Source organism: Salmo salar, chromosome ssa09 (assembly GCF_905237065.1).
Source record: "Salmo salar chromosome ssa09, Ssal_v3.1, whole genome shotgun sequence".
NCBI lineage: Eukaryota > Metazoa > Chordata > Actinopteri > Salmoniformes > Salmonidae > Salmo > Salmo salar.
In genome coordinates, this window is record NC_059450.1 from 100455051 (window position 1) to 100527139 (window position 72089).

The following is a 72089-nucleotide window of genomic DNA, read 5'->3' on the forward strand; positions in this document are numbered from 1 at the left end:
TAGCGATGGGAGAACCTTCCAGAAGGACAACCATCTCTGCAACACTCCACCAATCAGGCCTTTATGGTAGAGTGGCCAGACGGAAGCTACTCCTCATTAAAAGGCACACAACACCATCCTCCTCAGTGAATTTCATTTTTTTTGTAGCGAAACATTTAACCTGTTAGGGCTAGGGGGCAGTATTGACACGGCCGGATAAAAAACGTACCCGATTTAATCTGGTTACTACTCCTACCCAGTAACTAGAATATGCATATAATTATTGGCTTTGGATAGGAAACACCCTAAAGTTTCTAAAACTGTTTGAATGGTGTCTGTGAGTATAAGAGAACTCATATGGCAGGCAAAAACCTGAGAAGATTCCTTACAGGAAGTGGCCTGTCTGACAAATTCTTGTTCTTCTTGACTCTCTTTATTGAAAACTGAGGATCTTTGCTGTAACGTGGCACTTCCTACGGCTCCCATAGGCTCTCAGAACCCGGGAAAAAGCTGAATGATGTAATTCCAGCCCCTGGCTGAAAAACATTAGTGCCTTTGGTAAGTGGTCTATCAGAGGACAATCTGACTGAGGCGCGTGCACGAGGTGACCCCATGTTTTTATTTTCTCTCTCTTTGAACGTAAACACGCTTTCCCGGTCGGAATATTATCGCTTTTTTACAAGAAAAATGGCATAAAAATTTATTTTAAACAGCGGTTGACATGCTTCGAAGTACGGTAATGGAATATTTAGACATTTTTTGTCACTAAACGCGTCGTGCGCGTCACCCTTCTTTACACTTCGGATAGTGTCTTGAACGTACGAACAAAACAGAGGATATTTGAACATAACTATGGATTATTTTGAACCAAACCAACATTTGTTATTGAAGTAGAAGTCCTGGGAGTGCATTCTGATGAAGAACAGCAAAGGTAATAACATTTTTCTTATAGTAAATCTGACTTTGGTGAGGGCTAAACTTGGTGGGTGTCTAAATAGCTAGTGATGCCGGGCTATCTACTTAGAATATTGCAAAATGTGCTTTCACCGAAAAGCTATTTAAAAATCGGACATAGCGAGTGCATAGAGGAGTTCTGTATCTACAATTCTTTAAATAATTGTTATGTTTTTTGTGAACGTTTATCGTGAGTAATTTAGTAAATTCACCGGAAGTTTGCGGGGGGTATGCTAGTTCTGAACGTCACATGCTAATGTAAAAAGCTGGTTTTTGATATAAACATGAACTTGATTGAACAAAACATGCATGTATTGTATAACATAATGTCCTAGGCTTGTCATCTGATGAAGATCATCAAAGGTTAGTGCTGCATTTAGCTGTGGTTTGGGTTTATGTGACATTATATGCTATCTTGAAAAATGGATGTCTGATTATTTCTGGCTGGGTACTCTGCTGACATAATCTAATGTTTTGTTTTCGTTGTAAAGCCTTTTTGAAATCGGACAGTGTGGTTAGATTAACAAGAGTCTTGTCTTTAAAATGGTGTAAAATAGTCATATGTTTGAGAAATTGAAGTAATAGCATTTCTAAGGTATTTGAATAACGCGCCACGGGATTCCACTGGCTGTCCCACTGGCCCTAGAGAAGTTAAAACAAAAATAAGTCTGTATTTGGCACCGCTGTGATTTACGGGTATAACTAGTATAAAGTACAGTTTCTTTATAGTTATCCTTTTTTTTAAATTCCAGTTGAGTATATTATTTAAATTGTTTATTGTGTTGGGTTATTATGTGTGTAAAACTGAGTCCAAAAAAATGATAATAATAACAAAAACGAGGTTATACAGAATGTGCAGGGGTAGAGGTTAGTCAAGGTCATGGAGGTCATATGCACATGTAGGTAGGGGTAAAGCGACTATGCACAGATAATTAACAGAGAGTAGCAGCAGCGTGTGTGAAGAGTGTGAAGGAATGTGTGTGTGTGTGTGTGTGTGTGTGTGTGTGTGTGTGTGTGTGTGTGTGTGTGTGTGTGTTGAGCTAGTGTCAGTGTAGTATGTGTGAGTTTATGCTCAGCCCTCCTTTTCCTGTAGTCCACAATCAGCTATTTTGTCTTAATCACGTTGAGGGAGAAGTTGTTGTCCTGGCACCACACTGCCATATCTCTGACCTCCCCCCTATAGGCTGTCTCCTCGGGCATTGGTGATCAGGCCTATCGCTGGCAAACTTAGTGATAGTGTTGGAGTTGCGCATGGCCACGCAGTAGTGGGTGAAGAGGGAGTACAGGAGGGGACTAACAATGCACTCCTGATGGGCCCCCGTGTTGAGGATCAGCGTGGTGGATGTGTTGTTACCTACTCTCACCACCTGGGGGCGGCCCATCAGGAAGTCCAGGATCCAGTTGCAGAGAGAGGTGTTTAGTCTCAGGGTCCTTAGCTTAGGGATGAGCTTGGAAGGCACTGTGGTGTTGAACTCTGAGCTGTAGTCAATGAACACCATTCTCACATAGGTGTTCCGTTTGTCCAGGTGGGAAAGGGCAGTGTGGAGAGACAATAGAGACTGCATCATCTGTTGATCTGTTGGGGCAGTATGCGAATTGGAGTGGGGTCTAAGGTTTCTGGGATAATGGTGTTGATGTGAGCCATAACCAGCCTTTCAAATCATTTCATGGCTACAGACGTGAGTGCTAGGGGTCAATAATAATTTAGGCAGGTTCCCTTGCTGTTCTTGGGCACAGGGACTGTGGTGGTATGCTTGAAACAAGAAGGTATTACAGACTCGGTCAGGGACAGGTTGAACATGTGAAGACACTTGCCAGTCGGTCAGCACATGACATTTTCAACCTGACACTGACAGAGTCTGCGGTACATGCAACAGGAGGCTTCCTTGTCATGCACCACTATTTTCAACAAGAAGCTTCCTTGTCATGTACCACTATATTCAACAGGAGGCTTCCTTGTCATGTACCACTATATTCAACTGGCGACTTCCTTGTAATTTATCACTATATTCAACAGGAGGCTTCCTTGTCATGCACCACTATTTTCAACAAGAAGCTTCCTTGGGTTGTGCCGTGGCGGAGATCTTTGTGGGCTATACTCGACCTTGTCTCAGGGTGGTAAGTTGGTGGTTGAAGTTATCCCTCTAGTGGTGTGGGGGCTGTGCTTTGGCAAAGTAGGTGGGGTTATATCCTGCCTTTTTGGCCCTGTCCGGTGGTATGATCGGATGGGGCCACAGTGTCTCCTGACCCCTCCTGTCTCAGCCTCCAGTATTTATGCTGCAGTAGTTTATGTGTCAGGGGGCTAGGGTCAGTCTGTTATATCTGGAGTATTTCTCCAGTGTCCTGTGTGAATTTAAGTATGCTCTCTCTAATTCTCTCTCTCTTTCTTTCTTTCTTTCTTTCTTTCTTTCTTTCTTTCTTTCTTTCTTTCTTTCTTTCTTTCTTTCTTTCTTTCTTTCTTTCTTTCTTTCTCTCTCTAGGGGGACCTGAGCCCTAGGACCATGCCTCAGGACTACCTGGCATGATGACTCCTTGCTGTCCCCAGTCCACCTGGCCGTGCTGCTGCTCCAGTTTCTACTGTTCTGCCTGCGGCTATGGAACCCTGACCTGTTCACCGGACGTGCTACCTGTCCCAGACCTGCTGTTTTCAACTCTCTAGAGACAGCAGGAGACGTAGAGATACTCTCAATGATCGGCTATGAAAAGCCAACTGACATTTACTCTTGAGGTGCTGACCAGTTGCACCCTCGACAACCACTGTGATTATTATTATTTGACCATGCTGGTCATTTATGAACATTTGAACATCTTGGCCATGTGCTGTTAAAATCTCCACCCGGCACAGCCAGAAGAGGACTGTCCACCCCCATAGCCTGGTTCCTCTCTAGGTTTCTTCCTAGGTTTTGGCCTTTCTAGGGACTTTTTCCTAGCCACCGGGCTTCTACACCTGCATTGCTTGCTGTTTGGGGTTTTAGGCTGGGTTTCTGTACAGCACTTTGAGATATCAGCTGATGTAAGAAGGGCTAAATAAATACATTTGATTTGATTTAATATCAACTCCATTTAACAGGCTTCCTTGTAATATACCACTATATTCAACAGGCTTCCTTGTAATATGCCACTATATTCAACAGGAGGCTTCCTTGTCATGTAATATCATACCCAGCCATGTGAGCGCTAATATCATATTAAGCATTTAGCATTTTCCAACCATAGCAAGCCATGTGAGCGCTAATATCATAGTTAGCATTTAGCATGCGCCATCCATCCCCAGCCATGTGTGCCCTTGTCGCGTCCTGACCATGGTAAGCTGTTATTTTTCTATGGTAGAGTAGGTCAGGGCGTGACGGGGGTGTTTTTCTATGTATTGTTTTTCTATGTTCATGTTCTAGTTTTGTATTTCTACGTTGGTTTTGTTTGGGATGATCTCCAATTAGAGGCAGCTGGTCCCCGTTGTCTCTAATTGGAGATCATACTTAAGTAGGTTTTTCTTTTTCCTTCTGGTGTTGTGGGATCTTGTTTTTGTATTGCTCAATGAAGCTTGCAGAACGTGACGTTCGTGTTTCCTTGTTTATTGTTTTTGTATAGTGTTCTGAGTTAATAATAAATATTTATCATGAGCACTCATCACGCTGCACCTTGGTCTACTCCTTACGACAATCGTAACAGCCCTAATATCGGCACATTTAGCATACTCCATCTGTACCCAGCCATTTGTGCGCTAATGTCATAGTTAGCATGCAACAAATCTATATTCCACATTAGGAAACCCAGGGCTGACATATTGGCTTCCTGTCTGTATTATTAAGTGACGGCAGACTGCTGCTCTGTGTGATTAACCACTAAACTGTCTGTGGACATTATGTTCAACCACATTATAGTTTAGATCAGGCCACAGGAGGCCAAGCAGGGCTTCTGATCAACTGATTGCTGGATCTTCATGTTGTGGCTGACCGATTCATCACCAGGGATGTGTCTAAAATGGCTGACCTAATCATCCCCAGGGTTGTGTCCAAAATGGCTGACTTAATCATCACCAGGGATGTGTCTAAAATGGCTGACCTAATCATCACCAGGGTTGTGTCCAAAATGGCTGACCAATTCCCTACATAGTGTTCTACGTATTCCCTAAGAAGTGCCCTGTGTATGGGACTAGAGTTCCGTTTTGGACACCTAGATTCTATTTTTGATGCTGTGGTTGACCTATTAAGAAAGATATTTCAGCCTGTGGGGTTTGGGACCACCAGAGATATTGTAGCATCAAGGGACATGTTGTTACACTTTACTTGAAGTTTATATCACTATCACAAAGTGATACAGTCTTCACCTTGACCTAGAGAGTTATTGTCTTTTATTACCTGGGTGGGTTGAGCCCTGAATACTGATTGGCTGACAGCTGCGGTATATCAGACTGTATACCACGGCTATGACAAAACATTTATATTTTTACTGCCCTAATTACGTTGGTAACCAGTTTATAATAGCAATAACACACAACAGGGGTTTTTGTGGTAAATATTTAAATCTTTATTTAACTAGGGAAGTCAGTTAAGAACAAATTCTTATTTACAATGACAGCCTAGGAACAGCGGGTTAACTGCCTTGTCCAGGGGCAGAACGACAGATTTTTACCTTGTCAGCTCGGGGATTTTATCTTGCAACCTTGGGTTACTAGTCCAACGCTCTAACCACTAGGCTACCTGTCTCCCCTATATATGGCCAATGTACCACGGCTAAGGGCTGTGTCTAGGCACTCGGCGTTGCGTCGTGTGTAAGAACAGCCTTCAGCCGTGATATATTGGCCATATACCACACCCCCTTGTGACTTATTGCTTAAGGGTCTTATTGTGTGTGGGGTTGCTAAGTGGACTATAAGTATGGAGTTACTGTCAGGCACACTGACCAACAAGAAAATAAAAGAAAATGAACAGAATAAAACACTTGCAGACACTAACACAAGCAACAGACACTACAGGATAATTCATTGTATGAGTCACAAATGGCACCCCAGTCCCTGTATTGTGCACTACTGTTGACCAGAGGCCGTTGGGCCCTAGCTAAAAGCAGTGAACTATTTAAAGGAGGGGGTACCATTTGATACACATCGCTATCAGGAAATCAACAACCAATGCTGTAACAACAGGAAGCAAGTTTTGTGTGTGAGTGTGTGTGTGTGTGTGTGTGTGTGTGTGTGTGTGTGTGTGTGTGTGTGTGTGTGTGTGTGTGTGTGTGTGTGTGTGTGTGTGTGTGTGTGTGTGTGTGTGTGTGTGTATATATATATATCTTAAAGGATGTTTAGGCCCCGAGCCCCTGGTCACACAGCTGATTTGAGGTGTGGTGTGCTGCATGACATTCAGTTACTGCTGTTTCCATGGCTATCACGCCTGATTGGTCGGAGAGGAGGACAACCCTTTTTGGATTCCTGGAGGAGGAAATGCAGGGCCTTGTTCCACATTTTGTTACGTTACAGCCTTGTTCTAAAAATGGATTAAATAACATTTAAATCCCTTCAATCTACACACAATACCCCATAATGACAAAGAGAAAACAAGTTTTTAGAAATGTTGCTAATTTATTTATTTTTATAAAGAGAAATGCCTTATTTACATAAGTATTCAGACCGTTTGCTATGAGACTATTCTTTTTTTTAAGTCCTCATCAATCTACACAAAATACCCCGTAATGACAAAGTGAAAACAGGTTTTTTGAATTTTTTGAAAAGTTATTAAAAATAAAAAACAGATACCTTATTTACATAACTATTCAGAACCTTTGCTATGAGACTCGAAATTGAGCTAAGGTGTATCATGTTTGCATTGATCATCCTTGAGATGTTTCTTTCAACTTGATTGGAGTCCACCTGTGGTAAATTCAATTGATTGGACATGATTTGGAAAGGCACACACCTGTCTACAGTACCAGTCAAAAGTTTGGACACAGCTACTCATCCAAGGGTTTTTCTTTATTCTACTATGTTCTACATTGTAGAATAATAGTGAAGACATCAACACTATGAAATAACACATATGGAATCACGTAGTAACCAAAAAATTGTTAAACAAATCCAAATATAGAAACATTTTTAGATTCTTCAAAGTAGCCACCCTTTGCCTTGATGACAGCTTTGCTCACTCTTGGCATTCTCTCAACCAGCTTCACCTGGAATGCTATTCCAACATTCTTGAAGGAGTTCCCACATATGCTGAGCACTTGTTAGCTGCTTTTCCTTCACTCTACGGTCCAAGTCAAACCCAAACCATCTCATTTGGGTTCAGGTCGGGTGATTTTGTAGGCCAGGTCATCTGATGCAGCACTCCATCACTCTCCTTCTTGGTCAAATAGCCCTTACACAGCCTGGAGGTGTGTTGGGTCATTGTCCTGTTGAAAAACAAAATTACAGTCCCACTAAGCGCAAACCAGATGGTGTATCGCTGCAGAATTCTGTGGTAGACATGCTGGTTAAGTGTGCCTTGAATTCTAAATAAATCACAGACAGTGTCACCAGTAAAGCACCCCCAGACCATCACATCTCCTCCTACATGCTTCATGGTGGGAACCACACATGCAGAGATAATTTGTTCACCTACTCTGCATCTCACAAAGTAATTGCAGTTGGAACCAAAAATCTCAAATTTGGACTCATCAGACCAAAGCACAGATTTCCAGTCTAATGTCAATTGCTCATGTTTCTGGACCATTTTTTTTTCCATTTTATTTCCATTTATAGACTCAACTGTATCTGTTACTTGAACTCTGTGAAGCATTTCTTTTGGCTGCAATCTGAGGCTGGTAACTCTAATGAACTTATCCTCAACAGCAGAGGTAACTCTGGGTCTTCCTTTCCTGTGGCGTTCCTCATGAGAGCCAGTTTCATCATAGCGACTGTACTTAAAGAAACTTCTTGACATTTTCCTGCATTGACTGACCTTCATGTCTTAAAGTAATGATGGGCTGTCATTTCTCTTTGCTTATTTGAGCTGTTCTTGTCATAATATGGACTTGGTCTTTTACCAAAAAGGGCTATTTTCTGTATACCACCCCTACCTTGTCACAACACAATTAATTGGTTCAAATGCATTAGGAAGGGGGAAAAAAGTACACATTTACTTTTAACAAGGCACACCTGTTAATTGAAATGCATTCCAGGTGACTACCTCATGAACCTGGATGAGAGAATGCCAAAAGTGTGCAAAGCAGTCAACAAGGCAAAGGGAGAATACTTTGAAGAATCTATTTGATTTGTTTAACTATTTTTTGGTTACTACGTGATTCCATATGTGTTATTTCATAGTTTTGATGTCTTCAATAATATTCTACAATGTAGAAAAAAGTGAAAATAAAGAAAAGCCCTTGAATGAGCAGGTGTGTTGAAACTTGTGACTAGTACTGATATATCCCGTGTGGCTCAGTTTGATAGGACCTATATTTGAATCTACCTTAATTTGTTTCCCCGGAGACAATAGTTGGTAGAGCTTGGTGTTTGCAACGCCAGGGTTGTGGGTTCGATTCCCACGGGGGACCTGTACGGAGAAAAAATTTATGAAATGTATGCATTCACTACTTACTGTAAGTTGCTCTGGATAAGAGCCTCTACTAAAATGTAAATGATATATATATATATATATATATATATATATATATATATATATATATATATATATATTATATAATGTTCTATATAGGAGAGGGTTATATACTGTATATTAATGGCCTAAAAAGGAGAGAGCCTTAAACACTGGGTTAGTTACAGTTGAAGTTGGAAGTTTACATACACCCGAGTCAAATACATTTAAACTTAGTTAAAAAACTAAGTTAAAGTTAATAAGTTTAAACTTATTTAAACTTAGTTTTTCACAATTCCCGACATTTAATCCTAGTAAAAATTCCCTGTCTTAGGTACATTATGGTTCACCACTTTATTTTAAGAATGTGAAATGTTAGAATAATAGTAAAGAGAATGATTTATTTCAGCTTTTATTTCTTTCATCACATTCCCAGTGGGTCAGAAGTTTACACTCAGTTAGTATTTGGTAGCATTGCCTTTAGATTGTTTTACTTGGGCCAAACGTTTTGGGTAGCCTTCCACAAGCTTCTCACAATAAGTTGGGTGATTTTTGGCCCATTCCTCCTGGCAGAGCTGGTGTAACTGAGTCAGGTTAGTAGGCCTCCTTGCTCGCACAGACCTTTTCAGTTCTGCCCACACATTTTCAATAGGATTGAGGTCAGGGCTTTCTGTTGGCCACTCCAATACCTTGACTTTGTTATTCTTAAGCCATTTTGCCAGAACTTTGGAAATGTGCTTGGGGTCATTGTCCATTTGGAAGACCCATTTTCGACCAAACTTTAACTTCCTGACGTCTTGAGATGTTGCTTCAAAAATGCCACATAATTTTTCTTCCTCATGATGCCATCTATTTTGTGAAGTACACCAGTCCCTCCTGCAGCAAAGCACCCCCACAACATGATGCTGCCACCACCATGCTTCACGGTTGGGATGGTGTTCTTCGGCTTGCAAGCATCCCTCTTTTTCCTCAAAACATAATGATGGTCATTATGGCCAAACAGTTCTATTTTTGTTTCATCAGACCAGAGGACATTTCTCCAAAAAGTACGATATTTGTTCCCATGTGTAGTTGCAAACTATTAGCTTTGTTTTTTTATGGCGGTTTTGGAGCAGTGGCTTCTTCCTTGCTGAGCGGCCTTTCAGGTTATGTCGATATAGGACTCATTTTCCTGTGGATATAGATACTTTCGTACCTGTTTCCTCCAGCAACTTCACAAGGTCCTTTGCTGTTGTTCTGAGATTGATTTGCACTTTCGCACCAAAGTACGTTCATCTCTAGGAGACAGAACGCGTCTCCTTCCTGAGCGGTATGATGGCTGCGTGGTCCCATGGTGTTTATACTTGTGTACTATTGTTTGTACAGATGAACGTGGTACCTTCAGGCATTTGGAAATTGCACCCAAGGATGAACCAGACTTGTTGAGGTCTACAATGTTTTTTCTGAGGTCTTGGCTGATTTATTTTGATAATCCCATCATGTCAAGCAAAGTGGCACTGAGTTTGAAGGTAGGCCTTGAAATACATCGACAGGTACACCTCCAATTGACTCAAATGTTGTAAATTTGCCTATCAGAAGCTTCTAAAGCCATGACATCATTTTCTGGAATTTTCCAAGCTGTTTAAAGGCACAGTCAACTTAGTGTATGTAAACTTCTGACCCACTGGAATTGTGATACAGTCAATTATAAGTGAAATAATCTGTCTGTAAACAATTGTTGGAAAAATTACTTGTGTCATGGACAAAGTAGATGTCCTAACCAACTTGCCAAAACTATAGTTTGTTAACCTGTTGGGGGTAGGGGGCAGTATTTACACGGCCGGATAAAAAACGTACCCGATTTAATCTGGTTATTACTACTTCCCAGAAACTAGAATATGCATATAATTATTGGCTTTGGATAGAAAACAGCCTAAAGTTTCTAAAACTGTTTGAATGGTGTCTGTGAGTATAACAGAACTCATATGGCAGGCAAAAACCTGAGAAGATTCTGTACAGGAAGTGCCCTCTCTGACCATTCCTTGAGCTTCTTGACTCTGTTTATTGAAGACTGAGGAGCTTTGCTGTAACGTGACACTTCCTATGGCTCCCATAGGCTCTCAGAAGGCGGGAAAAAGCTGAATGATGTAATTCCAGCCACTGGCTGAAAAACATTAGCGCTTTTGGCAAGTGCTCTATCAGAGGACAATGGGCTGAGGCGCGTGCACGAGTCGACCCCATGTTTTATTTTCTTTCGTCTTTGAACCTAAACACGCTTTCCCGGTCGGAATATTATCGCTTTTTTACGAGACAAATGGCATAAAAAATTTTACAGCATTTTTTACAGCATTTTAAAGACAAGACTCTCGTTAATCTAACCACACTGTCCGATTTCAAAAAGGCTTTACAGCGAAAGCAAAACATTAGATTATGTCAGCAGAGTACCCAGCCAGAAATAATCAGACACCCATTTTTCAAGCTAGCATATAATGTCACAAAAAACAAAACCACAGCTAAATGCAGCACTAACCTTTGATGATCTTCATCAGATGACAACCCTAGGACATTATGTTATACAATGCATGCATGTTTTGTTAAATCAAGTTCATATTTATATCAAAAACCAGCTTTTTTACATTAGCATGTGACATTCAGAACTAGCATACCCCCCGCAAACATCCAGTGAATTTACTAAATTACTCACGATAAACGTTCACAAAAAACATAACAATTATTTTAAGAATTATAGATACAGAACTCCTCTATGCACTCGATATGTCCGATTTAAAATAGCTTTTCGGTGAAAGCACATTTTGCAATATTCTCAGTAGATAGCCCAGCCATCACGGCTAGCCATTTAGACACCGACCAAGTTTAGCCATGATCAAACTCCGATTTACTATTACAAAAGTTTGATTACCTTTGTTGTCTTCGTCAGAATGCACTCCCAGGACTGCTACTTCAATAACAAATGTTGGTTTGGTCCAAAATAATCCATTGTTATATCCAAATAGCGGCGTTTTGTTCGTGCGTTCCAAGACACTATCCGAAATGGTAAATCAGGGTCGCGAGCATGGCGCAATTCGTGACAAAACATTTCTAAATATTCCATTACCGTACTTCGAAGCATGTCAACCGCTGTTTAACCTGTTATGGCTAGGGGGCAGTATTTTCACGGCTGGATAAAAAACGTACCCGATTTAATCTGGTTACTACTCCTGCCCAGTAACTAGAATATGCATATAATTATTGGCTTTGGATAGAAAACACTCCAAAGTTTCTAAAACTGTTTGAATGGTGTCTGTGGGTATAACAGAACTCAAATGACAGGTCAAAACCTGAGAGATTCCTTTACAGGAAGTGGCCTGTCTGACCATTTATTGTCTTTCTTTGACATCTCATTCAATTACAAAGGATCTCTGCGGTAACGTGAAACTTCCCACGGCTCAAATAGGCTCTCAGAGCCTGGGAAAAACCTGAATGTCGTCATTTCAGCCCCAGGCTGAAACACATTATCGCCTTTCTCAAGTGGCCGATCAAGGGACTGTGGGCTTAGGCGCGTGCACTGGCCGCCCCCGTCTTTGTGTTTTTTCCTCTGTTTGCCGAAAAGGAGATTCCCGGTCGGAAAATTATCGCTTTTTTTACGAGATAAATTGCATAAAAATTGATTTTAAACAGCGGTTGACATGCTTCGAAGTACGGTAATGGAATATTTAGAATTTTTTTGTCACGAAATGCGCCATGCGCGCGACCCTGATTTACCATTTCGGATAGTTTCTGGAACGCACGAACAAAACGCCGCTATTCGGATATAACGATGGATTATTTTGGACCAAACCAACATTTGTTATTCAAGTAGCAGTCCTGGGAGTGCATTCTGACGAAGACAACAAAAGGTAATCAAACTTTTGTAATAGTAAATCTGATTTTGGTGAAGGCTAAACTTGCCGGGTGTCTAAATAGCTAGCCCGTGATGGCTGGGCTATGTACTTAGAATATTGCAAAATGTGCTTTCACCAAAAAGCTATTTTAAAATCGGACATATCGAGTGCATAGAGGAGTTCTGTATCTATAATTCTTAAAATAATTGTTATGCTTTTTGTGAACGTTTATCGTGAGTAATTTAGTAAATTGTTAGTAAATTCCCCGGAAGTTTGCGGGGGGGTATGCTAGTTCTGAACGTCACATGCTAATGTAAAAAGCTGTTTTTTGATATAAATATGAACTTGATTGAACAAAACATGCATGTATTGTATAACATAATGTCCTAGGTGTGTCATCTGATGAAGATCATCAAAGGTTAGTGCTGCATTTAGCTGTCTTCTGGGTTTTTGTGACATTATATGCTAGCTTGAAAAATGGGTGTCTGATTATTTCTGGCTGGGTACTCTGCTGACATAATCTAATGTTTTGTTTTCGCTGTAAAGCCTTTTTGAAATCGGACAGTGTGGTTAGATAAAGGAGAGTCTTGTCTTTAAAATGCTGTGAAATAGTCATATGTTTGAAAAATTGAAGTTTTTGTATTTTTGAGGAATTTGTAATTCGCGCCACGCCTATCATTGGATATTGGAGCAGGTGTTCCATTTTTCTCGTAAAAAAGCGAAAATATTCCGACCGGGAATCTCCGTTTAGCTAAACAGAGGAAAGAAAACAAAGCTTTCGGTCGACGCGGGCACGAGCCTGAGTCTCACAGTACTGTAACCAGCCACTACCCAAACGCACTACTTTGTTTCAGCCAGAGCCTGCAAAGCCACGATTCAGCATTTTGCCGCCTTCTGAGAGCCCATGTGAGCCGTAGAAAGTGTCACGTAACAGCAGAGATCCCCTGTAATAGATAGAGATAATCAACAAGGCCAAGAAATGGTCAGACAGGGTACTTCCTGTACAGAATCTTCTCAGGTTTTGGCCTGCCAAATGAGTTCTGTGATACTCACAGACACCATTCAAACAGTTTTAGAAACTTTGGAGTGTTTTCTATCCAAAGCTAATAATTATATGCATATTCTAGTTTCTGGGCAGGAGTGCTAATCAGATTAAATCGGGTACGTTTTTTATCCGTCCATGAAAATACTGCCCCCAAGCCATAACAGGTTAATGTAGAGTGGCCAGACAGAAGCCACTCTTCAGTAAAAGACACATGACAGCCCGTTTGTAGTTTGCCAAAAGGCACCTAAAGGACTCTCAGATTCCCTGGTCTGATAAACCAAGTGTCAAGTCTGGAGGAAACCTGGCACCATCCCTACGGTGAAGCATGGTGTTGGCAGCATCATGCTGTGGGGATGTTTTTCAGCGGCAGGGACTGGGAGACTAGTCAGGATCGCGGGAAAGATGAATGGAGCAAAATACAGAGAGATCTATGATGAAAACCTGCTCCAGAGCACTCAGGACCTCAGACTGGGGTGAATGGTTCACCTTCCAACAGGACAAAAAGCCTAAGCACACAGCCAAGACAACACAGGAGTGGTTTCGGGAAAAGTCTCTGAATGTCATTGAGTGGCCCAGCCAGAGCCCGGACTTGGACCTGATCGAATATCTCTGGAAAGACCTGAAAATAGCTGTGCAGTGACACTCCTCATCCAATCCTGACAATGCTTGAGAGGATCTGCAGAGAAGAAGGTGAGAAACTCCCCAAATACAGGTGGTCCAAGCTTGTAGTATCATACCCAATAAGACTTGGGACTGTAATTGCAGCCAAAGGTGTTGCAAACAAAGTACTGAGTAAAGGGTCTGAATAGTTATGTAAATGTGCTATATTATTTTTTTTGTATAAAAAATTTGCAAACCTTTCTAAAACCTGTTTTTGCTTCTTCATTATGGGGTATTGTGATGTCATTATGGGGTATTGTGATGTCATTATGGGGTATTGCGATGTCATTATGGGGTATTGTGATGTCATTATGGGGTATTGTGTGCAGATAAATAAGGGGAAAAAACTATTTATTCCATTTTAGTATAAGGCTGTAACAAAATGGGAAAAAATGTCAAGGGGTCTGAATACTTTCCGAATGCAATGTAGTTTGTAAAATGGCCTTTTTTCTGTCTTTGTTTCCTCAGTGATTTTACCTACGCACCGTTATTGGTGGGCATATGCGTGTGTGTGTTCCTACCTGTGTTTGTCTGTGCCCAGCCCCAGCCCCAGGCCACGCTCCTCTCCACATCAGCATTCCCCTCAATCAATGCTCATTGACCAGAGTAGGTAGCTGCTTCATCATTTTCAATTAGGCTCAATCAGACACCTTGTCTATTTCTGCTATAGGGAGGCCAGAATCAGGTCTAGAAGGATCAAGGTCTCCTCGTACTAATAGCTTAATTCTAATTTCTATTAATTTGACAGTACTGAAAGGTCAGCTTCTCTCTCCTCTCCTTCGGAAGCCATCTTGGATCGAACAGAAACAGAAAGCACTAGAATGTGTTTGACCAGCCCCTTCTTATTGAGAAAAATACTATTAGGAAACAAGAAGAGAAGGGAGGAGGAGTCAGCTGGGGGAATGGAGGAGGAGTCAGATGGGGGAAGGGAGGAGGAGTCAGATGGGGGAAGGGAGGAGGAGTCAGCTGGGGGAATGGAGGAGGAGTCAGCTGGGGAAAGGGAGGAGGAGTCAGCTGGGGGAAGGGAGGAGGAGTCAACTGGGGAAGGAAGGAGGAGTCAGCTGGGGGAAGGGAGGAGGAGTCAGCTGGGGGAAGGGAGGAGGAGTCAGCTGGGGGAAGGGAGGAGGAGTCAGCTGGGGGGAAGGGAGGAGGAGTCAGCTGGGGGGAAGGGAGGAGGAGTCAGCTGGGGGAAGGGAGGAGGAGTCAGCTGGGGGAAGGGAGAAGGAGTCAGCTGGGGGGAAGGGAGGAGGAGTCAACACCCTCATATTGCTCATAACAGACAGGGTGTACCTTCAACACCCTCATATTGCTCATAACACACAGGGTGTACCTTCAACACCCTCAAATTGCTCATAACAGACAGTGTGTACCTTCAACACTCTCATATTGCTCATCACAGACAGGGTGTACCTTCAACACCCTCATATTGCTCATAACAGACAGGGTGTACCTTCAACACCCTCATATTGCTCATAGCAGACAGGGTGTACCTTCAACACCCTCATATTGCTCATAACAGACAGGGTGTACCTTCAACATCCTCATATTGCTCATTACAGACAGGGTGTACCTTCAACACCCTCATATTGCTCATAACAGACAGGGTGTACCTTCAACACCCTCATATTGCTCATAACAGACAGGGTGTACCTTAAACATCCTCATATTGCTCATAACAGACAGGGTGTACCTTCAACACCCTCATATTGCTCATTGCCTACAGGTTGCACCTTCCTACACACTTTTGAAAACATCCTTGGCAACGTATTTCTGTCCAGTCCAGATGAACTGGTAAAGTAAATGGTAATAAGAAAACTGCAACATTTATAAAGCTTTTTTAACTAGCTTTTTAGAGCAGAACATTCAGGGTACGATTGAAAGTTGGCAGAGCATGATATTTTTTTCTCTCTGAGAAATCTGGTATTTCTTTCCATTTCTTCCTCCCTTCCCCTCTGATTGTAGGGAATTGGACCAGGTAAGGTTTTTCACCGAAATGCTTTGGTGTACAGTATGACGCCATATCAAGAGGAAGGCAGTAGTTACAACCATTAGATCAATGCCAATTACATTTCACAGTCAACGTTTCTGACTGTGTCCAAATAACACCTAACTCCCTACATAGTGCAGTACTTTTTACCGGAGCACTATAAAGGGGTAATAGGATGCCATTTGGGATGCAGGCTCTCGTGAGTCAGTTCTATGTAAATTCCTTGGTGTGACGGTGTGAAGCAGTTATCCCAACTAACACTTACTGATCTGTACTCTGACATCCCCCTACTAAACAGATGTCTACTCCCTCAACAGCTCTCTCTCTCTCTCTCTCTCTCTCTCTCTCTCTCTCCTCTCTCCCTCTCTCTCTCCCTCTCCCTCTCAACTACTCTCCTTCTCAACTACTCTCCCTCTCAACTATTCTCCCTCTCAACTACTCCCCCCCCCTCTCTCTCTCTCTCTCTCTCTCTCTCTCTCTCTCAACTACTCTCCCCCTCTCTCTCTCTCTCTCTCTCTCTCTCTCTCTCTCTCTCTCCCTCTCAACTACTCTCCTTCTCAACTACTCTCCCTCTCAACTACTCTCCCTCTCAACTACTCTCCCCCCCCCTCTCTCTCTCTCTCTCTCTCAACTACTCTCCCTCTCTCTCTCTCTCTCTATCTCTCTGTCTCTCTCTCTCTCTCTCTCTCAACTACTCTCCCCCTCTCTCTCTCTCTCTCTCTCTCTCTCTCTCACACACTGTCTCTCTCTGTCTCTTTCTTTTTACTCCCCCCTACAGTAGTATTACAGAAATGCCCTCATGTAGTGAATTTCTGTGACCAAATTGTAGTTACCATCCTAAAACCCTTCATACTGTGGTAATTGGGTAAGCATTTCCATCTTGCTCCTCTCTCCTCCTCTCTTCACCTGCTCTCTCATAGTCTCCTCTCTCTCTCTTCTCCTCCTTCCTCTTCCCCCTTCCCTCCTCCCTTCACTTCCCCACCCCACCCCTCCCCTTCCCTTCCAGTCTCCTTATTCTCTACTATTTTGCTCTAAATTAACCTGCTTTGCCTTGACATCTTTTCCTCCCAGCAGAATTTCTCCCAGGGTTGTGGGTTCTGTTGATCGATCCTTCTCCCCAGTGGTGCTGTTAGGGGGCTCAGCAGCAGCTGGTGTGGGGGAATGATGGCTGGTACACACACACACACACACACACACACACACACACACACACACACACACACACACACACACACACACACACACACACACACACACACACACACACACACACACACACACACACACTTCACATGGCTAAAGGCTGATACCCTCTGTCTACTGGGGCTGCTGCGTTTGAAGTTTAAATGTGTTGTTCATCCATGTCTGTCTGTCTGTCTGTCTGTCTGTCTGTCTGTCTGTCTGTCTGTCTGTCTGTCTGTCTGTCTGTCTGTCTGTCTGTCTGTCTGTCTGTCTGTCTGTCTGTCTGCCTGTCTGTCTGCCTATCTGCCTATCTGCCTAAGAAATATGGCAGCTGATGATTCAAATAAAGAAGAAACATCTCTCCACACCTCTCCCCTCTTTTGCTTGCCCCTGCACCCACCGAGTGCCTCTCACTGCCTGGCAGAAGGTTACCTTGTACCCAGAGTGTATTGGCAGGGCTGGGGTAGAGCTTTAGGATGATGTGGTGTGGGGGCTGTAGGATGAGGAGACAGGCTACGGTGTACGTCTGTCTGGGACTGTGTTGTTTATGTGTTCATGTTTTGATTGGCAGCAGCCTGCTGGGATTTCCTCCAGGATAGAGAGGAGGACAGCTGGGGAGCAGAAGGGGGAAGCACTACCTCAGACCCAATACAATTTGATTTGACTCTAACCTCATCACTAACAACAGGCAGGACACTGCCTCTAACCTCGACCTCATCACTAACAACAGACAGGACACTGTCTCTAACCCCCACCTCATCACTAACAACAGACAGGACACTGCCTCTAACCTCAACCTCATCACTAACAACAGACAGGACACTGCCTTTAGCCTCCAACTCATCACTGTCTCTAACCTCTCCACCCCTCCTCCCAGCCTCTAACCTCTCCACCCCTCCTCCCGGCCTCTAACCTCTCCACCCCTCCTCCCGGCCTCTAACCCTCCTCCCCTCCTCCCCTCCTCCCAGCCTCTAACCTCTCCACCCCTCCTCACGGCCTTTAACTCTCCTCCATGTCTCTAACCTCTCCACCCCTCCTCCCGGACTCTAACCTCTCCACCCCTCCTCCCGGACTCTAACCTCTCCACCCCTCCTCCCTGTCTCTAACCTCTCAACCCCTCCTCTCGGCCTCTAACCTCTCCACCCCTCCTCCCTGTCTCTAACCTCTCCACCCCTCCTCCTGGCCTCTAACCTGTCCACTTCTCCTCCCTGTCTCTAACCTCTCCTCCCCTCCTCCCGGCCTCTAACCTCTCCACCCCTCCTCCAGGCCACTAACCTCTCCCCCCTCTCCTGGCCTCTAATCTCTCCACCCTTCCTCCCGGCCTCTAACCTCTCCACCCCTCCTCCCGTCTCTAACCTCTCCACCCCTCCTCCCGCCTCTAACCTCTCCACCCCTCCTCCCTGACTCTAACCTCTCCACCCCTCCTCCCAGACTCTAACCTCTCCACCCCTCCTCCTGGCCTCTAACCTCTCCACCCCACCTCTAACCTCTCCATCTCTCCACCCTGACTCTAACCTCTCCACCCCTCCTCCCCGCAAATCTTTTTGTGTTTTCACTGCAAACTGTCTAATGTTATTCTCTGACAACTCGCTAACACTATAGCATTACGACCCATCCTTAATACTGTAGACTTTATGAGTATGCTAACTAGCTAACTCGCTAACACTATAGCATTACTACCCATCCTTAATACTGTAGACTTTATGAGTATGCTAACTAGCTAATTCGCTAACACTATAGCATTACGACCCATCCTTAATACTGTAGACTTTATGAGTATGTTACCTAGCTAACTGGCTAACACTATAGCATTACGACCCATAGACTTTATGAGTATGTTAACTAGCTAACACTATAGCACCATAACTCATCCTTAATACTGTAGACTTTATGAGTATGCTAACTAGCTAACTGTCTAACACTATAGTATTACGACCAATTCTTCATACTGTAGACTTCATGAGTATGCTAACTGGCTCCTTAAGCACAACAACACCTCTGATCAGGCACTGTATGTTCATCCTTGGTTAGAAACTCCTATCTCATGCTCCGTCTGTCATTGTTCCCCTGCAGGAAATGTCTTTACGAGTAGGATGCTTGATTGTCCTGAGGTGAAGCGCAAAGAATTGGCTGCAAATCAACGAGGCGGAAGCGTGGAGAGAGAGGAAGATTATTCTAAATGAGTTTTAGCCCACAGATCTGCGTTACTGAGTTAGTAGACTGTGTGTTTTCTTCGATACAGTGACGAAGGGGCGCTAATATCAATTAGCATGCAATATCAATTAGCTTCAAGTCTCACAGCGCATTAACAAGGATAATGGACTGACCTCAGATACAACCCACCAGCTGAGTCCCAAACGTCCCCTATTTCCAACTAAGTGCCCTATTGGCCCTGGTCAAACATAGTGCACTATGTAGGTAACTGGGTGCACTTTGGGACATGACCTGTCTTTACTTCACTGGCTCCTTCCTTCTGCAATATTACCTCACGAAACATCTGAAAGGAAGAAAAAAAACAAATAAGTGAAATAAATTTAAGGACAAAGACATTTATTATTGAACACAGTGTCTCAGGAGGCAGGAAGGGACTTCTGAAAACATGTTTAATGTACAGTATGTGCAAATATTTATCTGTATCAGACAGAGACAGGTAGAGGAACCTGGACATCTGTACCAGGACAGAGAGCGGAAGAGGAACCTGGACATCTGTATCAGACAGAGAGAGGTAGAGGAACCTGGACATCTGTATCTGAACAGAGAAAGGAAGAGGAACCTGGACATCTGCATTAGACAGAGAGAGGTAGAGGAACCTGGACATCTGTATCTGGACAGAGAGAGGTAGAGGAACCTGGAAATCTGTATCAGACAGAGAAAGGAAGAGGAACCTGGACATCTGTACCAGGACAGAGAGAGGAAGAGGAACCTGGACATCTGTATCAGACAGAGAGAGGAAGAGGAACCTGGACATCTGTACCAGGACAGAGAGAGGAAGAGGAACCTGGACATCTGTATGAGACAGAGAGAGGTAGAGGAACCTGGAAATCTGTATCAGACAGAGAGAGGAAGAGGATCCTGGATATCTGTATCAGGACAGAGAGAGGTAGAGGAACCTGGAAATCTGTATCAGACAGAGAGAAGAAGAGGAACCTGGACATCTGTATCAGGGCAGAGAGACGTAGAGGAACCTGGAAATCTGTATCAGACAGAGAGAGGAAGAGAAACCTGGACATCTGTATCAGGACAGAGAGAAGTAGAGGAACCTGGACATCTCTATCAGGGCAGAGAGAGGTAGAGGAACCTGGAAATCTGAATCAGACAGAGAGAGGAAGAGGAACCTGGACATCTGTATCAGGACAGAGAGAGGTAGAGCAACCTGGACATCTGTATCAGGGTAGAGAGAGGTAGAGGAACCTGGACATCTGTATGAGACAGAAAGAGGTAGAGGAACCTGGAAATCTGTATCAGACAGAGAGAGGAGGAGGAACCTGGATATCTGTATAAGACAGAGAGAGAGGAAGAGGAACCTGGACATCTGCATGAGGCAGAGAGAGGAAGAGGAACCTGGACATCTGCATGAGACAAAGAGAGGAAGAGGAACCTGGAAATCTGTATCAGGACAGAGAGAGGTAGAGGGACATGGACATCTGAAACATATTGAGAATGGTAGACGAACCTGGACATCTGTATCAGGACAGAGAGAGGTAGAGGAACCTGAACATCTGTATCAGGACAGAGAGAGGTAGAGGAACCTGGACATCTGTATCTGGACAGAGAGAGGTAGAGGTACCTGGAAATCTGTATCAGACAGAGAGAGGTAGAGGAACCTGGACATCTGTACCAGGACAGAGAGAGGAAGAGGAACCTGGACATCTGCATCAGACAGAGAGAGGAAGAGGAACCTATACATCTGCATGAGACAGAGAGAGGAAGACGAACCTGGACATCTGTACCAGGACAGAGAGAGGTAGAGGAACCTGGTCATCTGCATGAGACAGAGAGAGGTAGAGGAACAAGGAAATCTGCATCAGAGAGAGAGGAAGAGGAACCTGGACATCTGTATCAGGACAGAGAGAGGTAGAGAAACCTGGACATCTGTACCAGGACAGAGAGAGGAAGAGGAACCTGGACATCTGTATCAGTACAGAGAGAAGTAGAGGAACCTGGACATCTGAATCAGGGCAGAGAGAGGTAGAGGAACCTGGAAATCTGTATCAGACAGAGAGAGGAAGAGGAACCTGGATATCTGTATAAGACAGAGAGAGGAAGAGGAACCTGGATATCTGTATAAGACAGAGAGAGGAAGAGGAACCTGGACATCTGTACCAGGACAGAGAGAGGAAGAGGAACCTGGACATCTGTATCAGACAGAGAGAAGAAGAGGAACCTGGACATCTGCATGAGACAGAGAGAGGAAGAGGAACCTGGAAATCTGTATCAGACAGAGCGAGGTAGTCGAACCTGGACATCTGTACCAGGACAGAGAGTGGAAGAGGAACCTGGACATCTGTATCAGACAGAGAGATGTAGAGGAACCTGGTCATCTGTATCTGGACAGAGAGAGGTAGAGGAACCTGGAAATCTGTATCAGACAGAGAGAGGAAGAGGACCCTGGATATCTGTATCAGACAGAGAGAGGAAGAGGAACCTGGACATCAGTACCAGGACAGAGAGAGGAAGAGGAACCTGGACATCTGCCTGAGGCAGAGAGAGGAAGAGGAACCTGGATATCTGTATCAGACAGAGAGAGGTAGAGGAACCTGGACATCTGCATGAGACAGAGAGAGGTAGAGGAACCTGGAAATCTGTATCAGACAGAGAGAGAGGAAGACGAACCTGGACATCTGTACCAGGACAGAGAGAGGAAGAGGAACCTGGACATCTGTATCAGACAGAGAGAGGTAGAGGAACCTGGTCACCCGTATCTGGACAGAGAGAGGTAGAGGAACCTGGAAATCTGTATCAGACAGAGAGAGGAAGAGGAACCTGGACATCTGTATCAGGACAGAGAGATGTAGAGGAACCTGGACATCTGTACCAGGACAGAGAGAGGAAGAGGATCCTGGACATCTGTATCAGGGCAGAGAGAGGTAGAGGGACCTGGACATCTGTATGAGACAGAGAGAGGTAGAGGAACCTGGAAATCTGTATCAGACAGAGAGAGGAAGAGGAACCTGGACATCTGTATCAGGACAGAGAGAGGTAGAGGAACCTGGACATCTGTACCAGGACAGAGAGAGGTAGAGGAACCTGGACATCTGTATCAGCACAGAGAGAGGTAGAGGAACCTGGAAATCTGTATCAGACAGAGAAAGGAAGAGGAACCTGGACATCTGTACCAGGACAGAGAGAGGAAGAGGAACCTGGACATCTGTATCAGACAGAGAGAGGAAGAGGACCCTGGACATCTGTATCAGACAGAGAGAGGAAGAGGAACCTGGACATCTGTACCAGGACAGAGAGAGGAAGAGGACCCTGGACATCTGTATCAGACAGAGAGAGGTAGAGGAACCTGGGCATCTGTATCTGGACAGAGAAAGGTAGAGGAACCTGGAAATCTGTATCAGACAGAGAGAGGAAGAGGAACCTGGACATCTGTATCAGGACAGAGAGAGGTAGAGGAACCTGGACATCTGTACCAGGACAGAGAGAGGAAGAGGAACCTGAACATATGTATCAGTACAGAGAGAGGTAGAGGTACCTGAACATCTGTATCAGGGCAGAGAGAGGTAGAGGAACCTGGACATCTGTATGAGACAGAGAGAGGTAGAGGAACCTGGAAATCTGTATCAGACAGAGAGAGGAAGAGGATCCTGGACATCTGTATCAGGACAGAGAGAGGTAGAGGAACCTGGAAATCTGTATCAGACAGAGAGAAGAAGAGGAACCTGGACATCTGTATCAGGGCAGAGAGACGTAGAGGAACCTGGAAATCTGTATCAGACAGAGAGAGGAAGAGAAACCTGGACATCTGTATCAGGACAGAGAGAAGTAGAGGAACCTGGACATCTCTATCAGGGCAGAGAGAGGTAGAGGAACCTGGAAATCTGAATCAGACAGAGAGAGGAAGAGGAAGCAGAACATCTGTATCAGGACAGAGAGAGGTAGAGCAACCTGGACATCTGTATCAGGGTAGAGAGAGGTAGAGGAACCTGGACATCTGTATGAGGCAGAGAGAGGAAGAGGAACCTGGACATCTGCATGAGACAAAGAGAGGAGGAGGAACCTGGATATCTGTATCAGGACAGAGAGAGCAAGAGGAACATGGACATCTGAAACATATTGAGAATGGTAGACGAACCTGGACCTCTGTATCTGGACAGAGAGAGGTAGAGGTACCTGGAAATCTGTATCAGACTGAGAGAGGAAGAGGAACCTGGACATCTGTATCAGGACAGAGAGAGGTAGAGGAACCTGGACATCTGTACCAGGACAGAGAGAGGTAGAGGAACCTGGACATCTGTATCAGCACAGAGAGAGGTAGAGGAACCTGGAAATCTGTATCAGACAGAGAAAGGAAGAGGAACCTGGACATCTGTACCAGGACAGAGAGAGGAAGAGGAACCTGGACATCTGTATCAGACAGAGAGAGGAAGAGGAACCTGGACATCTGTATCAGACAGAGAGAGGAAGAGGAACCTGGACATCTGTACCAGGACAGAGAGAGGAAGAGGAACCTGGACATCTGTATCAGACAGAGAGAGGTAGAGGAACCTGGGCATCTGTATCTGGACAGAGAAAGGTAGAGGAACCTGGAAATCTGTATCTGGACAGAGAGAGGTAGAGGTACCTGGAAATCTGTATCAGACAGAGAGAGGTAGAGGAACCTGGACATCTGTATCAGACAGAGAGAGTAAGAGGAACATGGACATCTGTACCAGGACAGAGAGAGGAAGACAAACCTGGAAATCTGTATCAGGACAGAGAGAGGTAGAGGAACCTGGACATCTGTATCTGGACAGAGAGAGGTAGACAAACCTGGAAATCTGTATCAGACAGAGAGAGGAAGAGGAACCTGGACATCTGTACCAGGACAGAGAGAGGAAGAGGAACCTGGACATCTGCATCAGACAGAGAGAGGAAGAGGAACCTGGACATCTGCATGAGACAGAGAGAGGAAGAGGAACCTGGACATCTGTATCAGACAGAGAGAGGTAGAGGAACCTGGACATCTGCATGAGACAGAGAGAGGTAGAGGAACATGGAAATCTGTATCAGACAGAGAGAGGAAGACGAACCTGGACATCTGTACCAGGACAGAGAGAGGTAGAGGAACAAGGAAATCTGTATCAGAGAGAGAGGAAGAGGAACCTGGACATCTGTATCAGACAGAGAGATGTAGAGGAACCTGGTCATCTATATCTGGACAGAGAGAGGTAGAGGAACCTGGAAATCTGTATCAGACAGAGAGAGGAAGAGGACCCTGGATATCTGTATCAGACAGAGAGAGGAAGAGGAACCTGGACATCAGTACCAGGACAGAGAGAGGAAGAGGAACCTGGACATCTGCATGAGGCAGAGAGAGGAAGAGGAACCTGGATATCTGTATCAGACAGAGAGAGGTAGAGGAACCTGGACATCTGCATGAGACAGAGAGAGGTAGAGGAACCTGGAAATCTGTATCAGACAGAGAGAGAGGAAGACGAACCTGGACATCTGTACCAGGACAGAGAGAGGAAGAGGAACCTGGACATCTGTATCAGACAGAGAGAGGTAGAGGAACCTGGTCATCTGTATCTGGACAGAGAGAGGTAGAGGAACCTGGAAATCTGTATCAGACAGAGAGAGGAAGAGGAACCTGGACATCTGCATGAGGCAGAGAGAGGAAGAGGAACCTGGACATCTGTATCAGACAGAGAGAGGTAGAGGAACCTGCACATCTGCATGAGACAGAGAGAGGTAGAGGAACCTGGACATCTGTATCAGACAGAGAGAGGTAGAGGAAACTGGACATCTGCATGAGACAGAGAGAGGTAGAGGAACATGGAAATCTGTATCAGACAGAGAGAGGAAGACGAACCTGGACATCTGTACCAGGACAGAGAGAGGTAGAGGAACAAGGAAATCTGTATCAGAGAGAGAGGAAGAGGAACCTGGACATCTGTATCAGGACAGAGAGTGGAAGAGGAACCTGGACATCTGTATCAGACAGAGAGATGTAGAGGAACCTGGTCATCTGTATCTGGACAGAGAGAGGTAGAGGAACCTGGAAATCTGTATCAGACAGAGAGAGGAAGAGGACCCTGGATATCTGTATCAGACAGAGAGAGGAAGAGGAACCTGGACATCAGTACCAGGACAGAGAGAGGAAGAGGAACCTGGACATCTGTATCAGACAGAGAGAGGAAGAGGAACCTGGACATCTGCATGAGGCAGAGAGAGGAAGAGGAACCTGGATATCTGTATCAGACAGAGAGAGGTAGAGGAACCTGGACATCTGCATGAGACAGAGAGAGGTAGAGGAACCTGTAAATCTGTATCAGACAGAGAGAGAGGAAGACGAACCTGGACATCTGTACCAGGACAGAGAGAGGAAGAGGAACCTGGACATCTGTATCAGACATAGAGAGGTAGAGGAACCTGGTCATCTGTATCTGGACAGAGAGAGGTAGAGGAACCTGGAAATCTGTATCAGACAGAGAGAGGAAGAGGAACCTGGACATCTGTATCAGGACAGAGAGATGTAGAGGAACCTGGACATCTGTACCAGGACAGAGAGAGGAAGAGGAACCTGGACATCTGTATCAGAACAGAGAGAGGTAGAGGAACCTGGACATCTGTATCAGGGCAGAGAGAGGTAGAGGGACCTGGACATCTGTATGAGACAGAGAGAGGTAGAGGAACCTGGACATCTGTATCTGGACAGAGAGAGGTAGACAAACCTGGAAATCTGTATCAGACAGAGAGAGGAAGAGGAACCTGGACATCTGTATCAGACAGAGAGAGGTAGAGGAACATGGACATCTGCATGAGACAGAGAGAGGTAGAGGAACATGGAAATCTGTATCAGACAGAGAGAGGAAGACGAACCTGGACATCTGTACCAGGACAGAGAGAGGTAGAGGAACCTGGTCATCTGCATGAGACAGAGAGAGGTAGAGGAACAAGGAAATCTGTATCAGAGAGAGTGGAAGAGGAACCTGGACATCTGTATCAGGACAGAGAGTGGAAGAGGAACCTGGACATCTGTATCAGACAGAGAGATGTAGAGGATCCTGGTCATCTGTATCTGGACAGAGAGAGGTAGAGGAACCTGGAAATCTGTATCAGACAGAGAGAGGAAGAGGACCCTGGATATCTGTATCAGACAGAGAGAGGAAGTGGAACCTGGACATCAGTACCAGGACAGAGAGAGGAAGAGGAACCTGGACATCTGTATCAGACAGAGAGAGGAAGAGGAACCTGGACATCTGCATGAGGCAGAGAGAGGAAGAGGAACCTGGATATCTGTATCAGACAGAGAGAGGTAGAGGAACCTGGACATCTGCATGAGACAGAGAGAGGTAGAGGAACCTGGAAATCTGTATCAGACAGAGAGAGAGGAAGACGAACCTGGACATCTGTACCAGGACAGAGAGAGAGAAGAGGAACCTGGACATCTGTATCAGACAGAGAGAGGTAGAGTAACCTGGTCATCTGTATCTGGACAGAGAGAGGTAGAGGAACCTGGAAATCTGTATCAGACAGAGAGAGGAAGAGGAACCTGGACATCTGTGTCAGACAGAGAGAGGTAGAGGTACCTGGTCATCTGTATCTGGACAGAGAGAGGTAGAGGAACCTGGAAATCTGTATCAGACAGAGAGAGGAAGAGGAACCTGGACATCTGTATCAGGACAGAGAGAGGTAGAGGAACCTGGACATCTGTACCAGGACAGAGAGAGGTAGAGGAACCTGGACATCTGTATCAACACAGAGAGAGGTAGAGGAACCTGAACATCTGTATCAGGACAGAGAGAGGAAGAGGAACCTGGACATCTGTATCAGACAGAGAGAGGTAGAGGAACCTGGTCATCTGTATCTGGACAGAGAGAGGTAGAGGAACCTGGAAATCTGTATCAGACAGAGAGAGGAAGAGGAACCTGGACATCTGCATGAGGCAGAGAGAGGAAGAGGAACCTGGACATCTGTATCAGACAGAGAGAGGTAGAGGAACCTGCACATCTGCATGAGACAGAGAGAGGTAGAGGAACCTGGACATCTGTATCAGACAGAGAGAGGTAGAGGAAACTGGACATCTGCATGAGACAGAGAGAGGTAGAGGAACATGGAAATCTGTATCAGACAGAGAGAGGAAGACTTACCTGGACATCTGTACCAGGACAGAGAGAGGTAGAGGAACAAGGAAATCTGTATCAGAGAGAGAGGAAGAGGAACCTGGACATCTGTATCAGGACAGAGAGTGGAAGAGGAACCTGGACATCTGTATCAGACAGAGAGATGTAGAGGAACCTGGTCATCTGTATCTGGACAGAGAGAGGTAGAGGAACCTGGAAATCTGTATCAGACAGAGAGAGGAAGAGGACCCTGGATATCTGTATCAGACAGAGAGAGGAAGAGGAACCTGGACATCAGTACCAGGACAGAGAGAGGAAGAGGAACCTGGACATCTGTATCAGACAGAGAGAGGAAGAGGAACCTGGACATCTGCATGAGGCAGAGAGAGGAAGAGGAACCTGGATATCTGTATCAGACAGAGAGAGGTAGAGGAACCTGGACATCTGCATGAGACAGAGAGAGGTAGAAGAACCTGTAAATCTGTATCAGACAGAGAGAGAGGAAGACGAACCTGGACATCTGTACCAGGACAGAGAGAGGAAGAGGAACCTGGACATCTGTATCAGACATAGAGAGGTAGAGGAACCTGGTCATCTGTATCTGGACAGAGAGAGGTAGAGGAACCTGGAAATCTGTATCAGACAGAGAGAGGAAGAGGAACCTGGACATCTGTATCAGGACAGAGAGATGTAGAGGAACCTGGACATCTGTACCAGGACAGAGAGAGGAAGAGGAACCTGGACATCTGTATCAGAACAGAGAGAGGTAGAGGAACCTGGACATCTGTATCAGGGCAGAGAGAGGTAGAGGGACCTGGACATCTGTATCTGGACAGAGAGAGGTAGACAAACCTGGAAATCTGTATCAGACAGAGAGAGGAAGAGGAACCTGGACATCTGTATCAGACAGAGAGAGGTAGAGGAACATGGACATCTGCATGAGACAGAGAGAGGTAGAGGAACATGGAAATCTGTATCAGACAGAGAGAGGAAGACGAACCTGGACATCTGTACCAGGACAGAGAGAGGTAGAGGAACCTGGTCATCTGCATGAGACAGAGAGAGGTAGAGGAACAAGGAAATCTGTATCAGAGAGAGAGGAAGAGGAACCTGGACATCTGTATCAGGACAGAGAGTGGAAGAGGAACCTGGACATCTGTATCAGACAGAGAGATGTAGAGGATCCTGGTCATCTGTATCTGGACAGAGAGAGGTAGAGGAACCTGGAAATCTGTATCAGACAGAGAGAGGAAGAGGACCCTGGATATCTGTATCAGACAGAGAGAGGAAGTGGAACCTGGACATCAGTACCAGGACAGAGAGAGGAAGAGGAACCTGGACATCTGTATCAGACAGAGAGAGGAAGAGGAACCTGGACATCTGCATGAGGCAGAGAGAGGAAGAGGAACCTGGATATCTGTATCAGACAGAGAGAGGTAGAGGAACCTGGACATCTGCATGAGACAGAGAGAGGTAGAGGAACCTGGAAATCTGTATCAGACAGAGAGAGAGGAAGACGAACCTGGACATCTGTACCAGGACAGAGAGAGGAAGAGGAACCTGGACATCTGTATCAGACAGAGAGAGGTAGAGTAACCTGGTCATCTGTATCTGGACAGAGAGAGGTAGAGGAACCTGGAAATCTGTATCAGACAGAGAGAGGAAGAGGAACCTGGACATCTGTGTCAGACAGAGAGAGGTAGAGGTACCTGGTCATCTGTATCTGGACAGAGAGAGGTAGAGGAACCTGGAAATCTGTATCAGACAGAGAGAGGAAGAGGAACCTGGACATCTGTATCAGGACAGAGAGAGGTAGAGGAACCTGGACATCTGTACCAGGACAGAGAGAGGTAGAGGAACCTGGACATCTGTATCAACACAGAGAGAGGTAGAGGAACCTGAACATCTGTATCAGGACAGAGAGAGAAAGAGGAACCTGGACATCTGTATCAGGACAGGGAGAGGTAGAGGAACCTGGACATCTGAAACATATAGAGAAAGGTAGACGAACCTGGACATCTGTATCAGGACAGAGAGAGGTAGAGGAACCTGGACATCTGTATCAGGACAGAGAGAGGAAGAGGAACATGGACATCTGTATCAGACAGAGCGAAGAAGAAGAACCTGGACATCTGTATCAAGACAGAGAGAGGAAGAGGAACCTGGACATCTGTATCAGGACAGAGAGAGGAAGAGGAACCTGGACATCTGTATCAGACAGAAAGAGGAAGAGGAATCTGGACATCTGTATCAGGACAGTGAGAGGAAGAGGAACCTGGACATCTGTATCAGGACAGAGAGAGGAAGAGGAACCTGGACATCTGTACCAGACACAGAGAGGAAGAGGAGCCTGGACATCTGTATGAGACAGAGAGAGGTAGAGGTACCTGGACATCTGTATCAGGACAGTGAGAGGAAGAGGAACCTGGACATCTGTATCAGGATAGAGAGAGGAAGAGGAACCTGGACATCTGTACCAGACACAGAGAGGAAGAGGAGCCTGGACATCTGTATGAGACAGAGAGAGGTAGAGGAACCTGGACATCTGTATGAGACAGAGAGAGGAAGAGGAACCTGGACATCTGTATCAAGACAGAGAGAGGAAGAGGAACCTGGACATCTCTATCAGGACAGAGAGAGGAAGAGTAACCTGGACATCTGTATCAGGACAGAGAGAGGAAGAGGAACCTTAACATCTGTATCAGACAGAGTGAGGAAGAGGAACCTTGTCATCTGTATCAGGACAGAGAGAGGAAGAGGAACCTGTACATCTGTATCAGGACAGAGAAAGGAAGAGGAACCTGGACATCTGTATCAGACAGAGAGAGGTAGAGGAACCTGGACATCTGTATCAGACAGAAAGAGGAAGAGGAACCTGGACATCTGTATCAGGACAGTGAGAGGAAGAGGAACCTGGACATCTTTATCAGAACAGAGAGAGGAAGAGGAACCTGGACATCTGTACCAGACACAGAGAGGAAGAGGAGCCTGGACATATGTATGAGACAGAGAGAGGTAGAGGAATCTGGACATCTGTATCAGACAGAGAGAGGTAGAGGTACCTGGTCATCTGTATCTGGACAGAGAGAGGTAGAGGAACCTGGAAATCTGTATCAGGACAGAGAGAGGTAGAGGAACCTGGACATCTGTACCAGGACAGAGAGCGGTAGAGGAACCTGGACATCTGTATCAACACAGAGAGAGGTAGAGGAACCTGAACATCTGTATCAGGACAGAGAGAGAAAGAGGAACCTGGACATCTGTATCAGGACAGAGAGATGTAGAGGATCCTGGTCATCTGTATCTGGACAGAGAGAGGTAGAGGAACCTGGAAATCTGTATCAGACAGAGAGAGGAAGAGGACCCTGGATATCTGTATCAGACAGAGAGAGGAAGTGGAACCTGGACATCAGTACCAGGACAGAGAGAGGAAGAGGAACCTGGACATCTGTATCAGACAGAGAGAGGAAGAGGAACCTGGACATCTGCATGAGGCAGAGAGAGGAAGAGGAACCTGGATATCTGTATCAGACAGAGAGAGGTAGAGGAACCTGGACATCTGCATGAGACAGAGAGAGGTAGAGGAACCTGGAAATCTGTATCAGACAGAGAGAGAGGAAGACGAACCTGGACATCTGTACCAGGACAGAGAGAGGAAGAGGAACCTGGACATCTGTATCAGACAGAGAGAGGTAGAGGAACCTGGTCATCTGTATCTGGACAGAGAGAGGTAGAGGAACCTGGAAATCTGTATCAGACAGAGAGAGGAAGAGGAACCTGGACATCTGTGTCAGACAGAGAGAGGTAGAGGTACCTGGTCATCTGTATCTGGACAGAGAGAGGTAGAGGAACCTGGAAATCTGTATCAGACAGAGAGAGGAAGAGGAACCTGGACATCTGTATCAGGACAGAGAGAGGTAGAGGAACCTGGACATCTGTACCAGGACAGAGAGAGGTAGAGGAACCTGGACATCTGTATCAACACAGAGAGAGGTAGTGGAACCTGAACATCTGTATCAGGACAGAGAGAGAAAGAGGAACCTGGACATCTGTATCAGGACAGAGAGAGGTAGAGGAACCTGGACATCTGAAACATATAGAGAAAGGTAGACGAACCTGGACATCTGTATCAGGACAGAGAGAGGTAGAGGAACCTGGACATCTGTATCAGGACAGAGAGAGGAAGAGGAACATGGACATCTGTATCAGACAGAGCGAAGAAGAAGAACCTGGACATCTGTATCAAGACAGAGAGAGGAAGAGGAACCTGGACATCTGTATCAGGACAGTGAGAGGAAGAGGAACCTGGACATCTGTATCAGGACAGAGAGAGGAAGAGGAACCTGGACATCTGTATCAGACAGAAAGAGGAAGAGGAACCTGGACATCTGTATCAGGACAGTGAGAGGAAGAGGAACCTGGACATCTGTATCAGGACAGAGAGAGGAAGAGGAACCTGGACATCTGTACCAGACACAGGGAGGAAGAGGAGCCTGGACATCTGTATGAGACAGAGAGAGGTAGAGGAACCTGGACATCTGTATCAGGACAGTGAGAGGAAGAGGAACCTGGACATCTGTATCAGGACAGAGAGAGGAAGAGGAACCTGGACATCTGTACCAGACACAGAGAGGAAGAGGAGCCTGGACATCTGTATGAGACAGAGAGAGGTAGAGGAACCTGGACATCTGTATGAGACAGAGAGAGGAAGAGGAACCTGGACATCTGTATCAAGACAGAGAGAGGAAGAGGAACCTGGACATCTCTATCAGGACAGAGAGAGGAAGAGGAACCTGGACATCTGTATCAGGACAGAGAGAGGAAGAGGAACCTTAACATCTGTATCAGACAGAGTGAGGAAGCGGAACCTGGTCATCTGTATCAGGACAGAGAGAGGAAGAGGAACCTGTACATCTGTATCAGGACAGAGAAAGGAAGACGAACCTGGACATCTGTATCAGACAGAGAGAGGTAGAGGAACCTGGACATCTGTATCAGACAGAAAGATGAAGAGGAACCTGGACATCTGTATCAGGACAGTGAGAGGAAGAGGAACCTGGACATCTTTATCAGGACAGAGAGAGGAAGAGGAACCTGGACATCTGTACCAGACACAGAGAGGAAGAGGAGCCTGGACATATGTATGAGACAGAGAGAGGTAGAGGAATCTGGACATCTGTATCAGGACAGTGAGAGGAAGAGGAACCTGGACATCTGTATCAGGACAGAGAGAGGAAGAGGAACCTGGACATCTGTACCAGACACAGAGAGGAAGAGGAGCCTGGACATCTGTATGAGACAGAGAGAGGTAGAGGAACCTGGACATCTGTATGAGACAGAGAGAGGAAGAGGAACCTGGACATCTGTATATGGACAGAGAGATGTAGTGGAGCCTGGACATCTGTATCAGACAGAGAGAGGAAGAGGAACCTGGACATCTGTATATGGACAGAGAGAGGTATAGGAACCTGGACAACCTGGACATCTGGTATAGGAACCAGGACAGAGAGAGCTTTGGAACGGAGGGTTGGGTCCATAAATGTTCAATGGTCTGCGTCCTGTTAGTAACAGCTCCCAGTCCAGGTCATAACCTGAGTTACAGCTCCCAGACCAGGTCATAACCTGAGTTACAGCTCCCAGGCCAGGTCATAAACTGAGTTACAGCACCCAGACCAGGTCATAAACTGAGTTACAGCTCCCAGGCCAGGTCATAACCTGAGTAACAGCGTCCAGACCAGGTCATAAACTGAGTTACAGCTCCCAGGCCAGGTCATAACCTGAGTAACAGCGTCCAGACCAGGTCATAAACTGAGTTACAGCTCCCAGACCAGGTCATAAACTGAGTTACAGCTCCCAGGCCAGGTCATAACCTGAGTTACAGCTCCCAGACCAGGTCATAACCTGAGATACAGTGCCCAGACCAGGTCATAAACTGTGAGGTTCATGTGTCTGAAATGGTACCTACTCTTTATATACATTAGTTTTCAGACCCTTTGTTTTGAGACTTGAAATTGAGCTCAGGTGCATCCTGTTTCCATAGATCATTCTTGATATCTTTGATATCTTTCTACAACTTCGTTGGAGTCTACCAAGAGCTGGCCGCCCGGCCAAACTGAGCAATCGTGGGAGAAGGGCCTTGGTCAGGGAGGTGACCAAGAACCCGATGGTTTACTCTGACAGAGCTCCAGAGTATCTCTGTGGAGATTGGAGAACGTTCTAAAATGACAACCATCTCTGCAGCACTCCACCAATCAGGCCTTTGTGGTAGAGTGGCCAGACGGAAGCCCCTCCTCAGTAAAAGGCACATGACAGCCCGCTTAGAGTTTGCCGAAAGGCACCTAAAGACTCTCAGACCATGAGAAACAAGATTCTCTGGTCTGATGAAACCAAGATTTAACTCTTTGGCCTGAATGCCAAGCGTCACGTCTGGAGGAAACAGCATCATCCTGTCGGGATGTTTTTCAGCGGCAAGGCCCGGGAGACAGGTCTGGATCGAGGGAAAGATGAATGGAGCCCACAAGATGAATGGAGTCCACATAGACCCTTGATGAAAACCTGCTCCGGAGCGCTCAGGACCTCAGACTGGGGTGAAGGTTCACTTTCCAACTGGACAACGACCCTAAACACACAGCCAAGACAACGCAGGAGTGGCTTCGGGACAAGTCTCATTTTAATATGGCTGAAACGTAACAAAATGTGGAAAAAGTCAAGGGTTCTGAACACTTTCTGAATGCACTGTAGTGCACTACTTTTGACCAGAGCCCTAATACAAAATAGTGCACTATATAGCAAAGAGGGTGCCATTTGGGATGAACACAGTTTTCAGTCTTGTAATGATGTAATAGAATGTTCTGAATGTTCCGTTTCAGTTGACAGAAAGGTTTTAGACTAATCAGAAAGACAGAGGATGATGTTTTGGGGTTTGAAGAAGCTGATCGGCAGGTGTTGAGGTGATTGTGACATTGTAAGAAAAAATTATGAAGGCAAGCAGCATTGTTCACAAATTAAAAGGTTTGTCTCCATTGTTCTGTAACAGCTTTAGCCAGTGAAGATGTCATAGTCCAGCGGTATTCAAAGTCGGGGTCGTGACCCCTAGTGGTTCGCTGGGGAACTCCAGTGTGTTGTCAAAATAAAATAAACTGAAAGGAAGAGAACAGCTTTTTATGGGTTTGTATGGGTTAGTATGGGTTTGTATGGGTTTGTATGGGACAATGTACAAATGTTTTAGTGAAATATCATTTGTAATGGGGTCCCCAGAAATTCCGGCAAAAAAAATGGTGTCCCGGTTTGTTTTTAGGTTTGTTTTCTCCTGGCCGATTCTTCCCGTATAAAGTCATATTCATGCTTACACAGACCATAGGAGGGGTAATTCAGCGTGCCAAGCTTATGTTTATGTTGACAAACCATTGCTAAAGGACAGTTGTATGTTTCTAAAAGAAACGAAAGGATCTCTATGAGAATTATCTCATTCCCTCATCAAAGCAACACCTGGAATATCAAAGGCTTTCAATGTGTTGCAACATTAGCGAATGTATGGATGCATGTAATCCTTTAGAAGGGAAAATCACTTCAAACCCAACCAGAGACTATGAACATACAGACTGGAACACCTCTCTAAACCAACCAGAGACAAGGAGGATACAGACTGGAACACCACTTCAAACCCAACCAGAGATTAGGAGGATACAGACTGGTACACCACTTCAAACCCAACCAGAGACTAGGAAGATACAGACTGGTACACCACTTCAAACCCAACAAGAGACAATGAGGATACAGACTGGAACACCACTTCAAACCCAACCAGAGACTAGGAGGATACAGACTGGAACACGACTTCAAACCCAACCAGAGACTAGGAGGATACAGACTGGAACACTTCTCTAATCCCAACCAGAGACAATGAGGACACAGACTGGAACACCACTTCAAACCCAACCAGAGAGTAGGAGGATACGGACTGGAACACCACCTCAAACCCAACCAGAGACTAGGAGGATACAGACTGGAACACCACTTCAAACCCAACCAGGGACAATGAGGATACAGACTGGTACACCACTCTAATCCCAACCAGAGACTAAGAGGATATAGACTGGAACACCACTCTAATCCCAAGCAGAGACAAGGAGGATACAGACTGGAACACCACTTCAAACCCAACCAGAGACAAGGAGGATACAGACTGGAACACCACTTCTAACCCAACCAGAGACAAGGAGGATACAGACTGGAACACCACTTCAAACCCAACCAGGGACAATGAGGATACAGACTGGTACACCACTCTAATCCCAACCAGAGACTTTGCAGGATACAGACTGGAACACCTCTCTAATCCCAACCAGAGACTAGGAGGATACAGACTGGAACACCTCTCTAATCCCAACCAGAGACTAGGAGGATACAGACTGGAACACTTCTCTAATCCTAACCAGAGACTATGAGGATACAGACTGGAACACTTATCTAATCCCAACCAGAGACTAGGAGGACACTGAGCCTGACCTGGATGTGTAGTGAGTTGGGGAAAGAAGACTAAGATTAGTATAAAATTAGCAAAAATATTTTGTACAATCTATTAAATATATCGACATCTAAACAGTTTACATCTGAGATAATATTTGACTGCCCCAGATTTGCATCTTGGATAAAATGACCAACGTTTTACTTGTATGTTAGTATGACCGACCAGGGTTCAAACCCCTGGTCTCATGCATGGTACAAGACTATGTTAGCCCTCTGAGCTAAAGCCTAAGCAGTAAGTCTTCAGGTCTCTGGCTAGTTTACCCATTACCAAGGCTTGTGTCCCAAATGGTACCCTATTCCCAATTGGCCCTGGTCAAAAGTAGTGCACTATATAGGGAATAGGGTGCCATTAGCCATAGGGCTCTGGTTAAAAGTAGTGCACTATGTAGGAAATAGGGTGCCATTTAGGATGCTGAATGAACGTTATATCACGTTATCCTCTATTATGAGGCAAGGGCCACTGATCGTCATTGTTATAGAAATTATAAGAAGAACAGCTGTGTGTAATCAGTTAGTGACACCAATGTCCCAATCTCTATCTCTCCACAGTCATCAGTTACGGCAGAACACCCAAACTCACACAATACCCTCCCTTTGTCACACACACGCATACACACACACACACACACATACATCTATTTGGGTAAATTACCTTCAAATTGATGGGAATTCAGGCTTGAGATATGTAAGTGATAAACGCGGACGTTCTGTACATTACTTTGTAAATAATGGTTGACGCACATCGGAGTTTGTTTTTGTAAGGTAATGCAGAGAACAGAGATATTTATCCTGCTGATACCACAGTCGGCAAAGAAAACAATACTAAAGCACACATTTACTCGTAGAAATAAAAACGGAAGTGCTACACCTGGTGGAGAGAGATTGTAAGACAGAAATAGTTGCTTTATGCGCGCTGTACGTTACGCCATGACACGTCACGATGTAACGTACAGCGTCGGAGGGGTCAGATTTTGATGTCAACACAGTCGCTACAGTCACATTCTTTTTTTTTTTGCAGCCTTGTTTCAATGTCGCGGATGCGCACATTTGTACGGAATGGGGTTAGCATACGTTAGGTCATCAAATGTCTCCGCAACAACAAATCAATGCTAGCTAGCTAAGTGTTTTCTCCTTGGACCTGCATTTACAATGTCTCCAATTTCAGTTTGCGTTGTTGTTAGTTTAGCTTTCTGTAACTTTGTGGCAAGTACGGTCTGCATGTGTAGGAATTGGATTAACTTTCTGTAACTTGGTAGCAATTATGGTCTGCATGTGTTGTTGTTGGTTTATCTTTCTGTAACTTGGTAGCAAGTACGGTCTGCATGTGTAGTCGTATATTGTGTCATGATTGCAAGGTGTCCCAATATCTTTTCCAACTGTCCCGTTATCTGGTTTTAATGTCCATTCTAGAGCCCCTTCTAGTCAATCAGAAATGAGCATTCAACAATGCTTTGGTGTAATTTATTTAATTGTTATTAGGATTCCCATTAGCTGACGCCAATGGCGACAGCTGGTCTTAATGGGGTCCAATATTGGGGTTAATTTAATAACTTTTATCCACGAATGATGCAATCTCAATCACACTCCACACTGTCCTTTCCCATCTGGACAAAAGGAACACCTATGTGAGAATGCTATTCATTGACTACAGCTAGGCGTTCAACACTATAGTACCCTCAAAGCTCATCACTAAGCTAAGGATCCTGGGACTAAACACCTCCCTCTGCAACTGGATCCTGGACTTCCTGACGGGCCGCCCCCAGGTGGTGAGGGCAGGTAGCAACACACCTGCCACACTGATCCTCAACACTGGAGCTCCCCAGGGGTGCGTGCTCAGTCCCCTTCTGTACTCCCTGTTCACCCACGACTGCATGGCCAGGCACGACTCCAACACCATCATTAAGTTTGCAGACAACCCAACAGTGGTAGGCCTGGTCACCGACAATGACGAGACAGCCTATAGCGAGGAGGTCAGAGACCTGGCCGTGTGGTGCCAGAATAACAACCTATCCCTCAACGTAACCAAGACTAAGGAGATGATTGTGGACTACAGGAAAAGGAGGACCGAGCACGCCCCCATTCTCATCGACGGGGCTGTAGTGGAGCAGGTTGAGAGCTTCAAGTTCCTTGGTGTCGACATCAACAACAAGCTAGAATGGTCCAAACACACCAAGACAGTCGTGAAGAGGGCACGACAAAGCCTATTCCCCATCAGGAAACTAAAAAGATTTGGCATGGGTCCTGAGATCCTCAAAAGGTTCTACAGCTGCAACATCGAGAGCATCCTTACTGGTTGCATCCCTGCCTGGTAAGGCAATTGCTCGGCCTCTGACCGCAAGGCACTGCAGAGGGTAGTGTGTACGGCCCAGTACATCACTGGGGTTAAGCTGCCTGCCATCCAGGACCTCTACACCAGGCGGTGTCAGAGAAGGCCCTAAAAATTGTCAAAGACCCCAGCTACCCCAGTCATAGACTGTTCTCTCTACTACCGCATGGCAAGCAGTACCGGAGTGCCAAGTCTAGGACAAAAAGACTGCTCAACAGTTTTTACCCCCAAGCCATAAGACTCCTGAACAGCTAATCAAATGGCTACCCGGACTATTTGCATTGTGTACTCCCCCCAACCCCCCCAACCCCTCTTTTTACACTGCTGCTACTCTCTGTTTATCATATATGCATAGTCACTTTAACTATACATTCATGTACATACTACCTCAATTGGGCCGACCAACCAGTGCTCCCGCACATTGGCTATCTGCATTGTGTCCCGCCACCCACCACCTGTCAACCCCTCTTTTACGCTACTGCTACTCTCTGTTCATCATATATGCATAGTCACTTTAACCATATCTACATGTACATACTACCTCAATCAGCCTGACTGACCGGTGTCTGTATGTAGCCTCGCACCTTTTATAGCCTCTCTACTGTATATAGCCTGTCTTTTTACTGTTGTTTTATTTCTTTACTTACCTATTGTTCACCTAATACCTTTTTTGCTCTATTGGTTAGAGCCTGTAAGTAAGCATTTCACTGTAAGGTCTACACCTGTTGTATTCGGCGCACGTGACAAATACACTTTAATTTGATTTGATTTAACTAAAGCAAGAATAATAAGTTCCCTGGGCACAGTGAAGGTTTTTTGGGCTTTGCTTTGGTGATTCCAATCTGTTGTCCAAGGCTTGCCTGTAATCTCCTCTAAGCTATTCAATCAATACACCTTGATGTTAAGGCAAAACAACTGCAAACTGGTTAGGGGGATTTGAAGACTACATGTGTGGACTGTGTAATCATAAACACTGTAAATGCTTTTCTCCATCCTTTTTACACTATAAAAGAGATCAGAGTTATAACATGTTATTTAGCACCGTAGGCCTAACTATGTCATAGGGACACAACATGGATTTTATAACTTAAATATATATCTAGTCATGTTTTGTCTCCATCTTTTCAACAGTGTAGAAGAGAGCAGAGCATTAACATATTAATATTTACTACGGTACTTAACTACCCCACAGGCTTTCGTTACACCTCAAGAGGTACCCTATTCCCTATATAGTGCACTGCCTTTCACTACAGCACTACTGGTCACAAGTAGTGCACTATAAAGAGAATAGGGTACCATTTAGAACTCAGCAATTGTTTACATGTCTGTTAAAGGTAAGGTCATAGGTCACCTCACAGCCAGGGCACCATGCGGCTATTCCTGTCTTAGACGTGCTAACTATTATCCCAGTGTATTACCTTCATGTATTGTCTGTTAGACCTGCTAACTATTATCTTCATATTACCTTCATGTACTGTCTCTACTGTTACAGTTCACTGTCCTCACGCTATTCAGGTGTATATTTCACTGACAACTCTGCAAACTAAATGGCAAACTATTTAGTGCCCACAGCGATCTTGTCAAAAGTAGTGCATTATATAGGGAATAGTGTGGCATTTCGGACTCATATAACAGCAGGCTGCTCCAAACCGACTTCTCAGGCCTCCTAATGTGTACAGCTATTTATTTTCTATACATGAGGTCCATTATGCTAATATTATCTCCTCCATGTAGCTTTATGGCATACTGGTTTTACTTCCTGGTCTCTGGCAGTGTTTGGAACTGCTGATCTGCTGTCAAAAACGCAGAGTTCATCTCTATGCTGCCCTTCAGTCCCTTGACTTTTTGTCCCTGATGGAGACATGGATCACCCCAGAGAGCATCTGGTCATTGTGGTGCCTTTAGAAAGTTCCTCAATCACCTTGACACCTTGATTAGCTCATTTCCTGTAGCGATGGCTCACCGCTCTTCGTACTTGGCGACTTCAACCTTCTGACGTCTGCCTTTGATTATTTTCTTTCTAACTCTCTCTTTCCGCTCTTTGCCTCATGCCTCACCCTTTCCCAGTCTCCTCCTCACAAGGCAGGCAATACTCTTGGATTCATCTTTACTAGAGGCTGTTCTCCTACTAATCTCACTGAAACCCCCCTCCAGGTCTCTGATCACTACTTTGTTTCCTTTTTTGTCTCCCTTTCCTCCAACCCTAACCACTCAGCCTCTACCCAGATGGTCATACGGCATCGCAATCTTCTCACTCTCTCTCCCACTATTCTCTCCTCTTCTATCCTATCATCTCTCCCTTCTACTAATCCTTCTCCCTCCTGTCTCCTGATTCTGCCTCTTCGAACCTACTTTCCTCCCTTTCCACATCCTATAACTCGCACTGCCCCATTTCCTCCCGGCCAGCTCGGCCCTTCCCTCCTGCTCCGAGGCTGAGTGATTCATTGCCAGCTTACAGAACAGAGCAGAACAGAACAGAGCAAAAATGGAGGAAAACTAAATGTCCAGAGTACCTATCATCCTTCCACTCCCTCCTCTCTACCTTCTCTTCCTCTGTATCTGCTGCTAAAGCCACTTTCTACCACTCTAAATGTCAAGCTTCTGCCTCTAACACTCCTCCCTCTCTGTGGACGACCTTGTCAACCATTTTGAAAATAAGGTTGACGACATCCGCTCCTCATTCACTCAGCCTATTGAGTCCACTGGTTTCTCTCACACAGAACTACCCTACGCCTTGACCTCTTTCTCCCCTCTCTCCAGATGAAATCCTCCGACTAGTGAGTTCCGGGCTCCCGACAACTTGCCAACTCGACCCATCCCCTCTTTCCTTCTCCAGACCATCTCTGTAGATCTTCTCCCATTCCTCACTTCCCTCATCAACTGATCATTGACCACTGGCTGCATCCCCTCTGACTTCAAAACGTCCCGAGTCGCATCCCTCCTCAAGAAACGAACACTCGACTCCTCTGACGTCTAAAACTACAGACCTGTATCCTTTATTTTCTTTACAAAGCACTTGAGCGTGCTGTCTCTGAATAACTCCCTCGTTTTTCCTTCTCAAAATGATCTCCTTGACCCTAACCAGTCAGGTTTCAAGAATGGTCACTCAACCAAGACTGCTCATTTCTGTGTCAAGGTGGTTCTCAGCACTGCCTAAGCTAAATCTCTCTCTGTTCTCATCCTCCTAGATCTATCCACTGTCTACGACACCGTGAACCATCAAATACTCCTCTCCACCCTCTCAGGGCTGGGCATCTCAGGCTCTGCACACTCTTGGATTGCATCATACCTGGCAGGCCACTCTTTCTAGGTAATGTGGAGAGGATCTGTGTCTGCACCACATACTCTCAATACTGGTGTCCCCCAGGGCTTAGTTCTAGGCCCTCTCCCTCGTTCTGCGTTATACACCAAGTCACTCGGCTCCATCATATCCTCACATGACCTCTCCTAATCATTGCTATGCGGATGACACTCAACTGCTTTTCTCCTTCCCCCATTCTGACACCCAGGTGGCAACAAGCATCTCTACATGCCTAGCAGATATCTCAGCTTGGATATCGGCCCACCACCTCAAGCTCAACCTTGAGGTTATTGTTTGTTAGTGGTGCAAGGTAAGTCGTGCCTACCAGAGAATGAGGGAGAGGGCCTATAACTGAGACCTTGGGGACACCAGTCATGGGAAAATGTGGTGCAGACACAGATCCTTTCCAGAGATGCTGAGAGGGTGGAGAGGAGGTTCACGGTGTTGAAGGCAGCGGATAGATCTAGGAGGATGAGAACAGAGGATAGAGATTTAGCATTGGCAGTGCGGAGAGCCTCCGTGACACAGAGAAGAGCAGTCTTAGTTGAATGAAATGTGTTATTTCTGACTGGTTAGGGAGAGCTCGGTTTGATGATTTGGATTGTTTGTTGTTTTAAAAGTGTATTGGGAAGTTTCTTAGTAGCTAGCTAACTTTTTAATTTGGATCCCGTGATGCAGTTGGCGTCAGTTGCTGGTACTGCTAGTCTCTGTCCAGTGGTCCTATCAAGCTAGCAGCGTTTCTTGAAGGTTTGAACGCAGCCCGCGAAAAGGTTAGCCATTGTGGCTGGGACCGCGGATTGTCCCGAGTTTGTGGCTGTCTAGATCCCTGATGTTTGTTGTTTTCAATCTTCCCTGTGACCTGCCCTGTCTGGAACTGCGAGGAGTAACTGCGTAACCTACGTTGCTAGCTACCATGATAAAAAAACAAAGCCCGGCGGGGGTACCGTCGGCTTTGTAGGATCTTTTAAACAAACAAAAATAGTTCTACAAGCAGTTGTTACAACAACAAGAAAATAGTTTCAAGTGTTTTATTCAAATACTGGTGGATTCAACTAATAAAATAATGGACGACCTGACCAGAGAGGTCCAGGACCTGAAGAACAGTTTGCAGTTCTCCCAAGGTCAGCTTGATGAGTTGAAACAGGAGAATGGCTAGATGACAGCAAACTGTAAGTCATTGAGAGAGGACATCAGTTCTGTGTGTTAATCCATGATAACAATGACGTAATAACATGGTTGTGGACATTCAATGCGGAACAACGTGGTTGTGGACGGAATTGCAGAATCTCCACATGAGACCTGGACAGAATCTGAGGACAAAGTGAGGAAAATGATCTCTGAGATCGCGCCCACAGAACTGGAAAACCCACCACCGGCCCAGGTGACAGGCCCAGGACGATAGTAGTCAAGTTCCTGGGGTTCAAGGACAAGGTACTGTAGCTGTTCTGGAAAGAGCCACGAACTTGAGAGGAACATATATTTTCCTCAACGAGGACTATCCTGAAGCCGTGCGCCAGAAGAGGAAAGAACTTATCCCAGCCATGAAAGCTGCCGGAGCGTGTGAGGACATTGCTTGTGTCCGCTATGACAGGCTCATTGTCCACCCTCCCTCCCAAAAGCCTGGAAGGGATGAGAGAACCAAGCCTATGGGATCGTAACTTCAACCATGCAGCAGCACACACACACACACACACACCAACTGATTAATGGACTACTGAATGTATGTGTTTTTCTCTTGCTTTGTTTGCTCTTTTCCATATTATGTCTATCTCTGATAAGCTACCCAGGAAAGGGCTGAAAATAGCCCATGTTAATATATGTAGCCTTAGAAATAAGGTTCATGAAATCAATAACTTGCTAACAACAGATAACATTCATACATTAGCAATTTCTGAGACTCACTTAGATAATTCATTTGATGATACAGCAGTAGCAAGGCGTCACGCCCTGATCTGTTTTACCTGTCCCTGTAATTGTCTCCACCCCCTCCAGGTGTTGCTTATTTTCCCCAGTGTATTTATCCCTGTGTTTCCTGTCTCTCTGTGCCAGTTCGTCTTCTTTGTTTTCCAAATCAACCAGCGTTTTCCCCGTTCTCCTGCTTTTTGCTATTCTCCTTTTTCTAGTCCTCCTGGTTTTGACCCTTGCCTGTATCTGGACTCTGTACCTGCCTGCCTTGACCATGAGCCTGTCTGCCACTCTGTACCTCCTGGGTTTTGACCTTTTTGCCTGTCCACGACCATTCTCTTGCCTACTCCTTTGGATTAATAAACATTGTAATACTCCAACCATCTGCCTCCTGTGTCTGCATCTGGGTCTCGCATTGTGTCATGATAAAGGATATAACATCTATAGAAGAGACAGAAATGCTTATAGGGGAGGTGTTGCTGAATATTCAGAGCCATATCCCTGTAATGCTTACAGACGTGACTGAACACCTGTTTCCTGTTTCCGGTCACAACTTGCAGACTTGTTTACGCTGCTGTGCGTTTTGTTGCCGATCTTACTTTGCTACCTGACGGTTTTTTACTTTTTCATTACCGTATATTTTTACTTTTTCCCTCACTCAACTTTTTTCATTCAACTTTTTCACCCCGGAGGTTTTATCTGGACATGGTTTGTCAGGACTTCAAACAGCGGAAGTTAAGTAACATTAACATGATGCCTTCTAATTGCAGTCGTTGTACTTATAATATACAGGAGAACGATGACCTTATGGCAAGGATAGCTGTGCTGCAAGCCCAGCTTCAGACGCGATCGTTAGGCAAGGGTAATTTCAGTGTAGGAAAGGATGAAACACCAGTAAGTACAGATAGTAACGTTAGTATAAACCCCCTCGCACGGTCCCCATAGCCGGACATCTTTCTCATGGCTTCTGGAGGGAAACGCTGTAGGAATGCTCAACCGGTGTCGCTTATTCAGCCGACAGAAACTTCCAACCGGTTCTCCCCATTAAGCGAGTCGGAGTCGGAGGCCGAGACTTCTCTGGTCTCTACTCCTCCCGTTGTGGGGTCTGAGACGCCGACGGCTCCCACCATTAGCTCTGACAAATTGAAAACCCTAGTCATTGGCGACTCCATTACCCGCAGTATTAGACTTCAAACTAATCATCCAGCGATCATACACTGCTTACCAGGGGGCAGGGCTACCGACGTTAAGGCTAATCTAAAGACGGTGCTGGCTAAAGCTAAAACTGGCGAGTGTAGAGAGTATAGAGATATTGTTATCCACGTCGGCACCAACGATGTTAGGATGAAACAGTCAGAGGTCACCAAGCGCAACATAGCTTCAGCGTGTAAATCAGCTAGAAAGATGTGTCGGCATCGATTAATTGTCTCTGGCCCCCTCCCAGTTAGCGGGAGTGATGAGCTCTACAGCAGAGTCTCACAACTCAATCGCTGGTTGAAAACTGTTTTCTGCCCCTCCCAAAAGATAGAATTTGTAGATAATTGGCCCTCTTTCTGGGACTCACCCACAAACAGGACCAAGCCTGGCCTGTTGAGGAGTGACGGACTCCATCCTAGCTGGAGGGGTGCTCTCATCTTATCTACGAACATAGACAGGGCTCTAACTCCTCTAGCTCCACAATGAAATAGGGTGCAGGCCAGGCAGCAGGCTGTTAGCCAGCCTGCCAGCTTAGTGGAGTCTGCCACTAGCACAGTCAGCGTAGTCAGCTCAGCTTTCCCCATTGAGACCGTGTCTGTGCCTCGATCTAGGTTGGGCAAAATAAAAAATGCCGGTGTTCGCTTTAGCAATCTCACTAGTATAAAGACCTCCTCCAATCCTGCCATTATTGAAAGAGATTGTGATACCTCACATCTCAAAATTGGGTTACTTAATGTTAGATCCCTCACTTCCAAGGCAGTTATAGTCAATGAACTAATCACTGATAATAATCTTGATGTGATTGGCCTGACTGAAACATGGCTTAAGCCTGATGAATTTACTGTGTTAAATGAGGCCTCACCCCCTGGTTACACTAGTGACCATACCCCCCGTGCATCCGGCAAAGGCGGAGGTGTTGCTAACATTTACGATAGCAAATTTCAATTTACAAAAAAAAAACAATGACGTTTTCGTCTTTTGAGCTTCTAGTCATGAAATCTATGCAGCCTACTCACTCACTTTGTATAGCTACTGTTTACAGGCCTCCTGGGCCATATGCAGTGTTCCTCACTGAGTTCCCTGAATTCCTATCGGATCTTGTAGTCATAGCAGATAATATTCTAATTTTTGGTGACTTTAACATTCACATGGAAAAGTCCACAGACCCACTCCAAAAGGCTTTCGGAGCCATCATCGACTCAGTGGGTTTTGTCCAACATGTCTCTGGACCTACTCACTGCCACAGTCATACTCTGGACCTAGTTTTGTCCCATGGAATAAATGTTGTGGATCTTAATGTTTTTCCTCATAATCCTGGACTATCGGACCACCATTTTATTACGTTTGCAATTGCAACAAATAATCTGCTCAGACCCCAACCAAGGAGCATTAAAAGTCGTGCTATAAATTCTCAGACCACCCAAAGATTCCTTGATGCCCTTCCAGACTGCCTCTGCCTACCCAAGGACTTCAGAGGACAAAAATCAGTTAACCACCTAACCAAGGAACTCAATTTAACCTTGCGCAATACCCTAGATGCAGTTGCACCCCTAAAAATTAAAAACATCTGTCATAAGAAACTAGCTCCCTGGTATACAGAAAATACACGAGCTCTGAAGCAAGCTTCCAGAAAATTGGAACGGAAATGGCGCCACACCAAACTGGAAGTCTTCCGACTAGCTTGGAAAGGCAGTACCGTGCAGTATTGAAGAGCCCTCACTGCTGCTCAATCATCCTATTTTTCCAACTTAATTGAGGAAAATAAGAACAATCCGAAATTTATTTTTGATACTGTCGCAAAGCTAACTAAAAAGCAGCCTTCGCAAATGGAGGATGGCTTTCACTTCAGCAGTAATAAATTTATGAACTTCTTTGAGGAAAAGATCATGATCATTAGAAAGCAAATTACAGACTCCTCTTTAAATCTGGGTATTCCTCCAAAGCTCCATTGTCCTGAGTCTACACACCTCTGCCAGGACCTAGGATCAAGGGAGATACTAAAGTGTTTTAGTACTATATCTCTTGACACAATGATGAAAATAATCATGGCCTCCAAACCCTCAAGCTGCATACTGGACCCTATTCCAACTAAACTGCTGAAAGAGCTGCTTCCTGTGCTTGGCCCTCCTATGTTGAACATAATAAACGGCTCTCTATCCACTGGATGTGTACCAAGCTCACTAAAAGTGGCAGTAATAAAGCCTCTCTTGAAAAAGCCTAATCTTGATCCAGAAATTATAAAAAACTTTCGGTCTATTTCGAATCTTCCATTCCTCTCAAAAAAAATGTAAAAAGCTGTTGCACAGCAACTCACTGCCTTCCTGAAGACAAACAATGTATACGAAACGCTTCAGTCTGGTTTTAGACCACATCATAGCACTGAGACTGCACTTGTGAAGGTGGTAAATGACCTTTTAATGACGTCAGACCGAGGCTCTGCATCTGTCCTCGTGCTCCTAGATCTTAGTGCCGCTTTTGATACCATTGATCACCACATTCTTTTGGAGAGATTGGAAACCCAAATTGGTCTACATGGACAAGTTCTGGCCTGGTTTAGATCTTATCTGTCGGAAAGATATCAGTTTGTCTCTGTGAATGGTTTGTCCTCTGACAAATCAATTGTACATTTCGGTGTTCCTCAAGGTTCCATTTTAGGACCACTATTGTTTTCGCTATATATTTTACCTCTTGGGGATGTCATTCGAAAACATAATGTTAAATTTCACTGCTATGCGGACGACACACAGCTGTACATTTCAATGAAACATGGTGAAGCCCCAAAATTGCCCTCGCTAGAAGCCTGTGTTTCAGACATAAAGAAGTGGATGGCTGCAAACTTTCTACTTTTAAACTCGGACAAAACAGAGATGCTTGTTCTAGCTCCCAAGAAACAAAGAGATCTTCTGTTGAATCTGACAATTAATCTGGATGGTTGTACAGTCGTCTCAAATAAAACTGTGAAGGACCTCGGCGTTACTCTGGACCCTGACCTCTCTTTTGAAGAACACATCAAGACTGTTTCATGGACAGCTTTTTTCCATCTACGTAACATTGCAAAAATCAGAAATTTTCTGTCCAAAAATGACGCAGAAAAATTAATCCATGCTTTTGTTACTTCTAGGCTGGACTACAGCAATGCTCTACTTTCCGGCTACCCGGATAAAGCACTAAATAAACTTCAGTTAGTGCTAAATACGGCTGCTAGAATCCTGATTAGAACCAAAAAATTTGATCATATTACTCCAGTGCTAGCCTCCCTACACTGGCTTCCTGTTAACCTCTTGGGGCTAGGTGGGACGCTAGCGTGCCACCCGTGGTGCACTCCATCAACAGCAGGTGCATTTCAAGAGCGGCAAATTTGAATCCAAATAAATGTCAAAATTCAAATTTTTCAAAAATACAACTATGTTACACCATTTGAAAGATAAACATCTCCTTAATCTAACCACGTTTTACGATTTCAAAAAGGTTTTACGGCGAAAGCATAAATTTAGAGTATGTTAGGACAGTACATTTACAAGAGTTGTGTGTAATGTTTTGTCAAGTCAAAGACAGGGTCACCAAAACCATAAAACCAGCTAAAATGATGCACTAACCTTTTACAATCTCCATCAGATGACACTCCTAGGACATTATGTTAGACAATGCATGCATTTTTAGTTCTATCAAGTTCATATTTATATCCAAAAACAGCGTTTTACTATGGCATTGATGTTGAGGAAATCGTTTCCCTCCAATAACCGGCAGTCAAGTCAGCGTAACAAATTAAATAATTAAAATTAGAAAACATTGGTAAAATATTATATTGTCATTTAAAGAATTATAGATTTACATCTCTTGAACGCAATCAACTTGCCAGATTTAAAAATAACCTTACTGGGAAATCACACTTTGCAATAATCTGAGCACTGCGCCCAGAAAAATACGCGTTGCGATACAGACTAGACGTCATGTTGGGGAGATCTAAAATCGAAAATACTATGTAAATAATCCATTACCTTTGATTCTCTTCATCAGATGTCACTTCCAGGTATCACAGGTCCATAACGAATGTAGTTTTGTTCAAAAAAGCTCATCATTTATGTCCAAAAATCTCCGTCTCGTTAGCACATGATGTAAGCCAGCCGGACTTCTCGTCATGAACGAGGGGAAAAAATATATTTCCGTTCGTTCAAACATGTCAAACGTTGTATAGCATAAATCATTAGGGCCTTTTTAACCAGAACATGAATAATATTCAAGGTGGACGAATGCATACTCTTTTATAACGTATTGGAACGAGGGTACCCAACATGAACTAGCGCGCCAGGTGTCTAATGGGACATCACCGTTCCATGGCTCTTGTTCGGTCAGATCTCCCTCCAGAAGACTCAAAACACTTTGTAAAGGCTGGTGACATCTAGTGGAAGCAATAGGAAGTGCCAAAATATTCCTAAACCCCTGTGTTTTTCAATGGGATAGGTTTAAAGTCAATACAACACATCAGGTATCCACTTCCTGTCAGAAAATGTCTCAGGGTTTTGCCTGCCAAATGAGTTCTGTTATACTCACAGACACCATTCAAACAGTTTTGGAAACTTTAGAGTGTTTTCTATCCATATATAATAAGTATATGCATATTCTAGTTACTGGGTAGGATTAGTAACCAGATTAAATCGGGTACATTTTTTTTATCCAGACGTGCAAATGCTGCCCCCTAGACCCAACAGGTTAAGGCAAGGGCTGATTTCAAGGTTTTACTGCTAACCTACAAAGCATTACATGGGCTTGCTCCTACCTATCTTTCCGATTTGGTCCTGCCGTACATACCTACACGTACGCTACGGTCACAAGACACAGGCCTCCTAATTGTCCCTAGAATTTCTAAGCAAACGGCTGGAGGTAGGGCTTTCTCCTATAGAGCTCCATTTTTATGGAATGGTCTGCCTACCAATGTGAGAGACGCAGACTCAGTCTCAACCTTTAAGTCTTTACTGAAGACTTATCTCTTCAGTAGGTCCTATGATTAAGTATAGTCTGGCCCAGGAGTGTGAAGGTGAACGGAAAGGCTGGAGCAACGAACCGCCCTTGCTGTCTCTGCCTTGCCGGTTCCCCTCTTTCCACTGGGATTCTCTGCCTCTAACCCTTTTACAGGGGCTGAGTCACTGGCTTACTGGTGTTCTTCCATGCCGTCCATGGGAGGGGTGCGTCACTTGAGTGGGTTGAGTCACTGACGTGGTCTTCCTGTCTGGGTTGGCGCCCCCCCTTGGGTTGTGCCATGGCGGAGATCGTTGTGGGCTATACTCGGCCTTGTCTTAGGACGGTAAGTTGGTGGTTGGAGACATCCCTCTAGTGGTGTGGGGGCTGTGCTTTGGCAAAGTGGGTGGGGTTATATCCTGCCTGTTTGGCCCTGTCCGGGGTATCATCGGATGGGGCCACAGTGTCTTCTGATCCCTCCTGTCTCAGCCTCCAGTATTTATGCTGCAGTAGTTTATGTGTCGGGGGGCTAGGGTCAGTCTGTTACATCTGGAGTATTTCTCTTGTCTTATCCGGTGTCGTGTGTGAATTTAAATATGCTCTCTCTAATTCTCTCTTTCTCTCTTTCTGTCTTTCTCTCGGAGGACCTGAGCCCTAGGACCATGCCTCAGGACTACCTGGTATGATGACTCCTTGCTGTCCCCAGTCCACCTGGCCGTGCTGCTGCTCTAGTTTCAACTGTTCTGCCTGCGGCTATGGAACCCTGACCTGTTCACCGGACGTGCTTGTTGCACCCTCGACAACTACTATGATTATTATTATTTGACCATGCTGGTCATTTATGAACATTTTAACATTTTAACATCTTGACCATGTTCTGTTATAATATCCACCCTGCACAGCCAGAAGAGGACTGGCCACCCCTCATAGCCTGGTTCCTCTCTAGGTTTCTTCCTAGGTTTTTGTCCTTTTCTAGGGAGTTTTTCCTAGGGAGTTTTTCCTAGCCACCGTGCTTCTTTCACATGTTTTGCTTGCTGTTTGGGGTTTTAGGCTGGTTTTCTGTACAGCACTTTGAGATATCAGCTGATGTACGAAGGGCTATATAAAAATAAATTTGATTTGATTGATTTGATTTGATCTTATGTCAAGTGTTATTGAAGTGTGGTGATTGCAGGTTCACTTGGCCCATCTAAAACCTTTTCTTTTGGGGTGTTGCTATAGGCCTCCAAGTGCTAACAGTCAGTATCTAAAAAATATGTGTGAAATGCTTGACAGTAAATGTGATATAGCCCTTGGTTCACTCCAGACCTGACTGCCCTCGACCAGCACAAAAACATCCTATGGCGTACTGCACTAGCATCGAATAGTCCCCGCGATATGCAACTTTTCAGGGAAGTCAGGAACCAATACAGTCAGTTAGGAAAGAAAAGGCTAGCTTTTTCAAACAGAAATGTGCATCCTGCAGCTCTAAATCCAAAAAGTTCTGGGACACTGTAAAGTCCATGGAGAATAAGAGCACGTCCTAGCTGCCCACTGCACTGAGGCTAGGAAACACTGTCACCACCGATAAATCCACGATAATCAAGAATTTCAATAAGCATTTCTCTATGGCTGGCCATGCTTTCCTCCTGCCTACCCCAACCCCGACAAACAGCTCCGCACACCCAGCAGCTACTTGCCCAAGCCTCCCCAGCTTCTCCTTCACCCAAATCCAGATAGCAGATGTTCTGAAAGAGCTGCAAAACATGGACCCCTACAAATCAGCTGGGCTAGACAATCTGGACCCTCTCTTTCTAAAATTATCTTATATTATTGTTGCAACCCCTATAAGACCTATATCTATCCTACCCTGACTTTCCAAACTCTTCGAAAGCCAAGGTAACTAACAGATCAGCGACCATTTTGAATCCCACCGTACCTTCTCCGCACTGCAATCCGGTTTCCGAGCTGGTCATGGGTGCACCTCAGCCACGCTCAAGGTAGTAAACGATATCATAACCGTCATCAATAAAAGACAGTACTGTGCAGCCATCTTCGTCAACCTGGCCAAGGCTTTTGACTCTATCAATCACCGTATTCTTATCGGCAGTTTCAACAGCCTTGGTTTCGCAAATGACGGCCTAGCCTGGTTCAGCAACTACTTCTCAGATAGAGTTCAGTGTGTCAAATCTGTTTTCCGGACCTCCGGCAGTCTCTATGGGTATACCACAGGGTTCAATTCTCGGGACGACCCTTTTATCTGTATATATCAATGATGTCGCTCTTGCTGCAGGTGATTCCTTGATCCACCTCTATGCAGACAACACCATTCTGTATAAATCTGGTCCTTCTTTGGACACTGTGTTAACAAACCTCCAAACGAGCTTCAATGCCATACAACACTCCTTCCATGGCCTCCAACTGCTCTTAAATGCTAGTAAAACTAAATGCATGCTTTTCAACCGATCGCTGCCCGCACACGCCCGCTCGACTAGCATCACTACTCTGAATGGTTCTGACCTAGAATATGTGGACAACTACAAATACCTAGGTGTCTGGCTAGACTGTAAACTCTCCTTCCAGACTCATATTAAGCATCTCCAATCCAAAATTCGCAACAAAGCCTTCTTCACTCATGCTGCCAAACATACCCTAGTAAAACTGACTATCCTACCGATCCTCGACTTCGGCGATGTCATTTACAAAATAGCCTCCAACACTCTACTCAGCAAACTGGATGCAGTCTATCACAGTGCCATCCGTTTTGTCACCAAAGCCCCATAAACCACCCACCACTGCGATCTGTATGCTCTCGTCGGCTGGCCCTCGCTACATATTCGTCACCAGACCCACTGGCTCCAGGTCATCTATAAATATTTTGCTAGGTAAAGCTCCGCCTTATCTCAGCTCACTGGTCACCATAACAACACACACCCATAGCACGCGCTCCAGCAGGTATATCTCTCTGTTCATTCCCAAAGCCAACACCTCCTTTGTTCGCCTCTCCTTCCAGTTTTCTGCTGCCAATGACTGGAACAATTTGCAAAAATCACTGAAGTTGGAGACTTAAATCGCCCTCACTAACTTTAAGCATCAGCTATCTGAGCAGCTCACCGATCGCTGCAGTTGTACACAGCCCATCTGTAAATAGCCCACCCAACTACCTACCTCATCCCCATATTGTTTTTGTTAACTTTTTTGCTCTTTTGCAGACCAGTATCTCTACTTGCACATCATCATCTGAACATCTATCACTCCAGTGTTAATTTGCTAAATTGTAATTACTTCGCTACTATGGCCTATTTATTGCCTTACCTCCTTACTCCATTTGCACACACTGTATGTAGATTTTTCTATTGTTATTGACTGTACTTTTGTTTATTCTCTGTGTTGTTGTTTTTTGTCGCACTGCTTTGCTTAATCTTGGCAAGGTCGCAGTTATAAATGAATTTAAGAATGTAAACAGAGAGGTCTACTTTCTTGCGGACATGAATATTTACTAGTTTTCATCAAGCTGTCCACTCACGAGGAAGCTTCTAACTGTAACCAGTGCCTGTAATCTGGTTCAGGTTATTTATCAACCTACCAGGGTGTTTACAAACACTACAGGACAAGATCATCCACATGTATCGATCACATTTTTACTAATTCTGTTCTAAAGCTGTATCCATACCCAATGGATGCAGTGATCACAATATAGTGGGTATATCCAGGAACGTCAGAGTTCTAAAAGCTGGACCTAAAATACTGTGACTCTTATGTGGATAAAAATATTTGTTGGTCTGATGTGATTAAGGACGCTTCACTCACATTAAGGACATTCAGACGCTGCACTTGATGAATTTATTAAATTGCTTCTTCTAATTATTGATAAGCATGCACCTTTTAAGAGACTAACTGTTAGAACTGTTAAGGCTCCATGGATTGATGAGGAATTGAAAAACTGTGTGGGTGAAAGAGCAGCAGGTAACGTAGTGGTTAGAGCGTTGGGCCAGTCACCGAAAGGTTGCTAGATCGAAGCCCTGAGCTGACATGGTTAAAAGTCTGTCATTCTGCCCCTGAACGATGTAGTTAACCCACTTTTCCTAGGCCATCACTATAAATAAGAATTTCTTCTTAACTGACTTGCCTAGTTAAATAAAGGTTAAATAAAAAAAAGAGAGGGCAGAAGGGGTGGCTAATAAGTCTGACTGGCTAACTTACTGCAAATTGAGAAATTATATATACTCAACAAAAATCAAAAACAGTATTATGAAGCTAAGATCAATGATGGAAAAAGTACTTTAAATGAAATTATGGGGAGAAAGACAAATTCAACTGAATCAGATTGCTGATGTAAAAAGGGCTTTATAAATAAATTTGATTGATTATTCATCACAAAACCTTTTGATGTTGCCAGTTATTTTTTATAATTACTTCAAAGTGGGCAAACTTAGGCAGGAAATGCCAACAACAAACAGTGAGCCATTGCATAAAAAAGAGGTGGAGAGGTGGAAAAATTATTGTTATCAATCAATACTGACTAACCTCCTGGCATTGACAACTTAGATGGGAAGCTATTGAGGATGGTAGCTGACTCTATAGCCACTCCTATCTGTCATATCTTTAATCTGAGCCTAGTCTTTTTCCTCAGGCCTGGAGGGAAGCCAAAGTCATTCCGTTACCCATGAGTGCTAAAGCGGCCTTTACTGGTTCCATCAATAGACCTATAAACTTGTTGCCACCTCTTAGCAAACTGTTGGAAAAAATGGTGTTTGACCAAATACAGTTATACTTCTCTGTAAACAAATTAACAACAGACTTTCAGCATGCTTATACAGAAGGGCACTCAACATGTACTGCACTGACACATGTGACTGATGATTGGTTGAAAGAAATTGATAATAAGAAGAAAGTGAGAGTTGTACTGTTAGATTTCAGTACAGCTTTTGATTTTGTTGACCATAACATGTTGTTGAAAAAACGTATGTGTTTTGGCTTTCCAACCCCTGCCATATCGTGGATTCAGAGCTATCTATCTAATAGAACTCAAATGGTTTTCTTTAATGGAAGCTTCCCTAATGTCAAACATGTAAATTGTGGTGTACCGCAGGGCCACTCCCTAGGCCCTGTACTCTTTTCTATTTTTACCAATGACCTGCCACTGGCATTAAACAAAGCATGCGTGTACATGTATGCTGATGATTCAACCGTATATGGATCAGCAACCACAGCCAATATAGTCACTGAAACCCTTAACAAAGAGTTGCAGTCTGTTTTGGAATGGGTGATCAGAAATGAATTGGTCCTGAACATCTCTAAAACTAAGAGCATTGGATTTGGTACAAATCATTCCTTAAGTTCTAGACCTCAGCTGAATCTGGTCATGAATATTGTGGCTGTTGAACAAGATGAGGAGATGAAATTACTTGGAGTTACCTTTGATTGAAAACTGTCATGGTCAAAACCGATAGATTCAATGGTTTGTAAAGATGGGGAGAGGTCTAGCCGTAATAAAGAGATGCACTGCTTTTTTGACACCACACTCCAAAAAGCAAGCTCTGCAGGCTCTAGTTTTGTCTTATCTTGATTATTATCCAGTCGTGTGGTCCAGTGCTGCAAGGAAATACCAAGTTAAGCTGCAGCTGGCCCAGAACTGAGCGACACGCCTTGCTCTTCATTGAAATCAGAGGGCTAATATTAATACTATGCATGCCAGTCTATCTTGGATAAGAGTTGAGGAGACACTAACTGCATCACTTCTTTTTATAATAAACATTAATGTGTTGACCCCAGGAAGAGTATCTGCTGCTTTAGCAACAGCTAATAGGGATCCTAATAAAATGTCAAATACCAGGTGAAGCTCGCATCCACTACAATGGTATTTGCTTATGGAGCAGCAAGAGTATCTGCCCATCCCTACCTTCAGGCTATGCTCAAACCCTACACCCCAACCCGAGCACTCCGTTTTGCTACCTCTGGTCTCTTGGCCCTCCCACCTCAACGGGAGGGCAGCTCCCACTCAGCCCAGTCCAAGCGCTTCTCTGTCCTGGCCCCTCAATGGTGGAACCAGCTTCCCCCTGAAGATAGGACAGCAGAGTCCCTGCCCATCTTCCGAAAACATCTGAAACCTTAGCTTTTCAAAGAGTACCTTAAATCATCCCACAGCACCCCCGCTCGCACCCCTTACTCACCCCAACACCCCCCACCCACACACTCCAAAATACATTTACAAAAAATAAAGTATCAAAGAATATTGCGAACTAACACTCACACTTTACTTTTTATTGACCAGCTAGCTCTGACTTTGCTGATATCTACTTTATTGAGGAAGAATGTAGTCACTATGACTGTGATATATGGTTCACCTAGCTATCTGAAGATCAATATACTAACTACTGGGATATGTGGTTGTCTCGCCTAGCTATCTGAATATACTAACTACTGTGATATGTGGTTGTCCCACCTCGCTATCTGAAGATGAATATACTAACTACTGTGATATGTGGTTGTCCACCTAGCTATCTGAATATACTAACTACTGTGATATGTGGTTGTCCCACCTAGATATCTGAATATACTAACTACTGTAATATGTGGTTGTCCACCTAGCTATCTGAATATACTAACTACGGTGATATGTGGTTGTCCCACCTAGCTATCTGAAGATGAATATACTAACTACTGTAATATGTGGTTGTCTCACCTAGCTATCTGAAGATGAATATACTAACTAATGTGATATGTGGTTGTCTCACCTAGCTATCTGAATATACTAACTACTGTAATATGTGGTTGTCCACCTAGCTTTCTGAATATACTAACTACTGTGATATGTGGTTGTCCCACCTTGCTATCTGAATATACTAACTACTGTGATATGTGGTTGTCCACCTAGCTATCTGACTATACTAACTACTGTAATATGTGGTTGTCCCACCTTGCTATCTGAATATACTAACTACTGTGATATGTGGTTGTCCCACCTAGCTATCTGAAGATGAATATACTAACTACTGTGATATGTGGTTGTCCCACCCAGCTATCTGAAGATGAATATACTAACTACTATGATATGTGGTTGTCCCACCTAGCTATCTGAATATACTAACTGCTGTGATATTTGGTTGTCCCACCTTGCTATCTGAAGATGAATATACTAACTACTGTGATATGTGGTTGTCCACCTAGCTATCTGAATATACTAACTACTGTGATATGTGGTTGTCCCACCTAGATATCTGAATATACTAACTACTGTAATATGTGGTTGTCCACCTAGCTATCTGAATACACTAACTACGGTGATATGTGGTTGTCCCACCTAGCTATCTGAAGATGAATATACTAACTACTGTAATATGTGGTTGTCTCACCTAGCTATCTGAAGATGAATATACTAACTAATGTGATATGTGGTTGTCTCACCTAGCTATCTGAATATACTAACTACTGTAATATGTGGTTGTCCACCTAGCTATCTGAATATACTAACTACTGTGATATGTGGTTGTCCCACCTTGCTATCTGAATATACTAACTACTGTGATATGTGGTTGTCCACCTAGCTATCTGACTATACTAACTACTGTAATATGTGGTTGTCCCACCTTGCTATCTGAATATACTAACTACTGTGATATGTGGTTGTCCCACCTAGCTATCTGAAGATGAATATACTAACTACTGTGATATGTGGTTGTCCCACCCAGCTATCTGAAGATGAATATACTAACTACTATGATATGTGGTTGTCCCACCTAGCTATCTGAATATACTAACTGCTGTGATACGTGGTTGTCCCACCTAGCTATCTGAAGATGAATATACTAACTACTGTGACATGTGGTTGTCCCACCTAGCTATCTGAATATACTAACTACTGAGATATGTGGTTGTCCCACCTAGCTATCTGAATATACTAACTACTGTGATATGTGGTTGTCCCACCTAGCTATCTGAATATACTAACTACTGTGATATGTGGTTGTTCCACCTAGCTATCTGAAGATTAATACACTAACTGTAAATGGCTCTGGATAAGATATCTGCTAAATTACTTACATGTAAATGTCTTCCTTTCTCTATTTCATGACACCACTCTTCTAATTTAGTTTATGTTATATAGATTGAGTTTTACTTAAATATCTGTAACAGACCTCTTTGATTTTAATTTATGATTACAAAATGCATGATTGAATAACTGTCTGTAACAGAAAGAAAACCAGTGGTCCGGCGAAACGAATTCTTCCCACCTACGCAACAGCCAGTTGAATCCTGTGGCGCGATTTTCAAAACCTTTGAAATGCTATTACTTCAATTTCTCAAACATATGACTATTTTACAGCTATTTAAAGACAAGACTCTCGTTAATCTAACCACACTGTCCGATTTAAAAAAGGCTTTACAACGAAAGCAAAACATTAGATTATGTCAGCAGAGTACACAGCCAGAAATAATCAGACACCCATTTTTCAAGCTAGCATATAATGTCACAAAAACCCAGAAGACAGCTAAATGCAGCACTAACCTTTGATGATCTTCATCAGATGACACACCTAGGACATTATGTTATACAAAACATGCATTTTTTTGTTCAATCAAGTTCATATTTATATCAAAAACCAGCTTTTTACATTAGCATGTGATGTTCAGAAAAAGCATACCCCCCGCAAACTTCCGGGGAATTTACTAACAATTTACTAAATTACTCACGATAAACGTTCACAAAAAGCATAACAATTATTTTAAGAATTATAGATACATTACTCCTCTATGCACTCGATATGTCCGATTTTAAAATAGCTTTTCGGATGAAGCACATTTTGCAATATTTTGAGTAGATAGCCCGGCATCACAGGGCTAGCTATTTAGACACCTGGCAAGTTTAGCCTTCACCAAAATCCCATTTACTATAACAAAAATGGTCTTACCTTTCCTGTTCTTCGTCCGAATGCACTCCCAGGACTGCTACTTCAATAACAAATGTTGGTTTGGTCCAAAATAATCCATTGTTATATCCGAATAGCGGCGTTTTGTTCGTGCGTTCAAGACACTATCTGAAAGGGTAAATAAGGGTCGTGCGCATGGCGCAATTCGTGACAAAAAAAATCTAAATATACCATTACCGTACTTCGAAGCATGTCAACCGCTGTTTAAAATTCATTTTTATGCCATTTTTCTCGTAAAAAAGCGATAATATTCCGACCGGGAATGTCCATTTAGCTAAACAGAGGAAAGAAAACAAAGCTTTCGGTCGACGCGGGCACGAGCCTGAGTCTCACAATACTGTAACCAGCCACTACCCAAACGCGCTACTTTGTTTCAGCCAGAGCCTGCAAAGCCACGATTCAGCTTTTTGCCGCCTTCTGAGACCCTATGGCAGCCGTAGGAAGTGTCACGGGACAGCTAAGATCCTCACTCTTCAATAAACAGAGACAAGAAGAACGACAACTTGTCAGACAGGCCACTTCCTGCACGAAATCTTCTCAGGTTTTTGCCTGCCATATGAGTTCTGTTATACTCACAGACACCATTCAAACAGTTTTAGAAACTTTAGGGTGTTTTCTATCCAAAGCCAATAATTATATGCATATTCTAGTTACTGGGCAGGAGTAGTAACCAGATTAAATCGGGTACGTTTTCTATCCAGCCGTGTCAATACTGCCCCCTATCCCCAACAGGATAACACTGCTACTCCTACTGCTCTCTCCTCGTCTGCCCACGTGTTCTCGCACACCCCGAGAGCTTCTGGTCAGCAGGGTGGTAGAACTGGGATCCTCATCTCTCGCAAGTGGACATTCTCTCTTTCTCCCCTGACCCATCTGTCTATCGCCTCCTTTGAATTCCATGCTGTCACAGTTACCAGCCCTTTCAAGCTTAACATCCTTATCATTTATCGCCCTGCAGGTTCCCTTGGAGAGTTCATCAATGAGCTTGACGCCTTGATAAGTTCCTTTCCTGAGGATGGCTCACCTCTCACAGTTCTGGGTGACTTTAACCTGTTAGGGCTAGGGGGCAGCATTTGCACGTCTGGATAAAAAAAATGTACCCGATTTAATCTGGTTACTAATCCTACCCAGTAACTAGAATATGCATATACTTATTATATATGGATAGAAAACACTCTAAAGTTTCTAAAACTGTTTGAATGGTGTCTGTGAGTATAACAGAACTCATTTGGCAGACAAAACCCTGAGACATTTTCTGACAGGAAGTGGATACCTGATGTGTTGTATTACCTTTAAACCTATCCCATTGAAAAACACAGGGGCTGAGGAATATTTTGGCACTTCCTATTGCTTCCACTAGATGTCACCAGCCTTTACAAAGTGTTTTGAGTCTTCTGGAGGGAGATCTGACCGAACAAGAGCCATGGAACGATGATGTCCCATTAGACACCTGGCGCGCGAGTTCATGTTGGGTACCCTCGTTCCAATACGTTATAAAAGAGTATGCATTCGTCCACCTTGAATATTATTCATGTTCTGGTTAAAAAAGGCCCTAATGATTTATGCTATACAACGTTTGACATGTTTAAACAAACGTAAATATATTTTTTCCCCTCGTTCATGACGAGAAGTCCGGCGGGCTTAGATCATGTGCTAACAAGACGGAGATTTTTGGACATAAATGATGAGCTTTTTTGAACAAAACTACATTCGTTATGGACCTGTGATACCTGGAAGTGAAATCTGATGAAGAGAATCAAAGGTAATGGATTATTTACATAGTATTTTCGATTTTAGATCTCCCCAACATGACGTCTAGTCTGTATCGCAACGCGTATTTTTCGGGGCGCAGTGCTCAGATTATTGCAAAGTGTGATTTCCCAGTAAGGTTATTTTTAAATCTGGCAAGTTGATTGCGTTCAAGAGATGTAAATCTATAATTCTTTAAATGACAATATAATATTTTACCAATGTTTTCTAATTTTAATTATTTAATTTGTGACGCTGACTTGACTGCCGGTTATTGGAGGGAAACGATTTCCTCAACATCAATGCCATAGTAAAACGCTGTTTTTGGATATAAATATGAACTTGATAGAACTAAAAAATGCATGCATTGTCTAACATAATGTCCTAGGAGTGTCATCTGATGGAGATTGTAAAAGGTTAGTGCATCATTTTAGCTGGTTTTATGGTTTTGGTGACCCTGTCTTTGACTTGACAAAACATTACACACAACTCTTGTAAATGTACTGTCCTAACATACTCTAAATTTATGCTTTCGCCGTAAAACCTTTTTGAAATCGTAAAACGTGGTTAGATTAAGGAGATGTTTATCTTTCAAAGGGTGTAAAATAGTTGTATGTTTGAAAAATTTGAATTTTGACATTTATTTGGATTCAAATTTGCCGCTCTTGAAATGCACCTGCTGTTGATGGAGTGCACCACGGGTGGCACGCTAGCGTCCCACCTAGCCCATAGAGGTTAACCTCCCCACGTCTACCTTTGACTCATTCCTCTCTGCCTCCTTCTTTCCACTCCTCTCCTCTTTTGACCTCACCCTCTCACCTTCCCCCCCCTACTCACAAGGCAGGCAATACGCTTGACCTCATCTTTACTAAATGCTGTTCTTCCACTAATCTCATTGCAACTCCCCTCCAAGTCTCCGACCACTACCTTGTATCCTTTTCCCTCTCGCTCTCCTCCAACACTTCTCACTCTGCCCCTACTCGGATGGTATTGCGCCGTCGCAACCTTCGCTCTCACTCTCCCGCTACTCTCTCCTCTTCCATCCTATCATCTCTTCCCTCTGCTCAAACCTTCTCCAACCTATCTCCTGATTCTGCCTCCTCAACCCTCCTCTCCTCCCTTTCTGCATTCTTTGACTCTCTATGTCCCTTATCCTCCAGGCCGGCTCGGTCCTCCCCTCCTGCTCCGTGGCTCGACGACTCATTGCGAGCTCACAGAACAGGGCTCCGGGCAGCCGAGCGGAAATGGAGGAAAACTCGCCTCCCTGCGGACCTGGCATCCTTTCACTCCCTCCTCTCTACATTTTCCTCTTCTGTTTCTGCTGCTAAAGCCACCTTCTACCACTCTAAATTCCAAGCATCTGCCTCTAACCCTAGGAAGCTCTTTGTCACCTTCTCCTCCATCCTGAATCCTCCTCCCCCTCCCCCCTCCTCCCTCTCTGCGGATGACTTCGGCAACCATTTTGAAAAGAAGGTCGACGACATCCGATCCTCGTTCGTTAAGTCAAACGACACCGCTGGTCCTGCTCACACTCCCCTACCCTGTGCTTTGACCTCTTTCTCCCCCCTCTCTCCAGATGAAATCTCGCGTCTTGTGACGGCCGGCCGCCCAACAACCTGCCCGCTTGACCCTATCCCCTCCTCTCTTCTCCAGACCATTTCCGGAGACCTTCTCCCTTACCTCACCTCGCTCATCAACTCATCCTTGACCGCTGGCTACGTCCCTTCCATCTTCAAGAGAGCAAGAGTTGCACCCCTTCTGAAAAAACCTACCATCGATCCCTCCGATGTCAACAACTACAGACCAGTATCCCTTCTTTCTTTTCTCTCCAAAACTCTTGAACGTGCCGTCCTTGGCCAGCTCTCTCAGAATGATCTTCTTGATCCAAATCAGTCAGGTTTCAAGACTGGTCATTCAACGAAGACTGCTCTTCTCTGTGTCACGGAGGCTCTCTGCACTGCTAAAGCTAACTCTCTCTCCTCTGCTCTCATCCTAGACCTATTTGCTGCCTTTGATACTGTGAACCACCAGATCCTCCTCTCCACCCTCTCCGAGTTGGGTATCTCCGGCACGGCCCACGCTTGGATTGCGTCCTACCTAACAGGTCGCTCCTACCAGGTGGCGTAGCGAGAATCTGTCTCCGCACCACGTGCTCTCACCACTGGTGTCCCCCAGGGCTCTGTTCTAGGCCCTCTCCTATTCTCGCTATACACCAAGTCACTTGGCTCTGTCATATCCTCACATGGTCTCTCCTATCATTGCTATGCAGACGACACACAATTAATCATCTCCTTTCCCCCTTCTGATAACCAGGTTCATGCTCTACAACATTCGCAGAGTACGACCCTGCCTCACACAGGAAGCGGCGCAGGTCCTAATCCAGGCACTTGTCATCTCCCGTCTGGATTACTGCAACTCGCTGTTGGCTGGGCTCCCTGCCTGTGCCATTAAACCCCTACAACTCATCCAGAACGCCGCAGCCTGTCTGGTGTTCAACCTTCCCAAGTTCTCTCACGTCACCCCGCTCCACCGCTCTCTCCACTGGCTTCCAGTTGAAGCTCGCATCCGCTACAAGACCATGGTGCTTGCCTATGGAGCCGTGAGGGGAACGGCACCTCCGTACCTTCAGGCTCTGATCGGTCCCTACACCCAAACGAGGGCACTGCGCTCATCCACCTCTGGCCTGCTGGCCCCCCTACCTCTGAGGAAGCACAGTTCCCGCTCAGCCCAGTCAAAACTGTTCGCTGCTCTGGCACCCCTATGGTGGAACAAGCTCCCTCACGACGCCAGGACAGCGGAGTCAATCACCACCTTCCGGAGACACCTGAAACCCCACCTCTTTAAGGAATACCTAGGATAGGATAAAGTAATCCTTCTAACCCCCCCCCCCCTAAAAGATTTAGATGCACTATTGTAAAGTGATTGTTCCACTGGATATCATAAGGTGAATGCACCAATTTGTAAGTCGCTCTGGATAAGAGCGTCTGCTAAATGACTTAAATGTAAATGTAAATTGCTAATAAGCCATCTTGAAAGACCACTTAATAAGTACGCTCTGATCGTTGGAAGCGCATTGGGATCGTGATGGTGGGGAGACCAGCGGGTGCTCCATACCTGTCAGGACTGGTGGTTAGAGAGGAAGAGGCAGAGAGGAGGAGAGAGGAGGAGGCAGAGAGGAGGAGGAGAGGGGAGGAGGAGAGAGGAGGAGAAGAGAGGAAAGGAGAGGAGGAGGAGGAGAAGAGAGGATGAGGCAGAGAGAAATGGAGAGGATGAGGCAGAGAGGATGAGGCAGAGAGGAGGAGGAGAGAGGAGGAGGAGGCAGAGCAAAAGGAGAGGAGGAGGAGAAAGGAGGAGGAGGAGGAGGCAGGGAGGAGGAGGAGGAGAGAGGAGGAGGAGGAGGTAGGGAGGAGGAGGAGATGGGAGGCAGGGAGGGAGGGAGGGAGGGAGTAGGAGGAGAGAGGAGGAGGAGGATAGAGGAGGAGGCAGGAAAGAGAAGGAGAGAGTAGGAGGAGGACAAGGAGGAATGGAAGGAGAAGGAGGAGGAGGAAGGGAGAATGGAACCTGAGACGTTCTCTTGTACTCCAAGCACCGTTTCAATTACATAATGTTGCTGAAATTCAATTGTCTCCAAATGTCTCCGTACTCCTGTGATCCATCATTTTTCTTAGTAGTGTAACAGTCAGAGGTACTACTGTTTCATGTTCAATGGGAATCCATTTTCACCACGCTGTGAAAAACAATGCAAATTCAATGTGTTTTAGGCACCCGGTCACTAATATCACTGTGCTCTACTGTTCTGGACTGTACTGGTCTGGTCTGGACTGGACATTACTGGTCTGGACTGGTCTGGACTTTACTGGTCTGGACTGGACTGGTCTGGACTTTACTGGTCTGGACTGGTCTGTTCTGGACTGGTCTGGGATGGAATGGACTTTCCTGGACTTTACTGGTCTGTTCTGGACTGGTCTGGGCTTTACTGATCTGGACTTTACTGGTCTGGTCTAGTCTGGAATGAAATGGAATGGACTTTACTGGTCTGAACTGGTCTGGAATGAAATGGAATGGACTTTACTGGTCTGGACTTTACTGGTCTGGTCTGGACTGGTCTGGACTGGTCTGGAATGAAATGGAATGGACTTTACTGGTCTGGACTTTACTGGTCTGGTCTGGTCTGGACTGCCTCCACTGCTACTGTACCTCTCTAGAGGTTTACAGGCTGGATTGTTATGACTTCAAAGTACTGAAAAGAGGAAACGTGAAAAGTGAGCGAAAGGGAGGGTGACTGATTCGACATCTACTGAACATTGTTTTACAGCATCGGTTAGGGACTTGTAAAATGTAATTAAATTGGATGTCAATGGCACATTGAGCTGGTTCATTTACAGTAGTTGGGTTCTGTTTAACAGATCAATTATGAGTCTCTCTCTGTCAGGCTGCTGTTTGGAAGACTCTGAGGGGAAGAATAGACTGCTTATCATAGTGGACCTTCTCAGGGTTACAACCATCCAACTACCATCCAATACGAGGGAAAGAGACAGCTTCTATCAGGTTATGTTCTCATGAACTTTCACTGACACTGAACTTCTACTTCAGTTTTACTGACTTAACGTTCTGATGGGAAATCAAAGCATTCCTAACGTACTCCCTGACAAAGTCCATGCAGCCGAAACACGTCAGAGTTTTTTAAACTTTGTTTCAATTGAACATGCCATACAAATAAAGGTATTTTAATTAAATGATATGAAGAGTGGCTTGATTCTGCTTTCTTTTTGATTCCTAATGTTTGTTGATTTAATATGGATAGATATACAGATGTTCTGTTCCAAGACTACAGTGCCACTTTGATATGCAACCATCATTATCCTAAACCTTAATTTAAAAAAAAAATAGTATCTTTCAAAAACAAAATCACTCAACATAGCAGAAGTTTGCATTTCTGCCCGAAATCATAATCATCATCATCATTAGTCTTCCATCTCCAACCACCTGACAATCAGCTAGCAACACTGGATGTGTTTTGAATAAAACTTGAGAGAACATGTCCCCCCTCGTAGACTCACCTCACATTAATCACAAACCTTAGCATTAATCACAGGTGCTGTAATATGCTTTAGTCATTGTTATGCAGCAGGTCCTAGCCGTTAGCTGCTGTTTGCTGCTGTTAGCGCTGATGTCTGATGAGGATGTATGTCCCTTCCGGGCCTCCGTATATCTGTCTGCACAGGAAGACCAATAATAAAAGAAAAGTCATCATCAGGAAAAGGCCAGAGCTCTGATAAATGACAATAGTCTGCGTCCAAAATGTCACCCTATTCCTTATATATTGCCCAATGGTCAAAGTAGCACACTATATAGTGAATAAGGTGCTATTTCAGACACACCCTATACCACCACCCTCTACCTGGGCCATCGCTTTTTTTTCTTCTCAGAATCAATTCAATTTTTTTCTTTTTAATGACGGTGTGATGATGATGTATGTAGGGCTAATAAGACATGAATGGGAAATGAAAGGTCTCTGAGACCTAGACAAACGACTACCATTATTTCACCAATCAGAGAGGCGGGGCCCTCTATATGTTCTAATTTGAATGGTAATAACATTCTGAATTGCTTTTGTCCTCTACCAGGACACTGCCTCCATTGACATGCAGCCTGGCAAGGTAACCTTGAGTTCACTAACCAAGACTCTAAGGATGCAGCCTAAATTACAACCAATTACCTATGTAGTGCACTACTTTTGACCGGAGCCATATGGGCCCTGATCAAGGCCCTAGTCAAAAGAAGAGGACTATAAGGAATAGGGTTCCATTTGGGAAATAAAGGTTAAATCCCCATCCAGGTTTTTGGCCTGTAATTACATGACTAGCCAGAAAGATGAGAACACTCCTAAGCTGTAGCTCCTTTTTTACTGTAACGTAGCAGGAGGAGTAGGGCTCCACTGGTCTCAGACGTTACTGTAACGTTACCGGAGGAGTAGGGCTCCACTGGTCTCAGACGTTACTGTAACGTAACAGGAGGAGTAGGGCTCTACTGGTCTCAGACGTTACTGTAACGTAACAGGAGGAGTAGGGCTCTGCTGGTCTTAGCAGCAGAAAGATGACACAGCAAACAGTTCATTTAGGTGTGTCCCAAATGACACTCTATTCCCTATATAGTGCATTGCTTTTGACAAGGGCTCATATGGCTCTGGTCAAAAGTAGTGCACTATATACAATACAGTATGCAATAGGGTAGCATTTAGGATGCATTCTAGTGATTCAATTTAGCAGGTGTAGGGCTATTGACCGACCAAACCGACACACCTGAACTAATTCTATTCGACTGAAACCCCCATGTCGTGATTTTTCACTCTTTTCGAGTTAATTGAAGGATTTCCTTTGACAGTAGCTCCACCTTTTAGTTCTCTGCTCTTTTGCAGAGAGATGATAGGAGACAGGCGCATTAATACATTATAGGGGGTTTTATTTTCTCCACCCAAACAAAAGAGCGAGGTGTAAACCTCTAGATAACACACGGGACGAGACCCATTGTAGGGGGTGCGTACTGGCGGCAGAGAAGTCAGGCGCAGGAGAGCAAAAACTGATTTACAACGGCGCAGTTTATTAAATAAAACCCCCGTAAACAGAACAATAATTCAATAGGTAAACAATACCCGTTACACACCAGCATAACGTGCACAAGCACTACAATAAACAATTCCAGACAAGGACATGGGGGGAAGAGAGGGATAAATACACAACATGTAATGATGGAATGGAAACCAGCTGTGTGGGAAGACAAGTCAAAACAAAAGGAAAATGAAAAGTATATCGATGATGGCTAGAAGAACGGCGACGCCGACCGCCGAACGCCGCCTGAACAAGGAGAAACATCGACTTCGGCGGAAGTCGTGACACCCATGAAACAATTGCACAATAACAAGTCGCACGGAATCCGATACAACAGCACAGTTACTCACAGGTCCAACGGACATGGTAACAATAATCGACAAGGACAATGGGGAACAGAGGGCACATACAGTTGAAGTCGGAAGTTTACATACACTTAGGTTGGAGTTACCCAAGTAATTTTTCCAACAATTGTTTACAGACAGACTTCACTTATAATTCAGTGTATCACAATTCCAGTGGGTCAGAAGTTTACATACACTAACACCCTGACTACACCGCTCGCGTCACGTGAGCGAGCGTTGCTAATTAAATTTAGGAATCTATATAATTAAATTATTGCACCCACACTGCTTGCACGCATCAACGAGCTTCTGCGTTACCAAGGGCTAAAATAGAAGTCAGATCTATTTGTGACGCAGATCGCGCTGCAAGTTTTGCCTCTCCCATCTCCTCATTGGTTTATAGAAGCAGATACCCACGTGCCATCTCCTCATTGGTTAAACCCACGTGGGTGATTGAAAGACGAACTGTGTTGTCTGTCGTCGTGGGAATACTATGTAAGTTTAGATGCCAATCACCATATAAGTTCAAAGAAGAAAAAGGCTGGAAGGAGGAGAGATGACTAGAAACGATTTGGTTGACTGTTTTATGGATGGATTAATTGCCGGAGTAGAGGACCTTGTGCATTTCAGGTAAAATAATAACTCAATGTTTATAACCCAGGACAAATTAGCTAGCAACAGAAAGCTAGCTAAATAGGACAAATTTGCTAGCAAGTGCAAGCAAGCTAGCTAAATTGCCATAAATGTTTAATGCTTTTCGACCTGTCCCAAAATTAACGTAATTGGTTCAGTTTGTTTTGATATTTTAACCTGCGTGTCGTTATCGCATTTGGTGTGGGGGGGACAAAATAAATGTATGCTGGAGCACGATGGCGCACGCGAGCAGCCGGTTTGGTGTAAATTGACAGTGGCTTTAAACAGCTTGGAAAACTCCAGATAATGGTGTCATGGCTTTAGAAGCATCTGATAGGATAATTAACATCATTTGAGTCAATTGGATGTATTTGTGGATGTATTTCAAGGCCTACCTTCAAACTCAGTGCCTTTTTGCTTGACGTCATGGGAAAATCTAAAGAAATAAGCCAAGACCTCAGAAAAAACATTGTAGACCTCCACAAGTCTGGTTCATCCTTGGGAGCAATTTCCAAATGCCCGAAGGTACCACGTTCATCTGTACAAACAATAGTACGCAAGTATAAACACCATGGGACCACGCAGCCGTCATACCGCTCAGGAAGGAGATGCGTTCTGTCTCCTAGAGATTAACGTACTTTGGTGCAAAAAGTGCAAATCAATCCCAGAACAACAGCAAAAGACCTTGTGAAGATGCTGGAGGAAACAGGTACGAAAGTATCTATATCCACAGTAAAACGAGTCCTATATCGACATAACCTGAAAGGCCACTCAGCAAGTAAGAAGCCACTGCTCCAAAACCGCCATAAAAAAGCCAGACTACGGTTTGCAACTGCACATGGGGACAAAGATCGTACTTTTTGGAGAAATGTCCTCTGGTCTGATGAAAGAAAAATATAACTGTTTGGCCAAAATGACCATCGTTATGTTTGGAGGATAAAGGGGGAGGCTTGCAAAATAGATGGCAACATGAGGCAGGAAATTATGTGGCTGTATTGAAGCAAGTTAAAGCTTGGTCGCAAATGGGTCTTCCAAATGAACAACGACCCCAAGCATATTTCCAAAGTTGTGGCAAAATGACTTAAGGACAACAAAGTCAAGGTATTGGAGTGGCCATCACAAAGCCCTGACCTCAATCCTATAGAACATTTGTGGGCAGAACTGAAAGAATGTGTGTGAGCAAGGAGGCCTACAAACCTGACTCAGTTACAGCAGCTCTGTCAGGAGGAATGGGCCAAAATTCACCCAACTTATTGTGGGAAGCTTGTGGAAGGCTACCCGACACATTTGACCCATGTTAAACAATTTAAAGGCAATGCTACCAAATACTAATTGAGTGTATGTAAACTTCTGACCCACTGGGAATGTGATGAAAGAAATAAAACCTATAATAAATAATTCTCTACTATTATTCTGACATTTCACATTCTTAAAATAAAGTGGTGATCCTAACTGACCTAAGACAGGGAATTGTTACTAGGATTAAATGTCAGGAATTGTGAAAAACTGAGTTTAAATGTATTTGGCTAAGGTGTATGTAAACTTCAGACTTCAACTGTATATAACATACTAATCAGAGGGAATGGGAACCAGGTGTCCGTATTGAGACAAGACAGTCTGGGGTTGGTGGTAATGAATCCAGTTCAGTGATTCCTAGAAGGCCGGTGACTTAGACCTTTGGAGCTGGTTAACGGAGTGAGCTGCAGTACCGGGGACATCCTTGACAACAATGTACATTAACAGCATAACAAAGTTGTTTAACAACTACCAATAGCAATACAACTAATACAACTACTGCTACAACTACTAATACAACTAATAAAACTTCTGCTAAAACTACTAATATAACTAATACAACTACTGCTACAACTACTAATACCACTAATAAAACTACTGCTACAACTACTAATACAACTAATAAAACTTCTGCTACAACTGCTAATACAACAAATAAAACTATTGATACAACTACTGCTACAACTACTAATACAACTAATAAAACTACTGCTACAACTAATAAAACTATTGATACAACTACTAATACAACTAATAAAACTATTGATACAACTACTAATACAACTAATAAAACTATTGATACAACTACTAATATAACTAATAATACTATTGATACAACTACTAATATAACCAATAAAACTACTGCTACAACTACTAACACAACTAATAAAACTACTGCTACAACTACTAATACAACTAATAAAACTACTGCTACAACTACTAATACAACTAATAAAACTACTGCTAAAACTACTAATACAACTAATACAACTACAACTACTGCTACAACTACTAATAATACTATTGATACAACTACTGCTACAACTACTAATACAACTAATAAAACTACTGCTACAACTACTATTACAACTAATACAACTACTGCTACAACTACTGCTACAACTACTAATACTACTAATACAACTACTGCTAAAACTTGTAACGTGTGTCGTGTGTGGAGGACCGAGACGCAACATGGAAGTGCATACTCATCTTCTCTTTTTAATATATAAGAAGGAGAAAAAATAAACACGTATACAATTAACAGAAACGACACTAACAGTTCTGTCAGGTGACAAGCACAAAACAGAATACAACTACCCACAATACAAACACACCCCTAAGTATAGGACCTTCAATCAGAGGCAACAATAGACAGCTGCCTCCAACTGAAGGCCCCAACACCAATTAACTAAACATAGAAATACAAATGACTAGACAGAACATAGAAATAAACTAACATAGAACAATAACCAAAACCCTGGACTAATAAATCAAATACCCCTCTCTACATGGACACATACACACAACCACCCTGAACCACATAAAACAAATACTCCCTGCCACATCCTGACCAAACTAAACACTAACAAATAACACCTTTACAGGTCAGAACGTGACAAAACTACTAATATAACTAATACAACTACTGCTACAACTACTGCTACAACTAATACAACTATTGATACAACTTCTAATACAAATAATAAAACTACTGCTACAATTACTAATACAACAAATAAAAATACTGCTACAACTACTAATATAACTAATACAACTATTGATACAACTTCTAATACAAATAATAAAACTGTTGATACAACTACTGCTACAACTACTAATACAACTAATAAAACTATTGATACAACTACTAATACAACTAATAAAACTATTGATAAAACTACTGCTACAACTACTAATACAGCTAATAAAACTACTGCTACAACTAATAAAACTATTGATACAACTACTAATACAACTAATACAACTTTTGATACAACTACTAATACAACTAATAAAACTATTGATACAACTACTGCTAAAACTACTAATACAACTAATAAACTACTGCTACAACTAATACAACTATTAATACAACTACTAATACAACTAATACAACTATTGATACAACTACCAATACAACTAATACAACTATTGCTAAAACTACTAATATAACTAATAAAACTACTGCTAAAACTACTAATATAACTAATACACCTACTGCTACAACTACTAATATAACTAATAAAACTATTGATACAACCACTAATACAACTAATAAAACTATTGATACAACTACTGCTACAACTACTAATACAACTAATAAAACTATTGATACAACTACTAATACAACGAATTAAACTACTGTTACAACTGCTAATACAACTAATAAAACGATTGATACAACTTCAAATACAAATAATAATATGATTGATACAACTACTAATACAACTAATAAAACTACTAATAAAACTACTAGTAAAACTACTGCTACAACTACTAATACAATGAATAAAACTACTGCTAAAACTACTAATACAACTACTGCTACAACTACCAATAGAGCTAATACAATGAAGTACCTATAATACACTGCTCAAAAAAATAAAGGGAACACTTAAACAACACAATGTAACTCCAAGTTAATCACACTTCTGTGAAATCAAACTGTCCACTTAGGAAGCAACACTGATTGACAATAAATGTCACATGCTGTTGTGCAAATGGAATAGACAACAGGTGGAAATTATAGGCAATTAGCAAGACACCCCCAATAAAGGAGTGGTTCTGCAGGTGGGGACCACAGACCACTTCTCAGTTCCTATGCTTCCTGGCT